Raw genomic sequence first — 66,436 nt, forward strand, 5'->3', positions numbered from 1 at the left:
GATTAGCTGTAAAACGGGGAATAAAAGTTTCCTTTAATCCTCTTGGTGGGATTAGCGGCACCGCCAAGCCCCTGCACCGCGGTTCAGCACCCCATGGGCACCAGCCAGGGTGACAGCACCCATCCTGGGGTGTCCGGCGAGCTGGGGGGGCAGTTTGGGGTCCCCAGGGCCGGAACAGTGCCCAGCACGACACAGAAGGGATTGGTCCCCAGGATCATCCCCCTCCGCGACGCAGTGCAGTGATGGGGCTGGACGCTGGGGTCCTGGGGGCTTTACCCGTGGCATTTTGGGGTGCCCTGACCTCCCCTCGTGCCCCCCCCCCAGCCCCGCAGCAGCTCCGCTGGTGCCTGTTGCCTTTTAATGCGTCCGGACAAGAAGCCGGGAGGGGGAGGCCCCCCAGGGCCGCCGCACACAGTCGGCTCAGCGCGGATCAGCGCCGGAGAGGGGACGCTCCTCGCAACAGCGTTCCTCTCCTTCCATCTGACTCCGTCTCCCCTCCGGCCTCCCCGGCGCTAGGTGCCCTCGGCCGCCACCTCGGCGTCGCGGGAGGCCCGCCGCTCCCACGCCAGCTGGGCCACCAGGCTCTCCAGCTTGACCAGCAGGTTGCAGCCGAGGAAGAAGATGCCGAAGGCGACGGTGAGGCAGAGGACGGCGATCCGGAACGCCTCGGCAAGGGGCTGGCTGCCCGCAGCCGCCCCATCAGCCGTCTGCAGGGAGGGGGCCGCCAAGGTGCTGTTCATCCCCCTCCTCCTCCTCCTCCTCCTCCTCCTCGGGGGCTGCCTGGAGCGAAGTGGCGGCGCGCAGGGTGGCGGCTGCGGGTCAGCGACAGACGGGGAGGGTTTAAGTGATGTCAGGAACCGTCGTCGCGCAGCCCCGCCAGCCTCAGCCGCCCGCGGCGCCCCCCTCGCCGCAGGGAGCGGCCTCCCCGGGGGCTGGCAGCGCCTCCGCCAGGAGAGGAGCCGAAGCCCAGCGCGGCGTCGCCCGCAACGGGCAGCCGGGGCTTTTTCTGCATGAAAGCAGCCAGCGGGTGCTGCCCAGTATCCGACACCGCTCCCCCCTCCCTTGCATGCTGGCAGCTCCGCTCCGGCAGCGGGATACGGCCAAGCCCAGCCCCTCAACGGCCCCACGGACACGCAGCCAGGCTCCTCCAAGCTCAGTCTTGTCGCCCACCTCCTCCCCATCCCACGGACGCCTGTCCCGGCCCCCAGCGACAGCCAGGACATGATGCGACTCCAGCAGAAAAGGGACAAGGCTCCCGCCTGGAAATAACTTTATTACTGTCCCAGAGGAAGCCCCCAGACTCTTCTCCAGGCCCCCAAGGGAAGCGCCTCAGCCCCAGGGACGGGGCAGTGCCACCAGGTATGACTTGGGCGCTTCACCCGCCCACGATGGGCGCAAGGACGCGCCCCAACGAGGGTCCTGGCTTGTGCTGCCCGTGCCGAGCGGAGCTGGAGGGAACACCCAGGTCGGTTTAGCACAGCGTCTTCGAAACACCCAGCTCCAGCTCCCAAAGCCCTAGTCCAAACTGAAGGGGAAGAGCTGGGAGGGGACAAGGCGCGGACACCTCCTCTCCCCTCCAACCGCTGCTTTCTCGGGCGCAGGATCCTCCCTGCGGCACACGCCTGGGCCACGGTGGGGAGGCTGTAACGCCGGCTGGCCCAGCCGGGACAGAGGAAAGGCGCGGGAGGCGTTTCGCCCCGGCTGGCAGCAGGCACAGAAAGGGGGTATTTAATCCCGCGGTTCCCAGCGAGGCCGTCGCCGCTCTCCGGGCACGAGGCCCAGCTCAGGTCACAGCGCCGAGCCGCTGCCGGGTGCCGCAGACGTGCAGAGCTGCTCGCGCCGAGTGGCAGGTCCTGCCCCGGGGAGCTCGCGGCGACTCATCCAACGCAGGATGCAGACCTCGGAGCCGGAGAGCCAGTTCCATGGGACGAGGCGAGGGAAGGCCGCCTCGGCCAATGCAGTGGGGCACCTGCCCCAAACCAGCAGCAACCCACAGTCAAGGAATGGGCCAAGTTCAGCTCCTTGCAGAGGCTTTTTAGAGAGGGAAGAAGGATCTAAGCAGAGACGCTGGCCCAAAGAGCCACGGGGGTGACGCAGAGGTGCTCCCCCCTGCCATGCAGGAGGAAAGCTGCCTCAGCAGTACCTGTCCCAGCACCCCACTCTACAGAGCCAGCGTGTCCTTGATGAGCCGCCGCATGGTGGTGGTGACCGAGGTGCCCAGGGAGTCCGTGATCTGGTAGGAGATCTTGTACAGGTAAGGCTGCACGTCCTTCAGGCTGGTGTCGAAGACGTTGTCCACCTCCGACTGGGTGGGCATCTTGGGCAGGTACTCGTGGCGGTTCATCACCTCGACGATGTTGATGATCTTCTCGCACAGCTTCTCACCCACCTTCTCCCGGCAGATCTGCCTCTCCTGCTCGTTGGCCAGGTTCACCACGTTCACCTTGATGGTCCACAGCTCCCAGGGGATGCACTCGTCCGAGAAGGGCCAGCGCGACTTCTTCTTCTGGTAGAACTCCAGGGAGATCTGCCCCATGCCGTCGCTGCCCGAGTTGCGCAGCGCGTCCTGCCGAGAGAGCGGAGAGCCGTGCTCAGGGGGGCTGCAGCCTTGCGGAGGGAGCTGTGAGGCTCTGGGTATTCATTCCGGCAGCACGCAGCTCCAGGCCAACGTGCAGCTGGGGCACCACAAAGCCAGCAGAGATGGTCAGGGGGACTATCTGATGGCAAAGACAGGGCACAGCCCATGTGGAGCTGGCTCAGCAGACCCTGCCCGCTTGCAGGCCACCCGGCTCCCTTCCCCACTGCTCAGCCGTGCCCCAGGACATCCCCGGAGAGCTCTGGGCACGTGCCCGAGCGCGCGTTACCTTGAACTCCCCGACGGCCTTGCGCAGGGCCCGGTCCAGCTCCTCGGAGGAGACCCGCACGTAGGCGAAGTCGATGAAGTCGCAGTCCACGTCCTGGGTGCCCACGGTGCCGATGGAGTAGGTGCCCTCCTTCTTGTAGTGGAACTTGCCGGTGCTGCGGTGGAGCAGGACGGTGTGGAGCACGGCCAGCATGGCCTCCTCCACCTGTCGGCCCTCCACCGACACCTCCAGCACCTCCGCGCGGCAGTTCATGGCGGCGACGGCTCCGACCGCGGGTCCTGTGGGGCAGCAAGGGCAGCGCTGGGGGGTGGCTCTGCCCCTGCCCGGGCCACGGTGGGCGACGGCCCTCTACCCCCCCCCCACCTTGGGGGACCCAGGCGTCCGGGCCCGGCCCATCCCATCCCCCTACTCCTCTCCCATCAGGGACCCAGGTGTCCCGACCCCCCCCCCCACAGTCCCCTCCGAGGGGCCCAGGCGTCCCGGCCCATCACCCCCCTCCAGGGACCCAGGCGTCCTGCCCCCCCCCAGTCCCCTCCCGAAGGCCCCAGGCGTCCCGTTCCCCCTCCCATCCCCCCCCCAGGGGACCCAGGCGTCCTGCCCCCCCCCAAAACCCCCTCCGATGGCCCCAGGCGTCCCGGCCCCCCTCCCCCGAGGGACCCAGGCGTCCCGGTCCCCCCCCAGACCCCCCCGAGGGACCCAGGCGTCCCGGTCCCTCACCTGCCGCCGGCGCCGCCCGCACTCACCGCCCGGAACCGACCGTCCGACTGGAGCCCGGGGGGGAGTGGGACAGCTCATCTGGGTAGGGGGGTCGGGATACACCATGTACCGAAAGGGGGACTCGTCTCCTCCTCCGATCGCGTTGCCGCCCCCCGACGCTTCTCTCCATGATTATTCTGCCCAGTTGATGCCTGTCCAGGCCTCGGCGTGGCCTCGGCGGTAGAAACCCGCCCCGGCCCCGGGAGCGTCCCCCCCCCGCCGGCGGCCTCCACTTGGTTCGTTCCGGCAAGGAGCAGCCACAGAGCTGAGCCGCCCGCGGCGCAGAGCGCCCCACTTCCGGGGAGGAGAGCGCTCGGGAGCACACTGCCCCCTGGGCTGAAGGCCCCGCGGCGGTACTGCACCGCGGCGGGCGGCGGGGCGCCGGTGACCGCTAGTGACCCCCCGCGGCGACCCCGGTGACCTCGGTGACCCGACCGCGGTGACCCCGGTGACCCCGGTGACCCCCGGAGTCCCGTGTCCCGGGACATGGGGGACATGGCAACAGGGGGCAAGGGACATTGGGATCAGGGACATGGAGCCTGGGGATGCGGGACAGGGAACAGGACAGGGGACATTGGGACATAGGGACACGGGGAAAGGGGGACATGGGCATACAGGACAGGGGGACACTGGTCCAGGGGTCCTGGGGGACAGAGGGACATGGGGAACATGGGGCCACGAGGGCCAGGAGCATGGGAACAGAGGGACACAAGGGACATGGGGACAGAGGGACATGGGGACACGGGGATGTGAGGGCCGTGGGGACATGGGGACATGGGGACACAGGGACGGGGGGGCCCAGCCCGGCCGTGGCATCGTGCCCCGCGGCCCTGGCAGAGCCCCGTGGCTCCAGCCCTGCTCCGAGCGCTGCCGCCTGCCCCGCGGCTATTTTTACCAGCCGGGCTGGCATGATCGGCTCCTCGCCCCCAGGTCCCCACCGAGGGACAGGACGGGGACAGGGACGGGGACGGCGGGGGCGGAGGTTGTCCCATTGATGCTGTCCCCAGCCCCACACAGCCCAGGCGTCCCTGTGCTTTGGGGAGGGGGGAGCAAGTGCCAGCCCCCTGCTGCCCAGGACGTGTCCCTGTGCAGGACGCTGCCCTGTCCCTGTGCAATGTCCCCATGCAATGTCCCCAGGTGGCCCCCTGCCAGCCCCCTGCAATGTCCCCATGCAATGTCCCTGTCCCCATGAAATGTCCCCATGCAGCCCCCACCCTGTGTCCACCCCATGCAATATCCCGTCCCCGTGCAATGTTCCCGTGCAATGTCCCTATGCAATGTCCCCATGTGGCCCCCTGCCAGCCCCCTGCAATGTCCCCATGCAATGTCCCTGTCCCCGTGCAATGTCCCCGTGCAATGTCCCTATGCAATGTCCCCATGCGGCCCCCTCCCTTTGCCTACTGCATGCAGCATCCCGGTGCAATGTCCCCATGCAATGTCCCTATGCAATGTCCCCATGCGGCCCCCTCCCTGTGTCCATCCTGTGCAATATCCCCATGCAATGTCCCTGTCCCCATGCAATGTCCCCATGCACTGTCCCCATGCGGCCCCCTCCCTGTGTCCATCCTGTGCAATGTCCCCATGCAATGTCCCTACGCAACCCCCACCCCATGTCCACCCATGCAGTGGCCCTGTCCCCGTGCAATGTCCCCGCGGCAGTGCCCCGTGAACGAGGACCTCCGGAGCCCCCGCAGGGAAGCGCGTGCGGCACGCGGGAGCCGCCCGGCTGCGTCAGACCCCTTTGACTATTGTGCGGGGCCGGGCGCGCCGGGCCGGCGGGGACAGAGGCGCCTTGTTGTGCCCGTCCCCGCCGGCCTCAATGCGCCCCTTGTTCCGCACCGGCCTTCGGTGGCTCCGGCAACGTTTGTGCTGCGGCCAGGCCGGCCCTGGCAGCGCGGCGGGAGGAAGGGGACAGCCCTGGGGCACGGGGACCGGGCCGTCCCCCCCCGCGGTGTCCCCGGCTCTGGTCCTTCTCCTCTTCCACAGCGTTGCAAGACGGTTGCAAGGTGCCGTGGCCTTGCCCCGCGGTGCACGGGGAGCCGGGGGCTTTGCAAAGCGCTGGGGCCTCGGCGCACGCTGCACGGGGAGCCGGAGGTTTTGCAAAGCGCCGGGGCCTCGGCGCACGCTGCACGGGGAGCCGGGGGCTTTGCAAAGCGCCGGGGCCTTGGTGCACAGTGCATGGGGAGCCGGGGGTTTTGCAAAGCTCCGGGGCCTTGGTGCACGCTGCACGGGGAGCCGGGGGCTTTGCAAAGCGCCGGGGCCTTGGTGCACGAGGGGGGAGCGGCGGCCACTTCCCAGGTTATTTTGGGGAGGATAAATCAGGCGGGCGACAGGTGCGGGGCCGCGGGGTGAGCGCGGGTTCAAGGGCAGCGGGGCCGCGGCGTGGGCGACGTGTGGCTCCGCGCTGTTCCCGGCCGCTGCAACCGGAGCCGCGCGGCGGCCAGCACCGGGCCCGGGGCACCCGCAGGTGCCGCCCCCCCCCGCGGCGCAGAGTCAGGGCCAGCCACCAGCTTTCTTCCAAATTTCAATATATTAAATATAGAATATATTAATCGGGGGAAGAGGGCGGAGGGGAGGGAGTCCCGTAGGGTAAACCCAAAGTGTGGGGGGGAATACACAAATATAAATGTCGATTTTTTTGGTTGCTGTCAGTTTTTACGTACAAGTTTATATACAGAAAAAGGCCAAAAAACAAAAAAAAAACAAAAAAAAGGAGAGGGAGGCAGCTGGGGGGGGCGGCCAGGCTCATCGCGCCCTCGCCCGGCCTCTCCCGCGCTCTATGTACAGGGCCGAGCTCCCGGTATTTACAACGCTGGTATTTTTACAGTTTAAAAAAAAATATAGGAAAGAAAGAGGGAGAGCGGTGCCGGCGCTGCCCCGGCGGGGGATCGGCCGCGGGAGGACGGTGCCGGCACCGGGGCCGTTGTGCGTCTGCGCCGGGCACCCGCAAGGCACGTGGAAAGGGGGGGGGGGTGTGCGGGGGGGCCCGGGCGATGCCGGGGCGGATGCGGCTGCGGATGCGGCTGCGGCTGCGGCTCAGAAGGGCAGCGTGTCCATGAAGATCTTGTCGACGATGGGGGGCGGCGGCACCAGGTCCTCCAGCTTCAGGTAGAAGATGCGCTGGAGGCCCTGGGTGCAGAGGGTGCGCAGCTCGGGCAGCTTGCCCAGCAGCTTGGAGAGGCCGCCGGGGCGGCCGGGCTCAGCCCCCGCCGCTGCCGCCGCCGCGTGGTCCTTGAGGCAGCTCACGATGCGGTTCTGCAGCTCCTCCACCCGCTTCGGCTCCTTCAGCCCGTGGCGGTCTGCGCGGGGAGCCGGAGCCGTGAGCCGCCGCGGGCACGGGCACCGATGCAACGGCGCAGACGGGGACGGGTGCAACGGCAGGGGTGGAGACGGGGACTGATGCAATGGCAGTGACGGGGACCGATGCAACAGGGACAGGTGCAATGGCATGATGGGGACAGGGACCGGTGCAACAGGGACAGGGACCGATGCAATGGCACAGCAGGGAATGATGCAACAGCAGGATGGGGACCGATGCAACAGCAGGATGGGGACAAGGACTGGTGCAGCAGCGTGGTGGGGACCAGGACCAATGCAACGGCGAGATGGGGACCAATGCGATGGTGTGGTGGGGACAGGGACCAGGACCGATGCAATGTCACGGTGGGGACCGGGACCAATGCAACAGCAGGGACGGGGACCAGGACTGGTGCAATGGCAGGGACAGGGATGGGGACCGATGCAGCGGTGGGGATGGGACTGGGACCAATGCAGCAGCGCAGAACCCCCCTGCCCTGCTCACCCGTGATGATGACGAGGGCGGCGAGGCAGGAAAAGGAGGGCACGTCGACGTTGAGGCGGTGCAGGCTCTGCGAGAACTCGAGGATGGCGTCGATCCAGTCGCCGAAGCCCCGCACGCACTGCAGGCGGTGCAGCACCACGCCGTTGCAGAAGATGAGCTTGCCTTCCTCGGGCTTGGAGCTGCGGGGCGGCGCGGCGTCAGCGCCGGGGCCGCCGCGGGGCCTCCCCGCCTGCCGCCCGCCACCCGCCCCGTCTCACCGGTACGCCAGGCGCAGGATGAAGAGCTCCAGGAAGGCGGACTCCAGCAGCAGGTCCTGGTCCTCGCGGGGCAGCTCGGCGAAGCCCTGGATCTTCTCGGCCCACTTGCGGATGACGTCCATGGAGCCGGTGAGCAGGTCGTAGAACTGCTGCACGTCCACCGAGTCCTCCTTCTCGAACTGGCACGGCACCGACTCCTGGAACTGCCGCCGCGGGGACGGGCACGGGGTCAGGGGCCCGCCGGTCCCCCCCCCTGCCATGGGGCAGCCCGCGGTGGCCGGGGACACCCGTCCTACCTTGGAGTAGTCGAGCTTGGTGGCGCTGGGGACGGAGTCGATGTGCGCCCGCACCAGCGAGGTGATGAGGCTGACGGGCGACGCGTCCTGCGGCTGCTTCGGCTTCGAGGGCAGCCGGCCTCGGCGGCCCTTCAGGCTGTCAGTCCGGACCACTGCGGGCAGGAGGCGGCGTGAGGATGGGGCACATCGTGGCCACAGGGACCCCCCCCCCCCCCCGCCCCCGACACGGCTGTGCAACGAGTTTGGCCGTGCAATGAGTTCAGCTTTGCAACGAGTTGGGCCATGTAATGACTTTGGCTTTGCAACGAGTTTGGCTTTGCAACGAGTTCGGCCATGCAATGAATCCGGCTTTGCAAAGAGTCTGGCCATGCGATGACTCTACGTTTGCAAAGAGTTTGGGCATGCAACGAGTTTGGCCGTTCTCAGCACCGCTCCCTGGGACAGGCGTGACACTGGGCACGGGGCAGAGCTTGCCGAAGGGCAGGGTGGCTGCAAACCCCAGCGCGCGGACGTCCCATCTCCCCCCCCCCCCCAAACCCCGCGCGAGGAGGGGGCCCCCGGCCGGCGGGGCGCCGCCGTACCTTCTTTGACCATGCCCACGGCCAGGCACTTCTGGAAGCGGCAGAACTGGCAGCGGTTCCTGCGCCGCTTGTCCACAGGGCAGTCTTTGTTGGCCAGGCAGATGTACTTGGCGTTCTTCTGCACCGTGCGCTGCGAGCGGGGAAGCGAGCCTCAGCCCGGGGCGCCGCGCCGGGGCGGCCGCCGACAAAAGCCCTTCTGTGTCCCCCGCTGCCGCCGCTTTCGTCACGGCATCCGGCGCCGCGCCACGCCGGGCTCCCTCCCCGCCGAGCCGGGGCGCCGCGGCATCCCCGCGCACGGCACGCCGCGAGCATCCCGGCGCCCTCACCTTGAAGAAGCCCTTGCAGCCCTCGCAGGTGCGCACGCCGTAGTGCTGGCAGGAGGCGTTGTCGCCGCACACGGCGCAGCGGCCCTCGCCGGCCCCGGCGCTCCGCGTCTTGCCGGGCGCCGGCGGCTCCAGCAGCGGCGAGGCCGGCGCCAGCGGCAGCCCGCCAAAGCCCCCCGGCGAGCCCTGCGCCAGCGCCAAGGCGTCCGGCGGCGCCGGCGGCGGCTGCACCTTCGGCGGGCCGGGGGCAGCGCCGGGGCCGGGCGCCGCCGTCCCGAAGGCGAAGAAGGAGGGTTGGCACCCGCCGCCCTTGGCGCCCGCCTCGGCCCAGCACCGCCCGGCCTCGTAGCTCTGCGGCGGCGAGTAGGCGCCGAAGGAGCTTTCCCACGCCGGCGCCGGGGCCGGCGGGAAGCCCGGGGTGGAGGGCGAGGGCACGGAGCAGGGGCTGCCGTAATAGTCCGAGCCGCTGGACGACAGGGTCTCGTCCAGCTGGGAGCCGAAGGCGCCGGGGTAGCAGCCGTACACCTGGAAGTCCTCCAGCTTGAAGGCGGCGGGCTGGGCGCCGGCCGGCAGCTGGTAGAGGAAGGCGTCGAACTCGCCGGCGTAGCTCTCCATGAAGGTGCTGAAGCTGGGCAGAGCCGGGGCGGCCGCCAGGTCGGCGCCGGCCGAATCCGCCGGGAACTTGCCGCTGCCGCCGCCGCCGGCGTCGGGGCTCAGCAGGTCGGCGGGGTAGCGCTCGCCGGGGCCGGCGCCGGACGACGCGGTGCCATACTGCGCCTGGATGCAGGGCATCGCTGCGGGGGGGAGCGGGGCGTCACGGCGGGCCGCGGCCGAGCCGCTCGCCACCCCCCCCCACTGCCGCCGCCGCGCGCCACGGGACACCCGGGTGCTGCGTGCACGGAGCGAGTTGGGGAGGTCTCTGCACCACTGCCGCGGGAACCTCCGTGCACCGTGGTGCTGCAAGCACACAGCGAGTTGGGGAGGTCTTTGCACCGCTGCCACCGGCCGCGGGAACCTCTGTGCTGCATGGGACGCCTGGGTGCTGCGTGCATGGAATGAGTTGGGGCGGTCTCTGCACCGCCGTGGGAATCACCCCCTCGTGCAAGAGGCCGAAGGGATGCGACGCTCCCGCCGGCGGGCAGGGAATGGGCAAAACCCACCGGCTGAGCCAGGAAAAGGGGTTTCCCCCGGGCAGGGGGGACGGCGGGATGCAGCGGAGGCGGCCGGTGAGCCACGGAGCCGCTGCCGCCGCCGTTGCCGTCCCCGGGAAAGGTCACGGCGCAGCCAATGGGCGGAAAGGACATTGCCCAAAACGCTGGGTTAGCAAAGCGGCGAAAGGCAAGGAGGCAGGAATGTGCCCGGCGGATTCCCGAGCCCTGGCCCCGGCCCCGGCCGGGGAAGCCGGGCTGCGAAGCCGCGGCACGCGGCCCCTCGGGGCTCAGCCCTGGGATTTTGGGGGCTCGGTGGGAAAGCGCCCGCAGCCGGGGTGGGGGGGGGGAGAGGAGCCCCGCGGCCCCCTGCCCGCCCCGGGGGGGTGCAGGTCTCCCCCGTAACAGGAGTCCCAGCTGAAAGCCAAGCCCCCGTGACAAGACGATAGTGTAATTCATATCGCGGACCTTTAAAGGTCACGTCGCGCCCGGCCCCCAGCGCCAGCGCCAGCACCGCCGGGCGCCCGTGCCAGGCCGGCCCCCGCGCCAAGTCCCGGGAGCTGCGCCGCTGCCTCCGGAAAGCTGACACCCGCCCCGCCGCCGGCATTGAAAAATACCCACGTGCGCAGCCCCGGCGGCAGGGCTGCCCCGGCCGGGCGTCCCCGCCGCCCCCCTCGCCGCAGCGGAGGCTTCGCCCGGCCGGGGCCAAACCGCGCCGGCGGGGTTTGCAACGCCGGCGCGTGCAAAGGGCTCGGGGTGTGTGTGTGCGGGGAGAGGCGTGAATTTCTGCAAGGGAAGGCGCGAGCTCGGGACGTGCCCAGCGACAGGCCTGGCCCCGAGTCCCCCGGGCAAGGGCCCAACCACCTGCGCCTGCCGGGCCGGGCCGGGCCAGGCTGCGGGCGCCCGTGGCACGCTCGGCCTCACCGGCAGCTCCGCAAATGCTCCGGCTGTAAATCAGCGCCGCCGCGGCGCAGCGCATGCCAAGCACCCGGGCACCGTTCCTCGCTCTTTGCTTACTCAAATGCTTTTGCCCTTCCCGGCTTGACCCTGGGGCTGTGGCACCTTGTGGCATCGCCCCCCCCCCCCCACTATAAAATCCCACCCGGTGCAACCATGGGGACGCACCAGGGTGCCCGTGGACGGGTGCATTTGCTGCAGGTGCCACGCGACGGGCTGCGTGCGGGCGCAGGAGCAGGGTGCAGGCGCGGGAGCAGGGTGCCCGCGCGGGCGGGCTGGCGGCCACCCCTGGCACCGGGCCCGGCCCGAGGGCGGTGGTGGCGGCAGCGCGAGCGTCCGGCAGTGCAGGGGAACGCTGCCGGCGCCCGGCCGCCGCTGCACCTGCTGCGTGGCAGGGCCAAAAACGCCTGCCGGGGGGCCTGCCCGCGCGGCAGTGCCTGCAGCGATGGGTGCGCAGCGACAGCCCCGCGGCAATGCCCGTGGCGCTCCTCGCACGACAACACTCCTGCGGCAATGCCCGCGGTGCCACGTGCGTGGCAATGTCCACGTTGCAATGCCTGTGGTGCCCCTGGCAAGGTGATACCCCCACAGCAATGCCCGCGTTGCAACACCCGCGGTGCCCCTGGCGTGGCAATACCCCCGCAGCAATGCCCGCGGTGCAATGCCCATGGTGCCACGTACGTGGCAATGCCCGCGGCGCCCCTTGCATGGCAATACCCCCGCAGCAATGCCCGCATTGCAATGCCCACGGTGCCCCTGGCGTGGCGATACCCCCATTGCTACTGCCGCAGTGCCCCTTGCACGGCGATGCCCCCTCGGCGATGCCCCTTGCACGATGGTGCCCACTCGGCACCCACTGGCCTCGCAGCCTGCTCCGAGCCCGGGCACGTCGGCTGCCGGCAGCCGCTCCGGGGCCACGGTGCGGCTCTGCCAGGGCGGGGGGGCAGCACCCCGTTTCGGGACGGCTTCACCCCCTCATGCGCCCCGGCTCTGCCGCCCGCCCCAGGCCGCAGCTGGGGCCCCCCGGAGCCGCCGGCGTCTCCCCGGGGCCCGGCCCGCTGCCGATCCGGACGCTGCAAGTGGCTCCCGTGCCCCACGGACGCCCCCAGCCCCGGGGGCACCGGGGCCCCGTCCCGAGAGGCGCCCGCGCCGGTGCCTCCCCCCGCCGCTGCACGCGGCCCCGGCTGCCCCCGGGACAGCGCGCTCCGTGCACCTTGCACGGCACCTTGCACGGCGCCCGCTCCCCGCGGTGCTTCGCACCGTCCCTCCCCGGGGCTACCGGGACATCCCACCCCCGGCCGCACCGGGACACCTTGCACGGCGCCCGCTCCCCCCCGGTGCCTTGCACCCCCCCGCGATGCCACCGAGCCACTCCGTCCCGGTGCCACCGGGACCCCCCCATGCACCTTGCACGGCGCCCGCTCCCCCCGGTGCCTTGCACCGCCCCCGGTGTCACCGGGACACCCCCCCCCCCATGGACCTTACACAGCGCCCGCTCCCCCCGGTGCCTTGCACCGCCCCCGGTGTCACCGGGACACCACCCCCCCATGCACCTTGCACGGCACCCGCTCCCCCCGGTGCCTTGCACCCCCCCGCGATGCCACCGAGCCACTCCGTCCCGGTGCCACCGGGACCCCCCCATGCACCTTGCACGGCACCCGCTCCCCCCGGTGCCTTGCACCCCCCCGCGATGCCACCGAGCCACTCCGTCCCGGTGCCACCGGGACCCCCCCATGCACCTTGCACGGCGCCCGCTCCCCCCGGTGCCTTGCACCGCCCCCGGTGTCACCGGGACACCCCCCCCCCCCATGGACCTTACACAGCGCCCGCTCCCCCCGGTGCCTTGCACCGCCCCCGGTGTCACCGGGACACCACCCCCCCATGCACCTTGCACGGCACCCGCTCCCCCCGGTGCCTTGCACCCCCCCGCGATGCCACCGAGCCACTCCGTCCCGCTGCCACCAGGACACACTCCCCCCCCATGGACCTTACACGGCGCCCGCTCCCCCCGGTGCCTTGCACCGCTCCCGGTGTCACCGGGACATCCACCTCCCATGCACCTTGCACAGCGCCCGCTCCCCCCGGTGCCTTGCACCCCCCCGCGGTGCCACCGAGCCCCCCCCCCCATGCACCTTGCACGGCGCCCGCTCCCCCCGGGACGCGCCGCTCCGTACCCGGTGCCGCTGCCGCGCTCGCCGCCGCCGCCGCGCACCGAGCGCCCGCCGGGGCTCGCCGGCCCCCGCCACTACTTTCTCTTAAGGGCTCGGTGACGCAGGCGGCGGGGGCGGGGCGGCGCGCGGGGGCCCCGTGACGCACGCGCGCGCCCCATAGAAGGCGCGGGGGGGCGGGCGGTTCCGGCGGCGGCGGGGGGGCGGCGGCGCGCGGGGGGCCGCGGCCGGTGACGCACGCGGGGTTCCATTGACGCAGGCCCCGCGGCGGCGGCGCCTATAAATAGCCCCGCGGCCCCCGGCTAAAAATAGCCCGGGCGCCCCCTCCCCCCCTTCCCCCCCCCCCCTCCCGGGCCTGGGGCCTCCCGGGGGAACCGGCACCGGCGGCCGCGCTCCTGCTCCTGCTCCTGCTCCTGCTCCTGCTCCTGCTCCTGCTCCTGCTCCTGCTCCTGCTCCTGCTCCTGCTCCTGCTCCTGCTCCGTCCGGCTTCCCCGCTTGCCTCCCGGGGCCGTACGCCCCGTGTCCCCCCGGTGTTCTCCCGGTTCCGGTATTCCCGCTTCCTCCCAGTGCTTCCCCCGGTGTCCTCCCAGTTCCAGTGTGCCCGGTGCCCCCCCGGTCCCGGTATGCCCGGTTCCCCCCAGTGCTCTGCTGGTGCTGGTACGCCCGGTTCCCTGCAGCACCGGTGTCCCCAGTCCCTCCCGGTGCCAGTATCCCCAGTGCCGGTACCCCGCTGCCCTCCCATTCCCGGTATCCCCATTCCCCCCAGTGCCAGTACCCCCAGTTTCCCCCAGTGCCGGTACCCCAGTTCCCACATGCTGGTTCCCGCGGTGTCCTCCCAGTGCCGATACCCCAGTGCCCTCCCGTTGCTGGTATCCCAGTTCCCCCCACTTCCAGTACCCCCAGTTTCCCCCAGTGCCGGTACCCCAGTTCCCACAGTGCCAGTTCCTGTGGTGCTCTCCCACTGCTGGTATCCCCATTCCCCCCAGTGCCAGTACCCCCAGTTCCCCCCAGTACTGGTACCCCAGTGCCAGTACCCCAATTCCCACGGTGCTGGTTCCCACAGTGCCGGCACCCCAGTGCCCTCCCAGTGCCGGTACCCCGGTTCCCGCAGTGCCAGTTCCCGTGGTGCCGGCACCCCAGTGCCCTCCCAGTGCCGGTACCCCGGTTCCCGCAGTGCCGGTTCCCGTGGTGCCGGCAGCCCGGTGCCCTCCCAGAGCTGGTACCCCGGTTCCCACGGTGCCAGTTCCCGTGGTGCCGGTACCCCGGTGCCCGCGGTGCCGGTTCCCGTGGTGCCGGCAGCCCGGTGCCCTGCCAGGCTCCCCCCGGGGCTCCCCGCGGTGCCACCCCGCGCCCAGCACGTCCCCCCGGGGCCGCGGCGTCCTCCCCGCCCCGGTCGCCTCCCCCCGCCCGGCCCGGCCTGGCCCGGCCCGGCGAGTCCGGCAGACAGAACTGGGGATTTCAGGGCCAGAAATAAACGTCGCTGATAAGTCAGCGGCTGGAAAGATTTATGCATTTTCCTATTGTTAAAATATTTTTAGCCCGGGCCCTGGAGTTGTTTAAGCGCTCACGTTTATAAAAGCAACTGCGTAACGAGCTGCGTTTTTATTACATGTTTGTGCCGAGTTCCTGGCAGCTCTCCCGGGACGCGGGGCCGGGAAGGCAACCGCGGGCGGGAGCCGCGCTCGCGCCGGCCTGCACCCAGGGAAGCCCAGCCCGGCCTCGGGAAAGAAGGAAAAGACCCCGGGAAAGCTGGGCCGGAGGTGAGGGGCGAGCGCAGAGGCCTGGAATAGGCAGCGGCTAAATATATCGCCGGGCTCGGAGCCCGCTGGGAGCGGCCCAGGGAGGAGCCAAGCCCCCGGAGAGCGCGGCCGGGAATGTAGGTCACCGGATCCGCTGGGATGCATCCCGCGAGGGCTGAGGGCCCGCGGTGCAGCGGGCGCCCCGAAACGGGCGATCCCGGCCCCGGAGAGCCCAGGGGCATCGGTGGGCGGTGGGCGGCTGGGGAAGGCGGCGGCGGGGCCGGAGCGAGCGCCTGGCCGAGCAGCCTCCGAGCGGGAACGGTCCTGGCCAGGGCGATGGAAACATTCGTGTCTGCTGGCGGCCGCCCCGGTGCGCTGCCTCGGCCAGGAAAACAGCCGGCGGTTTGGAAAGATGAGCTCAGCCGTGGGTAAAGCCCGCGCCGCTGCCGGGCCAGGGAAGCAAGCCTGGAGCGAGCGGCCGTCCGGCTCCGAAACGCTGGCTGGGAGGATCCGGGCTCAGCGCCCCGCTGCCTGGCACGCAGTCGGCCAAGGGCACCCCGGGGCGCCGGGGGCTCCGTGGTGCCGCGCCGCGGAGGTTCGGGAGCCGGGTCCTGGGACAGCTTGGTTCGCCCCGCGCTGGCCTCGCCGGGGCCTCCCGCGGGCCCCCACGGCCCTGGGCTGCGCCAACTCTCTCCGGCAGCTTCGCTTGCCAAATCCCCGCGGGGCCGGCCGTGGCTCGGCCTCCCGGGGCACCGGGCCAGCTCGGCGCGCGGACCCGCAGGTGCTCGCCCCCGCGCAGCGCCGGCTCCCTGCAAGGCCACAGCCTGCAAGGCCAGCCAAAATGCGGGACCCTCTGCAACGCCAGACCCCGGCAATGCCAGACCCCGTGATGCCGGCCAAAACGTGGGACCCTCTGCAACGCCAGACCCCGGCAATGCCAGACCCCGTGATGCCGGCCAAAATGCGGGACCCTCTGCAACGCCAGACCCCGGCAATGCCAGGGAGCAGGAGCGGCCGCCTGGCCTGCTGCCACGCTGGGGACAGAGCAGCGACGGGCTCAAGCCGCAGGGCCGGGCACGTGGTGGCATGGGACAGGCCGGGGCAGCGAGCACGTTAGCCGCTAGGTGCCGGGGGCCTCCACAGCCCCCGGAGCATCACGGTGAGCCAGGACTCCTCCGAGTCCCCCCCCCTCCCCGGGGCAGGCTGCCGGCCCCGGTGCCCGGCAGGAGCTGCAGCCCCCAGGGGCGCGCGGCGAGCGGGGCTGGCGCGGGGGCAGGAGGGGCAGCACCGCGCTGCGCAGCCCCCCACACCCGGCGCCCAGGGCGAGGGGCCAGGCCGGGGCTGGCAACGCCGGGGGGGCCCGGGGGAGCCACGGTCCCTCTGCAAGGGGACACCCCAACCTGCAAGGAGGGGAACCGGCGCCCACGGCCACCGGGAAGGTGCACGGTCACTGGGAGGGTGCTCAGCTGCCCGGGGGGGTGCAGGATCACCGAGGGGGTGCACAGCCACCGGGAGCCCACAGTCACCGGGAGGGCACACGGCCACTGAGAGCCCGTGGCCACTGGGGGGTGCACTGCCACCGGGAGGATGCACGGTTGCCGGGAGGGTGCACGGTCACCGCGGGCTGCAGAGCCACCGGGGGTGAACGGTCACCGGGGATGCACGGCCACCAGGAGCCCACGGTCACCGGGTGTGCACGCCCACCGGGGCCGGGCAGCGCCACCGCCCCCTCCCCGCCGCCCGTTACCTCGCTGCCGCCGGCTCCCGGCTCCTCTGCCGCCGCCGCCGCCGCCGCCGTCTCCCCGCTCCCCGCGCCCGGCCCGGGCCGCCGCCGCCGCCGCCGCCGCCGCCGCCGCCGCCGCCGCCGCCGCCGCCGCCGCCGCGCTGCCCCATCCGCGCGCCGCCGCCGCCGCCCGCCCGAGCGGGGGCCCCGTGACGTCACGCCGGGCCGCTGACGTCCCCGGAATCCCGGCGGCATCACCGGGACCCGCGCGCGGGGCCGCCCCGGGGGATCCCCCGGCTGCGCGGGCGCCGGGGCCGCGGCGGGATGGGGGGGGGGCGCCGGCACCTGCCGGGGGCTGCGGCCGGTGCCGAACGGGGCTGCGGCCGGTGCGGGAGCGGGGGCCCAGCCGGTGCCTCGCCGGTGCCGGGCCCGGGAACAGCAGGTGCCCGACTGGGAGCAAACCGGGTGCCGGAGCCAGGGCACAGCTGGGGCCGGACGGGCGCTCAGCCGGGGCCGGACGGGGGCTCAGCCCTCGCACCCACCACCCTGCCGCGGCGCCCCGCTGACGCCGCCTCTCCGGCACCCACCGCTTGCATGTGTCACCGCTGGCACGGCCGGTTCCCGCAGGGTTAACGGTGCCGTTGCCTCCAGCAAAGCGCCGGATTAACTGTGTCTGGAGCTGGTGGCTCTGGGCAACTGGTCGCCTTGGAGAGGCCGCGGGGCCGGATCTGGACGAGGAGGAAACACGAGCCGTGGCGGATCCGTCTGACGCGCAGGGGATGGCGGGTGCCGAGGGCGCGCGGGGACCCCGACCGCCTGCAGCACCCCCGGGCCGAGCCCGCCGCCCTGCGTGGGTGTCGGGCGGCCACGGGGCCCCAATTACCTGCGGTGTAATTAAAGGCAGCCGGGGGGGGTGATTACAGGCCGCCCGCGCCGGACCTGGCCTATATTTGTCGGTAATGACAGGCTGGCGCGGCCGGGGCGTTGCACCGAGCACCCGGCCCCGTCTGGGCGCGCGGTGCCTGGCCGCCCCGGGGCCTGCGCCCGCCGCTTGCCACGTCCCCCCGGCGGCGCGGGGCACCCGGCAGGCTCGGGTTGGGGCTAAAAATAGCCCGGCGGCGGGTGGCACCTGCTGCAGGGAGGTCCCATGACAGGGCCGCGGGGACGGGGTGCCCCGGCGCTGGCAACGGGCGCTGGCGAGCCCGGCTCTGCGCGCGCCTGGCTGCAGCCCATACCATAAATGTCCAAGCGCAGAGTCACGCTGGAACGGGGACAAGGCATGAGCGCGGCGCGGCGCGGAGCTGGCCTGGCCCTGCGCACACCCCCCGGCGGCACGCACGCAGCATGCACGCACGCTATCCTGCGGCACATGCATGCACACGCAGCCCTGCAGCACGTACATGCACCCACAGCCCTGCGGCGCACACACGCACACAACCGCTGCTCTATGAACATGCACCCCCACGCATGCAGCCCTGCAGCGTGCACACGCACACGCACGTGCATGCATACAAACCCACCGAGCACATGCACGCAGCCCTGCAGCGCACCCCTCGCTCCCCCCAGCTCTCGTGCCTCGTCCCCCTGGCCGGGCTCCCCGTGGCACAGGGCTCTCCCAGCTGGGACAGCCCCCGCCGGGACCCTGCTGGGCAGCGGCGCCGCTGCCAGGTCCCCAGGCATGGAGCCACATGCGGCATCGCCGCCGGGACGCAGGCAGGACGCCTGGGTCCCCGGGGCCGGTTCGGCTGCAGCTCACAGGGCTCCCTGCAAGGACTTTGCAAATGCAGCAACAGCCTGGCCTGGCACAAGCTGGAGGGGAAACTGAGGCCCGGGGGGTGCTAGCCCTGTCCCCGTCCCCCTGGCCCCAGCGCCTTACCCAGCCCCTGCACTGGCCGGGGACCCCCAGCTGCACCCGGAGCTGGCACGGAGCCCTCGTGCAAGGAACGGCGGCCGCAGTGCAAGGCTAATGCCGGCACCCGTGGGAGCTCGCTGCAAGGTCAGCGGGGCCTGGCTCAGCCCGGAGAGGCTCTGCAGACCCCACCGGCTTTTGGGTGCTGCTTCCTCAGCATTTGGGGACAAGGCGGCACGGCCGGAGCAGGGTGCGGGTACCCGGGAGCATGTCCTGCTCCGTCGTGGCCCCCACGCAGCCGCGGGCCCCAGCGCGGCAGGAAGGCCTCGGGGTGGGAACCGCTTTCCGAGCTGCTTGCAGGCTCCCGGAGGAAGTGAGGCAGGAAGCGGGGCTGGCCGCAGCCCAGCAACGCCGGAGCCTCCGGTCGTGGGTGGGACGCCGAGGCCGGGGACGTGGCACCCGCGGACGGAGGCGTCACCGAGAACCAGCGCCGGTTCCCCCTCGCGGGGCCAGCAGGGCGGCAGGACACTGCCCCGAGCGGGCAAACAGCAGAGCGGGGACCGTGCAGCCTGGCACCGGCAGCCTCCTCCCTGCTCCCGTGTTTGCATTAGGGAGCCGGCGCACTGCGGGGCTGCACGTGTGCATGCTGCGGGGCTGCACGTGCATGCATGTGCATGCTGCGGGGTCACACATGCATCTGTGTTTGCACGAGTGAGCTGGCACCGCAGTGCAGCCCTGCTCCCCCCTGCTCTCCTGCCTACCTTGGGGTGCGATTCGGCAGGAGCCAGGGCAGGTGAACCCCGTGCACCACCACGGCCCCGGCCGGGCTCGGGGGTAACAGCTGCTTTTTCTGCCTTTGGAGGGCAAAACATCCCCAAATGCAAGAGGCCAAGGAGGGGGGAGGGCAGCCCCACGTCCCTTCCCCGCCGCCCCGCACGAGTCGCAGCCACACACAAGTGCAAAAAGTCTCTGTATTGGGGCGACGTGGAGGGCGCCGGCGCGGTACAACCCCCCCCCCCCCGGGGTGCCAGGCCCCCCGTGGCTGTGCGACGCCGCACGCACGGGGGGAAGGCGAGGTTTCCTGAGATAAAGCAGTGGCTTTTCCGGGGAAAATCCCCGGGCGGGTCCACAGCCCGGCTCAGCCGCGTTCCTCTTTCTCGTCCCGGGGCGATCGCCTCCGTGCGGGGCTGAGCCGGGAGCCGTCCCCAGCAGGGGGGACGAGGATGCACCCCGACCCCTGCCCCGTGGGTCTTGGTGCAACGTTCACCCCGCAACCGCGGGGCTCAGCCCTTGCAATAAATAAATAAATAGTGTCCGGGGCCGGGCGCCCTAGAGCTGGCTCTCCTCCTCCTCCAGCGAGCGGTTCAGTCCCGGGATGAACTTGAGCAGGCGCCGGCGGAAGCTGCTGTGTTTGCCCTTGCGGGGGGCGGCAGCGGTGGCGGCGCAGTCCCTGGGGGTCCAGGGCAGCCCCCCGGCGCCCCGCAGGCTGGCGCTGCGGCTCAGGCCCGGCCGGGCCGGCAAAGCCCCGGCGCCGTCGCCCTCCAGCGATTCGGCCGAGTCGAAGACGCAGGTCTGGTAGAGCGAGTCGTCGCTGCCGGCGCTGAGCCGGGGCGAGCTGCCACCGCCGCCGCCGGGCAGCCCGGCGCCCCGCAGGCACCAGCGCAGCGACTCCAGCGTGGCGTAGATGCTGGGGTCCTTGGCCACCACGCCTGGCGGGGACGGGCGACAGGGGACGGGACACATCAGGGGGCTGCCGGCGGCCCCGGGAACCCCCCCCCGCCCCGGCGCCCCCCACTCACCGCGCACCAGCCGCTGCTCCTGCACCATCAGCGAGCGGTACTCGCCCCACTTCTCGTAGAGGGTTTGCTGCAGGGGGGGATGGACGGAGGGGGTGAGGATGCTGCGGAGGGGACGGGGACCCCGCGGAGGGGGATGGGGACCCCCCCCCTTCCCACCTCACCTTGAGGTACTGCAGCCGGGCCTCCAGCTCGGCCCTCCGCACCGAGGTCCCGTAGAGCGTGTCGAGCCTGCGGGACAGAGCCCGTGAGCAGGGGACGGGGATGGGGATGGGGACAGGGATGGGGATGGGGACGGAGACGGGTCCCCCCCGGCCCGGCCGTCTCACCTGAGCACGTCACCGGAGCTCTTGATGATCTCCACAATCTCCCGGTGCCGGACACCTTCCACGTTCAGCCCGTTCACCCCCGTGATCGTGTCACCTGCAAGAGCGTCGGGGACAAGGCTCAGCCGAGGGCGGCTCCCGGGGATGCCCCGGACGCCTGGGTCCCTCTGTCCCGGGGGGGGGGGGGGGGGGGGATGCGCTCACCGGCTTTGAGGCCGGCGGCGGCGGCCGGGCTGCCGTCGTGCACCCGGCACACGAAGGTGAACATCTCCACGCTGTTCTTCTCCTGGTGGTGCAGCCCGTAGGTCTGAAAGGAGCCGCGGGGTGAGGGGTGCCAGGGACCCCCCCCCGCATTTTGGGCGTTTGAGCGGCGTTTGCACGCCGCCGGGCCGTGCGGGGCGGCCCCCCAGCCCCGTGGGGCGGCTGCACCCCCCCGGCCGGGGCGCGTGGCTGCCCTCGGTGCCGCGATGGCCGGGGGAGGCTGCGGTAACCAGGCAGCTTCGTCACCGCTAAAAATAAACCCCGGCTCGGAGACGGTTTAAAAATACCCCGGAGGCAAAGCGAGGTGTCGGGCAGGGCGGCCCCGGGCGCTCACCTGGATCTCGAAGCCGAACGCCTCCTCCGCCGCCTTCTCCAGCGTCAGCACCCTCCTGCGGGAGGCCAGGGTGAGGGGCACGGCGGAGCCCCCCGCGCCCGCGCCGCGGCCCCCCAGCGCTTCCCGCGCGCCACGCACTGACTCATCCGCCCCTCCGAGGCTCTTGGCACTTTGCTAATTAAACCCTGCTTTGAGGTTCGGGGGATTTTTCTTTTTTTCTTTTTTTTTTGCCACGGACGCAGATGAAAGCGCCGCTGCTGGCCCCGAGCCCGGCGCCGGGGGGGGGGGGGGGTCGTCCCTGCAACCTGCCCCGGCGCACGCGCGCGAGGGTCCCCGCGGGGCCCCGGGCCGCTTCGGCACGACACCCGCGCCCTCCGCCACAGCGAACCACCCGCTTTCCCCCGCTTTGGGTTAAAGCGCAAAATAAGCTTGATTTATAGACTTCGCTCCGCTGCCGTCCCGGCCCTTCGGAGCCGGAGACGGGAAGTGCCGGGCTCCAAGAGCCGCGGCCTCGAGGCTTCCTGGTTGCCGGCTGGCCGCGGCCGAGGGGCAGCGCCTCGGCTGTTCGCACGGCCCCGCTCCGCGGGAACGCGGCGTCGCCGGAAGCCAGGGCCGGGCCTGGGGCAGCCGCCAGCGGAGCGCGGATCCGGCCGCAGGCAGCACGACGTCGGATCGCTGCCCGGCTGCCCCTACCTGTGCTCCTCCGGGGACTCCCTCGGCGACTGCCACCGGCTCCCGGCGCCCTGCGGCGGAGAAGAGCCGTTAGCGGGATGCTCCATCCCGGAGCGCGGCCCCCCCCCCCCCCTTCCCCTCCATCCCCGGGAATGGCCGGGACGGGGCGTCCCGCGGCCCCCGTCCAACCCTGGCACCCGGCACCCAGCCGGCACCGATCCAGCGGCCCCCCGGGGCATAAGGAGGCTTTTATCCACAGCGAGAGCGGCCCTCGCGTCTGCCCCGCGCTCTGTCGTCAGGCCGCGCCGGGCCCCGCGTGCAGCTCCGTGGGGACCCCGGGACAGAGGCGCCCTGTTCGCGCCACAAAGTCTTTCTTCTTCTTTTCTTTTTTTTTTTTTTTTTTTTTTTTTTTTAAATGCAGAATCGCCCTCTCGGCCTGAACAATCCCCCTTATTGTGGCGGAGGCCGGGGCAGGCGGTGGCGGCACCGCAGGGCAGGACGGCAGCGGCGGCGCCTCGTCCCCGGACGCCCCTTCGAGGCCGGATGGGGAAGGCGGCCCGGCGGCGCGGGGGTGCGGCCGAGAACGGCCGCTCTCATCGCACTGATGAGGAAGTTTCCTTGCCCCCTTCCCCCTCCCTCTGCGCACGGGCCCCGTCGGGGGCCGCGGTGCCGGAGCGGCTCCCGCTTCCCCCGAGGGCGCCGGTGCGGGACGTGCCCGGTGCCCGGTGCGGGCTCTGCCGGGCGCCCCGACGGGACCCCCCTCCCCGCCGCCGCCGCCCCCCGCGGCAGGCACCGCCCTACCTTGCGCACGCGGGGCAGGGTGCCGCCGGCGGCCGCCAGCGCCCGGTAAACGTCGGCGGGGCCGGGGCGCGCCAGGCCCGGGGCCGCCGCTGCCGCTGCCTCCTCCCCGGGCGGGAGCTGCCGCCTCCGCCGCAGGGTCATGGCCGGGCCGGGGGGGCGCCGCCGCCAGCCGCTATAAGGGCCCGCGGGGAGGGGGGCGGAGCCAGCGCCCGGAACGCCCCTTCCCGGCGGCAGCCACGCCCCCGCAGCCACCAAACCACGCCCCTCCCGGGACAGCCACGCCTCCTTTGATCCCCAAACCACGCCCCTCCCGGCAGCAGTCACACCCCCGCAGCCACCAAACCACGCCCCTGCCGGCGACAGCCACGCCTCATTTGAGTCCCAAACCACGCCCCTCCCGGCAGCAGTCACACCCCCGCAGCCACCAAACCACGCCCCTGCCGGCGACAGCCACGCCTCATTTGAGTCCCAAACCACGCCCCTCCCGGCAGCAGTCACACCCCCGCAGCCACCAAACCACGCCCCTGCCGGCGACAGCCACGCCTCATTTGAGTCCCAAACCACGCCCCTCCCGGCAGCAGTCACACCCCTTTGCCAGCAAGCCACGCCCCCTTCCCTGATAAACACCGCCCATTTCGGCGGCTCGGCCCCGCCTCTCGCGCTGGCCCCGCCCCAGCCGGGGGGACCAGGTCCGTCCCACGGCTCCAGCAGGGCTCGGGGGCTGCCGGGGGGGGGGTCGCGCCGTGGGGTGCTGGGGGGAGCAGGGGGCTGCGGGGGCACCCGGGGCATGGTGCCGTGGGGCAGGGGGGAGCACGGGGGCTTGTGGGGAGCAGGGGGTGTCAGGGCATCAGGGGTGTGGGGGGACTATTGGGCAATGGGGGGTGTGGGGGCACCCAGGGCATCGTGCCGTGGGGCAGCAGGGCACTGGGGGGGGGCACAGGGGGGAGCAGAGGCAGCCAGGACCCAGGGCATGGGGGTGCACCAGGTGTCGGGGAGCTCGAGGCATCGGGGTGCTCAGGCACTGCCCCAGCCCAAAACTGGCCCCCTTTCCCCCCCCCCAGAGCCGTCGTGGAAGCTTTTTTCCCCCGTGTGCAGTTTGGGCCGGGGCAGCTGGTTTTAATTCTCCGCAAGGAAGGAGCTGGGGTGCTGTTACCCCCCGCACACGCACCCCTCGGCCACGGGGCAGCCGCTTGGAGGAGGAAAGCGAAGCTGCAGGGGCGAAGCCGCCCCGCCGGACCCCGAAGCATCGCTGGCGCGAGCGACGACAAGCTCGGTCCCGGGAGCAGGCGGCGAGCTGCAAAAAAGACACCAGCCTCGAGCCCGCGTTGTCGTAGCGGGGCTGCAGCAGCTCCCCGGGGAAGAGGCCGCTTTCCCGCAGGGCTCCGGCGAAGCGGCCGAGCCTTGGCCCCGCTTTGCATAAAGGCAAAATAAGCCCAAGCTAGGGGTCGGGGCGCCGCGGCGCGTTTGCTGCGTGACTTCAGCCGAGGCATCCGCAGCTGCTTCGCCCCGGCCGGCCGCAGCCGCGCCAGGACATTACCCTGCCCCGGAGGCATTTAGGACTTGATTCAAGGCAGAGCTCCAGGCAGGGGGCGGCAGGAGCCCTTGGCCCCGGCTCCCGCGTGGGCGGACGGGGCAGGGAAGGGATTTTAACCGTTACTGCCAAAGCCCGACCCACGTTGGGGACGGAGGTGCGCAGGGAAGGACAGGTTGGAGAAGGCGATGGGGCCGCTAGAGCTGGGGGTCTGCTTGCATTGGGCACAGCGTGGACGCAGCCCCTTTCTGCAAAGCCCGCAGCGGACAAAGCCTCACTCCAGGGCGCAGCGGGAACTTTCCAGCTGGAATTCAGGAGTTTGCCCAGATGTTTATTTAAAATTTGCCAAAAAAAATTAGCTTGAAACAATCCTGATCGCGTTACACCCAAACCACCCGCCCACAGACTGTCTACGGGTTACCAGGAGACAAGTTTGCTCCCAAAGCTGAACTCGTCTGGTTTGAAAGCGCTTCGGGATAGGCGGGATTGCACCCACTACACGTTCTGGGACTCAGGGCATCGACCCGCAATCCTTTATCAAGGAAGAAAAAAAAAAAAAGCAGGAAGGGCCCCATCTTGGTCCAGAAATCTGGCACCCCAGACTTTACCCCCATCCCAACATATCCCAGACCCTCAGACTACCCCTTTTCCAGGTCGCCACATGGAAGAGGAGGCAAATTTTGCTTTAAAAACCACAAACCACCTCCCCCCCCCACACACTCACCCGTTGCCTCGTTTTAGGGGATGGGGTTACAGTTTTGCCCTAGCAGCGTGCTGAGCACCCAGGACCACGGCGGCGAAGTGCAAAGAAAGCTTAAAACATAGGGAAGGCAAGGAAAGACGGCAGCTCCCCCCACCCAGCAGCAGGCTAATTCCATCAGTGCGAGCCCCGGGGAAGCCCAGGCACCAGAATGTGCACAGCGGATTTTCCCCTTTATCCCTCCACAACATGCTCATTCACAGGAGGCTTTAATTAAAGAGAATTAGTCCAGGCCGCTGGAGCAGCACTGGTTCCCCTCCGAGCAAATAGGATTTCACAGGGATGCTAAGCAGTTTAGACTAAAATTTATCCTTCTTTGAAGCTGCTGGTTTGCGCAGACCCGACAGCCCGAGGGGGGTGTTTTTGAGACCCTCCTCTAGGGCTCCCTCCTGCTTCAAATTGCCGTCCCCGGAGAGGGAGTGCTTTTGCTTGGAGCTTTCTATCCCTGGGCACCGAGTTTTGAACCCCGCTCTGCCGCATCGTGGTCTCGTGCGTGCTACAGCAACGGTGTCTCTTGAGCTCCCCAAACGCTTCGCTAGGGTTTGCAAGACTATAATCTCTACCGGAGACCGAAGTCCAAGCTTTACCTCGGCATCACTGGTTAAGACAGAGGGATGGAGATGACCCGAAAAGGCTCCAGTCCCTTCTGGAGATGAACAACAGATGCTCGAGATGCTGCTGGCTTACAACAGGCAGTGCTGGGGGTTGTGCTTTAATAGAAAGATCCAGGATTCGGTCACCCCCAGCAACAGCTTACCTGGGCACAGGGTGCTGCGCTCCCGCAGGGAGAGACCTCCACCAAACCCGCTCCGAAAAAGCGGAGCGTCGCTCAGGTCTCGCCCCGCGATGCCTGGTTTTGCTCCCGGTGCCAGCCCGGTCCTCATGGCTCGGGCACCACCCCTGCACGGCATGGCTCACCCCCTGCAGCCAACAGCGAAAGACTGACGCCTCGCGTGAATAAAACAAACTTTTAATAATGTACAGCAGAAATTGACAGCCTTGTTTTATATTAAACAAAAGATTTCCTATATTACATTGTATTTACATTTGCATACTGAAGAGGTAAAGTGTCTAAGTGGCTATTTTACAGTCCATTTCTAATAAAATGTACAAAACCAAACAAATAAAAGGGGCAGATAAGTACCAAGAGATCTGTTCTGAAGCCAGCGTACCGCTGATGAACCCTGTGCCACAGCCGAGAAGCACGAGGTCTGTATCTCTGCCTCTCCCCAGCAATTTGCTCCCAAATAGCTGAAGTGTCCCGCTCCCCGTTTTGAACTGATGCGGCATCGGTCTCGTCCTGAACTGTCTGTAGTGTTGCATCCTGTAAGAGCGGCTGCGGCCACCTCCGAGCCAGGATACATTTCAGAGCTGGGCAGCGATTCCTATGCTTGCTACCAGTCAGCTAAGTAACAACTGCACCTCACTGGCACGTGTTTGCATGAAAAGTGCTGTATAAATGCTACATAGTTAGCGTTTCCATCTCAGATCCTACTCTGTTTTGACCATCCCGCGATGGCATCTGTCTCTACAAACAAGGCTTCTTCTACGGTCCTCCTTGGAGGGGACACTGCCATCCTGCCCTCGCCCTATCCAGTCCGATACAGCTCTGCTGTTTGGTATAGCATTGAGGCAGGTGCATGTGTGGCTACAGTAGGAGGAGCGGGTGAGTGAATCAGTGCAAGTCACGGAGCTGATTTTAGTGTCCTCAAGAAGCAGCCTGCACAGTTAACAGGAACAGGAGACTCGTGCTCGGAAACGGGAATCCGTGATGCTCACGGAGGAGCACGCGGCAGACGTACCTACCGGCGTGATGGGCTTTCCTACGGCAGTTTAGTTCACAGTCGCTAGGACTTGCTCCCCAACCTGTTGGGAAGGGCCATCGCAAGGGTCCTGTTACAGCAGCTGAAGAGTCTTTTGGGTATCTTAAGGGCCCACCACCCAAGGTTCCTAAATGCAGAAGGGTTTGGTAAAGGGATACACGGTACTGGAGACGCACGGTAACCTCTGGCTGAGAAACGAGTCAGAACAAATCAGAAAGGGAAGGGAAACTGTACATTCACAAAGCGTATACTCCACACGGCTCCATGAATCAGTCTGAAGTCTGTAGACCCTCCCAAGACAGCTTTGCACTGCCTGACAGTTAAAATCCACGGGAGAATGCAAAAATGGCTCCAAACATGATGCAAAAAACACTTCGCACTTATCGACACAGATAAAAATCACAGACAAGATAGGGGGTCTGGGAGAAGACAGACACACAGATACACAGACAGCAAGAACAGAGTGTTTAAAAAGAGGAAAATAAAGAAAAAAAAATTAACCCCGGTGGCCGGAGCAGAGATGAAACCTCACCTTACAGAGCAGGCTCAAGGTTTGAGTAGAAACAGTTCCAGTGTAAATCGAGCTGTGTGCATTTGGTTTTTTTTCCTTTTTTGCAGTGATTTCTTTACAAACAAACAGGTTGAGAGGTAATAATTATAGTTTGTTTTTCTTCTCTTATAAAGAATTAACAATATTAAAAAAAGTTAAAATCCAGACCCTCCCATAAAATAAAAAAATAATCAAAACCACTCCAGTTAAAAGTTATGGCTTCAGAGTTATATACCATAGATACTGACCTAACCAACAAACAACTGATACTTTCAAGATTGCCTTCAGTGTTGCAATCAGCGCTACAGATTCAGTCCTCAGCTACTTCCATTTTTGCTAAGCCCAGCTGTAGACAACAGTCAAACCAACTCTACTTCACCCTGATTGGTTATTTAATTAAAATAAAATTCATGCAGTTTCCCCCCACCCCACAAGTTATACACAGCCACTTCCAGATTATGAGATATTTATATATGTATATTAAAAAGATGGACGTTTATTTCCAAGCCCACACCCCACCGCCAGAGCCTGTGAAGTGCCGAGTGCCCCCAGCAGGTACAGAGCACAACCAGCTCGCAGGCACCCAGCTCCTTGCAGCTCAGACCCTACGCAGTCTGCCTCAAGTTGTGGCTCGCTCCCGCTAGGATGCCTTGACAGTGGACTCAGGAATCGGATTCCTGCAGGAATGATACCCTGCGTTTCCCCGGGGCCTGGTCTCCTTCCAGCCAGGCGCAGTGCCTGCTCTCGCTGACGTGCATCTCGGCTCCGTGGCATCCCCCCCCCACCCCACCCCAGGTCTCTTTTCACGCTACCAAGAATTATAAACCCCAGGGGCTCAAGACGAAAGCCTGGATTCCAGGAGTGAAGTCAGTTCCTCATTTGTTTTGTTTTGTTTTGTTTTTTAAAAAAGGGAGGGGGTGGCAGTGAGGCAACCTGACGGGACGTTCCTGCAGCCGGCGCACGGACAGCAAGGCACCCGCAGGAGAGCTAAGGATCTGGTTTTAAGCAGCCTGTCCAAGCTAGACAACGCTCACTACTGAACAAGGAGAGCACCAGCACGCACAGCTCAAAAAAAGGACACTCTAGATTTGCACATGCACAGAAAGCACAAACGGAGATGAGCGACCCTACAGGCAGACACCGCACGTCTACGGAAGGAGATGAACAGGCACAGGGGACACGCGCATCTTGCGCATGCATACATCATTGCGCACACTGACAGCCAGTCAGATTTTTTCGTCTTAGGATTTTTCAAGCTTAAGAAAAAGGAGGGAAATGGTTTCATGAAGCTGATAAACTGTCCAGGCTCAGCCTCTCAGAAGGGAGCACCATTTGTTTTTCAATGCTTTTTCTGCATTAATGTGCCAGTCCCTGGAAAATCCTCAGAGTACGGCAAGAAAACCTTCCCTTTCCCTTCCCACTCCCAGCACCGAGCACCCAGGCCGCAAACACCTGCCAACGGGTGCACCATACACACTGAACTTTACAGGGATTTCCACTAAAGAAACAAAAGTTACGATCATGGCTGAGATCCCTCAAGGCAAGTCCCTCTCAAGTCTTCGTGCTGTCAGGAGGTGATCACAAAAGGTTTCTGATTGTTTCATACCCAAGAAGGGAAGAGAGCAATTCAATAGGCTTCCTCATCCCACCTAGCAGCCTGTAGGTCACGCTGTCTGGTTGGTAGCAGTAGATTGGGTAGAAACACGAGGTAGGCCTCCATCACACGTCTACTCTAGCATGGCAGCTTTTGTGCAGTTTCCTCATGCTGGGGCTCAGGGGCTAGATTTTCACATCTTCCTGGACACTGAGCTGTGAGAGGGTTTTCTTAATGCGGAGGGCTGTGAGTCGAGCCGCTCCGTTGGCGTACCAGCACTCTCGCATCATCTTACCCATCACCCGCAGCGCCTAGGCAAGAAACACAGCGACAGATGTCAGTCCTCTCCTCTCAGAGCTGAGCTAGCGCTTACAGAGCTGATCCAGGGATCAAAGGTGAACACAGGATCTGGGATAACACTGGCAGGCTTGTGCTATAATTTGCATCTTCAGCTTTTTTTAAGCAAACGGGAACCAGCCCTGCCTGCATAATTTGTATAAGCTTCCAGGTACCTTGACAGAAGGCCGCTGCAGTTTAGAAGGACGTCCTTTTAAGGGACACATGGCAGTTATACGGGAGCGAATATTTTTTTCCTCCACAGTGCAGGGGGAATAGGGCAACGAACTTCCTGCAGTTCTCTCCCCCAAATCCAAGCCTGCCTGCTAAGCTGCCACCTGGCTGAAGTGGATGCTGCTATAGCCCTGCACACTTCCTAAAACTGGAAGTCAGCTCACAGGGCTTGCTCTTTACCTGCTGTATTGGGTAGGGGATGTGAAGATGAAGCAGATCTTACCTCGTAGCTTTGCCACCAGTTTGGGATGTTAGGCCGTAATTTCTGATCACATACAACTTTCCGCATCTCCTCAATAGAAGGATCAGAGGGTACAAGGTCATAGTATGGAAGCTGATATTCCTCATGGATACCTAAGAGAAAGAAAAGGGAAATGCAATTCCTGGAGAATGGATCACCACCAGAACACTCACTGAAGGCAGACTGATACTGGTTCGGACTGCATGACTCACTGCTGAGATGCGTCAACACTTTGCAGTTGTTTAGACAAGAAGTGAAGCATCAGGGATTTGAGTTTGTAAGAAAAAAAAAAATTTCAGGGAAATAAAAAGCAGCTGCCCAAACTGGAGTGAAGTCAGTGTGCTGCAATCAACACCTCCTGTCACAGAGGAAGGGTCATGACCGAACAGAAGACGGCAGGGCTGTCACACCTACAGTGGCCCTGTGTGCTTGCCTGCCTGCAGCTGGATGTGCCAGGACACTGATCCAACACCAAATCAGGGGAAGAAAGTTACTTGCCAAAACAGCACTTCCGTAAGATCTCTCCAAAGGAGCATTAGCTACCAATCGGAGCATTTACCCCCACTTTCCCACATGGGCCAGGCTTAACAACAGTCTGGAGCCACTTCTCTGTTAACTCTCTGTTCCAGAGTCCCCTCAAACCTTATGAATGACACAAGCCACCAAGGCTGGGAAACCCAGACACCATTAGCACAGGCACATGATGGGATATTACCTCCTGCATTGCACCTTCGAGCGATCTCCCAGTAGACCAAGCCCAAGGCATAAATATCCGCACATTTAAATGAGTCAAAATGCTTCATGTTAATGGTCTCATCCAAGACTTCAGGGGCCATATATCTAAAGAACAAAAAAGGAACATCATGTTATTTTTGAGAGGGGATTCTCTGGAAAATAATAAATGATAAGTTTTCCCACACAGCTCTTCTTGGCAGACAAAACTTGGTACTGTACAGCCTTAATCAGAACAGAATTGGGCCCAATGGTCTAATAAAATGAACAAAATAACTCAAAAACATAATAAGATAGGAAAAAAGGCAAAAACGTCCAAAAGTACATCAAACTCCAGACAGTAAGCACCCAAAGGCTTTGAGAACGCCAAGCTTGTTGTGAAATACCATGGCACAGAGTCTACGTAGCTGGCCTGTACCCCTCAGTCTGATGGGACCCAGAGATGATGGTACTTGTGTCCCTTCAACACCAATTCAAGGCACGATTCTGACATTCTGCATGACACTGGAAATGCTCAAGACAGAAAATTTCACCAGTGCTCCACCAGGAGCTCAGGCATTTGCTAGTCACACTCCGATGCCTTCAAACCCTGACCAAGAACACAGTTCTCCCTACCGTTTAGTTCCAACCCTTTGATTTGGTGCAATATCAATTGTATCGGTAACAGAATCGTGCCGGACAGCCAGACCAAGGTCAGCGATGGCACACGTGCCATTCTTCTTCACCAAAATGTTCTTGGATTTCAAGTCTCTATGAGCAATCCCAGGCTTTCCTAATAGAGCAAAATAAAAAGCAGCAGGGGTCAAGGTATGGTGAAACCTGTTAGTCTCATTAGTGCAGAAGCAGTCACAGATTTCATGGTGTTAGTGAAACCCTCAGTCTTGCAACATATTTGCTTTTTTGGATACACTTCAGCACTGAAGAAAAGAGCAAGTGCTGCCAGCCTGTGGTATGCAAAGTCTCCATCTATGCTTTCAAGGTACTGCTGATGCAGTAGCATCCAGAGGCCTCAAGAGGGACATAGACTCCATCATGCCAGGCATCAAGCATGTTGATGTGGACGTAAGGAGTTTATAATGCTGGCACTGCCTGCACCAACATCCCATCCAAGCAGCACCAGTTTTGGGACATGGATGAGAAACACTGATGTAACTCCCAGGAGCTAGACTGAGATTAACCCACTTCACAGGCAGCCAACAAAGCAGTCGGTCAATTTTTCATCAATACTGACCCAGCCCAGATGAATCTGGGCTGACACGGCCAATGTTTTCTGTGCAACACATCAGTTCTCCTCACCAATTCTGCTTTATTCTCCCTTAAAGAATTCACAGCATGTTTTCAAAAACTTTGCTCTTACCCTGAGTACCCACAATCTCCATGTGTAGATGGGCCAATCCACTAGCGGCAGAGAGGGCAAGTTTAATCATCCCCTCAATAGTCACCGTGTACCGATTAAGGTAGTCGAAGAGAGATCCGTGCTCGTGGTAATCAGAGACAAGCCACAGCTGGGTCCACGTTCCATTATCTGCAGCAAGAAAGGGACTGTGTTCAGACAGGTACAGCACAGATAGGGGCAGCACAATAAACCGTCGGGTATTTTGTATCCTTTTTTTTGGCAAAAACAGAGAAAAGCTGCTGGGTAAGACTGCAGGTCAACAGCCACCCTGAGGCAAATAAGGAAAAGAACTTTAACACAAAACATGACTTAGTAAGGTATGGCTAAGGTACTATTGCACTTTTCAGTAACAGTACTAGTTTTACCAGTTCTCAACAAGCAACATTCAAATATGTAACTAATATTTGACAAGCATTTTCCTAAACCATTTCACTGTAAATCCAAATAAAGAAATTCAACTCCCAACTCCCTTCACACATTAGGGAAGAATCTCTGCCCTCATGACTGAGACGCATTTTACCTTTGTTATCTGCAGCAATAAATCCCAGGATGTTCTCGTGTCGCAGCATAACAGTTTGATATATTTCTGCTTCCCTAAACCAGGAGCGCTCCTCACGCGAAGAGAAGATTTTTACAGCTACATCACCTCCACGCCACCTGCCGCGCCACACTTCCCCAAAGCGGCCTTTACCAATGATCTCCTGGAGGACGATAGTTCGAGCTACAGTCCGTTGGACAAAGAGCGGCAAACCTACGAACAAGAAATTGAAGAACTGAATGCCCATCACAGCAAAGGAAACTACTGAAAAATCCAGAGTTTGAAGCAGAGCATTATCAAACCTAGAATGTTCTACATTTGGTAACATTCAGCAGCCTAAATGAGACCCAAAATAGCAAATGGCTGTAGCTCCTGCTTCTGTGTAGGAAGTGCCATTTGGCTGTTTGGGCAGCATCTGCATATCACTTTGAAGTAGCTTGCAAACCACTAGCGATTAGGTATACAACAGTTGGGGAACTTCTGCTCTGTGGAAGATCAAAGAAACTTTAACCTGAATATGCAAGGAGTGGAATTTGCTGAAGACAGACTGTGCTAAAAGACAGTAAAACCCCAGAAATTTTCTCAAGAGGAAAGGAGTCCTAACATAGCTGCCACCTCTTATGCAACTTGGAGCTTGCATGCTGATAGTCTGTGCAGAAGAGATCCCATAAGGCTTTCTATAGGAGATGCAGCACTGAAGGCTTATTCCCTGGCTGAACATCAGGTTGTTATATTGTCTGCCTCAGCAGATTACCCCACAATTTTCATCTACTACAGAGTTTGTTTTTTAACTAGCTGCTTTTATAGTTCAAAGCCATGGATAAAACAACAAATTCCACATCCATCCCAGGGGTGACTTCTTTTAAGTGCTGCGGAAGTGAATGCTGCGCATCGTTCATTTATGAACTGAAGACCCAAGGATTTGATGGGATGAAATAGGTTGTGCAAATGCAACATTTGCACACCGTGAAATTTTTACCCGCTGACGACCTCTCCCGTTTTCCTGCCAGCTTTGATGCAGGTGACATCCTTTGAAAGCCAACAACCCACAGGTTAACAGTTAAAGTTTGTTTCTAACCCAAATAGAGTTCTGGGACCAAACTTGAAATAGATGCAGTTTTGTGAGCTAATCTCTTGCACACAAGTAGGATAGCTACACAAAGCTGTATTTACATATCAGCAATTAGGGATGATTCAAACCATTGCTCTTTTGTGGTCTAAGCACTAGAAATACCTAAACACCGACTTTGAGCCATGGCTACAGGGTCTACTGCATGACTGAATTTAAAATACACCCTCCATACTACCCATGACAAGGCAGACTGAACAGGCCGACTAGGCAACAGCCTCACATCAGTGCCTAGAAGCTGCGATAGGGAGGAGCCCAGAACAGACCACTCCATCACAGTTACAGCTCATCATTTGTTATTTCCCGTCATATCTTCATACCTGAGCCAGAGCCAGAGGTGGAGAGATCATAGACTAGATCTTGCAAGGTCTTATCCTTCGACAGGCACATTTCGCAAGAGGGATCTTCCATGTCCAACCGCTGCCGATTGTGATAGACTCGTTGATGGTGATGAAAAACAAAGACTACTATGATCATGACAACAAACACAAGGAAGACAGGCCCAGCAATCACCGCCACTAGCTCCACAGGACCCCAGCTCGACTGGGGTTCATTATCTTTCAGGTGTCCTTGGGAGGGGGAAGGAGAAAAAAAAGACACTTTTAGAAAAGCATGACTCCTTCACCAGTGTTCTTTAAGGACCTTCTTGTGTTTCAATTATCCTCTCAGAGCCAGATTATTTTAGCTTGCTGTTCTAGGATGGCAGAGGGCACGTCAAATAGTAGTGTTAATATGGGATTGATGAACTAATCATGCAGGCAAACTACAGTTAAAAATCCCAAAAGGAGACGGTGCTTCAGCTGTCAGAGTAGGGATTACAGCACCAGCTATTTAAACCAGGATGGGAGCCTGTTCTGGGCTGACTTTGCTAGAACAGCCTGTATTTTACTTTCCACTGAACTCCAAGTGGAAGAACAAGCCAGCAGTCAGCCAGCTTTAGGGAATCATTTCTCCCTCTTTCCCTTTTGCCCTGTAACAAGCAGTGAAGAACAGTAACTGAAGACAATTATTTGTCCTTGTGAGAACAAGTAAGATCCCCTACAGCCCCCAAGGAAAATGGGTCTAAGACCCACTAAGTAGCAGCCTACAAATGGAGAGGGAAGGGGAATGAGGAAGTACTAGATGCCTTCTCCGTCCCAAGAATTAGGAAGAAGCAGAGTTTTCCCACACCCTCACTCAAAGGCAGGGCTGCTTCCTCTTCATGCATTTAGAATTCAGGCACCCCTCCACCCCCCACACACTTTATTCGGGAGAGGCTGCTGCAATGTTCCCGTACTCATGGCTCATCACTGAAAAGATTTTTTTTTTCAGTCCTAAAAGGAGGAAAGCAATTCTACCAGATAAAAGGCAGGCTGCAGCACAACTCAGCACCACAAAAGGGATCCGAGCTGTGCCTAGAGAACACACGCTGTCCTCCAGCACCGCGGGCACACAGCATCGTGCTGCAGAAGCTTGTATTAACTGCAGATGAACATATCTGCTGCTGCTTTCAGGAGTCTGCGAGGATATCAGCAGCAGGGCCGATAAGGTGAAAGGAGACTCTCTAATATGGAGCTACTGAGGGGCAGGTGAAAAACCAAAAAGAACCAAAGTAAAACCCCAAACTTGGAAGCTTCTACCCTGAAGTATAACCACACCATTTGGAGACATTTTGTCTAACACAGGGGAGTTCTAGCAGCTTCATGTTTTGATCTGGAGTGTTTAGTTATTATTTCCACTTTACAAAACAAGGAAATAAACAGAGGGCTCGAGTTCACACAGCAACCTAAGAAAAGAAGTGAAAACAGCACGAAGAAGTCCTCGCTCCCAATCCCAAACAGACAACTTCTTCCCACTTCAAACAGATGAAAGATTTATTTAGCTCTTTACTCACCACTGGGAACCATTAAATCAATTTTGTTGCAAAAATCAGAGTAGCAGCAGTGAGTATTACGTAGGTCTTCTGAACTCAGACAATAGAAGGGTTTCCCAGCAGGAACCAACTTCGCTTCAGGAATGCAGGTCCGAACATGATGTTCGACACCATCCAGGTTAAAGACAGAGACCATGCACGCACCATCCGTTTCACACGTGGAGTTTGCTTGGTTGCAGTTGGAGCACAAACACGTCAAAGCTGCAGAAATCAAAACAAGACGACCTCCTTAAAACCTACCGGAGACCAAATGCACAAACAAGAAAAATTTGTTCTTTGAAATTCTTGCTTCAGTTGGGACAGGTCACTTTCAGTCAAGAAGAACCGGCTTTCATAGCAGGACAAGTAATATTCAGTACTTCAGACAAGCGAGAATCTAAGCACAACATACAACCCAGAAGCCAAAGAGCCTTTCTAGAAGGTGATTATCCAGACAATCCTTTTTCCCATCCTTGTCACAGCTACCAACTGAGATGACCAGAGTCATCTCTGCAATTTAAGCTAATCTCACCAAGATCTATTCCCGATTCAGTCCAGGGTCAGAATTCAAGTCAGTTTGGGGGGGGCGGGGGAGAAAAAAAATTTTTTTTTTTACAGCAACTGACATACTTAATTTCACCTGAACTCCCCCATCCAGAATTTTTCAACTATGCCAAAGACAGCCACCCACCACGCATTAGTTGGGGTCCACCACCTCAACTCGCATGAGACAACAAACAGCTGGCAGATGCCAAAACAAAACCAGTCCAAACCAACTAAGCAAGCCAAGCGCGCTACACCCAACTAGATCAGCCACTTCTTTAGCAACTGCTTTCCTGATCCAAGACACTACCTTGGGTCAAATACATTCCTGGCTTTTTGCCTGCTCTCTGTAAACTATTTGGGTAAAGAGGCGAAGGCAAAACTCCAAGACAGATTCCCACATTTTTCAGCCTTCCAGCTGTCATTGTGCTTTTCTCAAGCTGCCTGGAAAAAAAAAAGCTGCAAGCAAATCCCCAGGCATCGCCATCCTTGGGAACAAAGAGCCAGGCAACAAAGTCAAGAAGAAGGGTGGGGCTTGTTTAGCAGCATGCAGTATTTTCTTCAGCTTTCATCAGATCTTTCAGTCTCCCCGGAGGGATTCGGAAACATGTACTCACCCGCTGCAGAAATTGTCTTTCAGGCAGAAAGTTTGAAGAAGTGTTTTTAAGAGATACAAACACCACTTAACTCTTCCCCCATCCAATAGCTAAATCCTCCAAGTCTGCTTATGCTCATCAGTCTAGAGACACCCAGGAGGGAAGTCAGAGCCGCTGTCAAGACGCACGTGTTGGTCACCTTCCCGTGGGGCAAGGGAAAGGCAGAGCCTTCGGTCACGCCATCTCTGGCAACCGGCAGATTTAACACGCATCAGCGTTCAGGAATATTCAAGGCACCGAAAGAACCTCTTTCTCCCCCGGTCGGCACGTGGTCCAAAACGCAGAGGAGAGCTGGACAGCCGGGGGGCACGTTACCGCCAACGTAATGGAAAACAAGCAGGTCGTGATGAACCCCAGGGTACGCCTGAGAGGAAGACACCCATTATCCCTTATCTCCAGTGCCCTAGGTAAATCAGTTAGGTTAATTACATTACCACTCACTTAACTCTCTCTGGACACTGTGTTCTTCGTTTCCTAACCGTTGTGAGCTGCTTAACAGCTCCAAGGTGGGCTACAGTATTTCAGACAGGCTGAACACAGATGCAGGTGGGTTTTGAACCAACACATTTAGAACTGTACCGGCAGCGAAAAGCCCATAAAAGACAGAAGAGCTGTTAAATGAGACTTCTTCAAAAAGCATCATGAGCAAACATAGCTTATTACGATGTGCTTGACAGAGGCTGAAATCCACAGACTATTTCTAGGATAAATCCACTCTTTCTATCCTTGGGCTAGGGAAAAGGACAGGGAAGACCCCAAGGCCGAACTCTGTTGAGAAGGGTTGAGAGCATCATACCTTTAGATCACACGGCTTTTAGAGGGAGGCTTTAAGGTGAAAGAAAGAGTCGCTAACATTCAACTTAAACAGATCTGAATGTACCGCGTATTTTCCAACGGTCGGTAGAGCACAGAAAGGACAATTCTTCTGAAAAATATGCACACTTGGGGGAGCAAAGGTTTGTTATAACGGAGCTGTTATGAAAACAGCAGAAAGGAAGGAGCAGCCAGGACACATTCCAACCTTCAAGTATAGTTAAAAGGAAATATTATTTTGAAGCATCTCCTTTATTAAAACTTTATCAAAAACCTCAAAGTATGAATTAAACACATTTAAATCACACACCTTTCACCACACATGCTCTTTTAAGCTTGCTTTAGACACAGTAAAACTGAACTCTGTTCCTGTTAGTTTCATTTCTAAGTTCTCAAGTTCAAATATTAGGCTGCGGTACTCAGGCTTGCAGAAGCTCAGAAGTAAACAAAACACTTCAATGCTCTAATAAATGTGGTTTTGTAAACTTCTCACTTTCATATCTAGGCCGAAAGTAGGCATCCTTTCAAGCATGAAAGCAGAGGCATTGGTTGTATCCACTTAGCTTCATTCACAGTGTGAAAAATGAGTTTAGCTGCAAGGTATGCTACCCAAATTCCAGTGCAAGGAACATACGGTAAAGAGATCCTTATCTACCCTGGGCAGAAAGCAATCGTTTCCCTCTAAGGAGGGCTACGCCCCATCGCGCGGCCTCATCTCACCTCGTGCTATTAGTGGCTGTTTGACTCCGCTGATATGTTCTTCCTTTGAGACAAATGCACTTAAAAAAAATAAAATAAACGGTGATTCTTAGCTTTGCACCTCTCCTTACCCCTACGGTAAGGGCAGCAGTGTAAACAAAGAAAACTAAGACTTCCGAGCAGCACATGCATTTCTCTGCTGCAGCTTTCATGAGACCCTCAAGAGCCCTTCCAGAGACTCCAGTTCTTCATCTCTGGGCTGCAGGTATGCAGTCCCAATTTTGGGGCGATTACTGTCAGATCTCTGGATGGACCCTGAAGTCCAACGTCCCTCACCTAGCCAGGAGACTACTCCTCTTCATCTTAATTATGAAAGAGTCCAGCACACACGTTACTAGAGGTGAGAAACACCCAACGCAAATCAGCGAGCTTGCCAGGGCAAGAACCGTATTCCTCTGCAAGCGTCGCCTACTGACAGCTGCTAGAAGTGCAGCGAGAAGGGCCCCGCGCGTGCAGGCGCCTGCCGCGGCGGCGGAGGAAAGGCCAGTCTGCACCAGGGCTCGCAGGGAACCAGGAACTGAAGAGCTTCCGGCAAAGAGCAGAACTTCAAGGCAGCTCGTGTAGATCCAGCATTTCGAGTTTGATCAACCAGAAGGGAAAATTCATCTCCCATCAGTAACATTAGAAGCCAAGAAAAAGAGGCCGTTCCTCCACCGTGGATGGCGTTCGGAAAACCCACCAGGTACACCGAACCCCACAGCAGGGCATCACTCAGAGAGTGCTTCTGAGATCCGCTGGGAATGCTTGGGCAAATCAAAAGGAGACAGGACTGAATAAAAGAATTTTCCAAACCAACGGCATTCTTTTTAATTTGGGAAGAAAATTTGAGTGAAATATATAATCTACTTAATAAAAGAAACTGACTCGGCTGAAGAAAACACACTGGACAAAGGAAAACAAAAGAGCCGTTCACACAATTGGGGTGGTTAGTTCCACTCTTGTAAAAACGCCTGGGGACGAGCTTGCATGAAAGGTGCCGTGGAAGTTGGCAGTGGAGTCTGCTCCATCCGCTCCGCACGCTCTTTTCGACGTTCTGCTCGGAGACAAACCCAACCCTTTAAGAAAGCTGTTTAAACAAGTCTAACATTAAGCTGCAGCTCCTCAGAACGAAGGCCTTGTTCTTACTCAAGAGATAGCTCAGGTCTGTATTTATACTGAAGCGAACCATCACTGCGATTTAATCCAAGACAGAAGGCAGGCAGTCATGACATTGATTGCAGGAGCGAGCGAGCAAGTGCAGCAACCGGAGCGGTCGATCGGCACTGCCGTATGAAGACAGACTCTTCCTTGATTAAACCAATCCAAGGCTTGGGCAGTGGGGCTGGTACTCGGAGCCTGCGGAGATGCTACTGCTCACCATGAGATCCAGAGCAGCAATCAGACCCCCTGCCTTATGTATTCCTGAAGTCCATTTGGACTCAACAGGAACTCAGGCATCTGGAGGTAATAATATTCTTTTTGTATTAATTACAGCAGAGGAGAAAATAAGATAAGGCCCTCTATTAAGAAAGTCCCACATTAAAGGTAACATACTTGCTAACTGAATCCACAGAAACAGGTGGGGTTCTTGGATCAGAGCTCTTAGTCTCCAGTGACACTGAAATATTAAGCTTTGACACTCAAAGAACAGGTTTTTTGCAGCAAATATTTGAGCTCATTTTGCATATATTTATTCTTGCACATGAATGCATGTGTCAAGATGTCTATGCAGCTAGGCAGGAGAAAGTTTCACATCAAAATTTTATGTATCGGTGTTAATCACCTTCTGGAATGTATTTTCCAGAAACTCCTGAAGCTCCGCTAGGCAAAATAACAATTTTTTTCCAGGGTAAAATGCTACCTGATCGGGATATTTTAAGATAATTAACCTGAAGACTATCATTGGTAAAATTGCCAATAATCACCCACATATTTACCAGATAAACAGATTCTTGCATAGATTGTAAACTGCTGTTCTTTTTTTAACAGTTTGAATCAAGCCTGGAAGAATGATTCCCCTGACTTTAGAGCCTTTATAAGGCTCTGGAACAGGAGCTGCAATTTATTATGTCTCTGTACAGCACCTAACTTAATGAGAGCCAATCTGGTAGCAATGTTTTAATGCTGCTGCAACATAAAGTTAACAAGAGAAATGGAAAACAATTGGGTTTGTACCTCTGCTGTTTCTTTAGATGCTATAATGAGGAAGGACATGTGTAAACATGCTTGGAAGAAACAAATACCTTTCAGTGTTTCACCATACGCTGTGCTGAAATAAGAATAACCATTATCACTAAGTGTTTTGCCCTAGATTAGGCTAGGAAAAAAAAATCCATTCTCCTGTGGCAAGGGAGCAGAGGACTATTCCAAGAATCCCTTCATGCTACTCATTCAACCGCATGACCAGACCCCAAGAAGAGCACTTCAAGAAAACAAGCAGGGGTTCACTTTTAAAAGGCAGGGCTACAGACACTCAAAGCTATCTTTGAATATAATGGAAAGTAAATCTTTGTCTTCGTCCTGATTTTTCTGCTGCCTGGAGTCAATGCTGCATCCCAGAACTACTGGGATTCCCATATCCATCCACCAGGATACGCTTCAGTCCAAAAACGCCTGTCTTGCGCAGCAGCGCTCCAAGCCTCAGAGTCATCTCGCCCACGCGCGCAGCTTCCAGGACCAAGTACTAGGCCATGTCTGGACGCTCGGGCTGCCCCTGCGCCATTAGAAAGGCGGCCGAAGGAACAAGCACGAATTTGCTCTTCTGCAGGTACAGGGCCACCATCTCGAATACCTTTCCTACATCTCGCTGCCTCTGCAAATTCTCCATCTACTTTCAGATCACAGCTACCAACACCTCTTGTCCCTTGCAGCGCTTCTGAAAGTCTACTGACCCACTACTGCTAAATAAAACATAAGTTAAAATTAACTGCAAAACGCTATAAAAAGCGCTTCTGCACAAGCCGCCCAGAAACTGAAAGTTATACTAGGATATTTAAAGTTAGAAACAAGAGGGTCCCAATCCTTTCCAGCCAGCTGCAGTCCCCCGGGCACAGGGTGGGCCTGACATCAACACACCACAACCAACGAGAAAACACACACCGAATGGAGGGGGCAGGGGGAAGGCAGCAAGGGTGTGATCTCCCCTTTAAAGCAAAGAGTTTTCCCCGCATCTACCGAAGCGGCACAAAAGGAGAGCTTCTAAATGAATTTTAAATAAGTGAATTGACAGGAGTCTCATCCTTAACAGGTTAATTAAAAGAAGGCTTGACATTTCTGCTATTGTTGCTCTTCAACTCAGAAAATAGGCACGCGGCTCTGAACTCCCTCTCCAGGCTCTAGCCTGACACCCATTTTATGTCTTAACTTGTTAGGAAACCAGTTGAGGAGATACCCGTACCACAGCAGCACCTTGGAGGAAAGTCCTACAAACCAACGGCATAGCAAGGCAGATGTATGGATCAGTTATGGGTGGTTTTCAAGGCTTAAAACTGATGCTCAACCGTTCTCAGACAATTGGCACATGTCTTCTAGGAGCCTAATAGAAGTTGTTTAGATCAGTGGTTTAATGTGCAGTACCTAGAAGTCCACAGGTTACTTCTAAGAGGCCCACAAAAAGCAGCAACTGTTAGAAAAGCGAGCCTTTACCAAGGGGCTTTAATTTGCAGTGAAGCTTGCTCTTCCACTGGGAAAAAAAAGCACATGGGTGCACAACCAGAGAAAATGGGGGCTGGAAAACCAGTGGTTTAAATAATGAAGACAGAAGAACGCTGCTGCTCCTGGACAGCTGCTCAAACACGATGATCTGCCTTCAGAAGTTCAGTACTAGCGAACGTTTCATCCTTGCAATGCCATCACAGCTTCCTCCCTCGAGATGAGCAAACAGAGCAGCTCTGTCTCGCTCTAGTCACATCACCACTCGCTGGATATGCGGCAGAGAACATATTTCCATTGGTCGACACCCAGTGAACTTTGTTTGCTGTTAAGAGAATTGACGTTTTACTTTACTCCTTTCGCAACAGTGATTTCCGGTGCATCTACTACTGGCAACAGACCACGTACCCAGGGGAAAAAAAAAATAAATAAAAAAAAGTCCGAGTTGTCTGGCCAAGGAGTTGAAAGAGTTCAAGAATTCTTGTTGGACAGTGTTTTTAATTTCCAGTTAGAAAAGTCTTTCTTGGAAAGTTATAAAATATGAATTATAGACCATTCAGTGTGCGTCTGATTTAACTGAGCAAATACATATTTTAAGCAGTGTTAATAATAAGATTTGCTGGCCCAAGATTGCTCCCTACAACATCCTCCTGCATTATTTCAAGCAAGTGAACAAAACCTACCTACAACCACACCGTAAAGATCATCGCAGAGACATTAGTTTATTATTATTATTATTTTTAGGAAGGAATTGCGTGTGTGCACGGGGGTTGTTTTCTACTTTTTATTTACCGATGCACGCAGAGGTTTACAGCTCCAAAGCACTGCAGGAATTAGGATGTCTTTACAACCTACCCTGAAATAGGAAGCTGCTAAGATCTCTCGTAGAAAACAGGCAGGGCACAACGGCAAGCTTCTGAAGGGCAGCCCGTGCTGGTTAACACGGCACACACGGAGTTCACATCATGGCTGCTTAGGCAGCAGGCAATTCACAGGGTTAGCTCCTACATACCCCGCTCTTTACTCCCTCCTGCACACGTTCTTTCTGGGGAGCACCAGAGGGAAGATCTCCTCCAACGCCCGGACCTACGACAACTTCCTCAGCGTCCTTGAAACCCGGCGAAGCCGACACCTTTTGCCGGACACCGCGAACAACGCACACTTAACGGAAACAATAGCCAGCTCTACAAAGCACAGTATCAAAGGCACGGACAGTCCGCTGAGTTTCCAGGCCATACGTGCAGTCAACTGTCCCTTTCCTGTGGTTTTTTTTTTTTAATTATTGTTTATAAACATCAGCTTTATATATATAAAGCACAAAGTGAAAGTCCAAGACTAGACCCGCGACGAGTCTCATTTGGTCCCGCTTCGCAATTTATCAGAGAAAAGCTGAAGCGCGTACCTGGGGCGAGCACAGCCACGCTCCCATGGAGCGCCTTCGTATTAACAGCGGATGCAACAGAGCTCCCCAGTACACCCTAGTCCACCACCCTAGTGGGTTTTAAAGCCATTTTACATAGCTAACAAGTCCAGATCTGCACACGCAAAGTTATTACGTTCTGACAGTCAGTCGGTAACACACAACGTGAGCGGCGAGAGGATCGGGGAGGAGAAAAACGCTCCTGCTCAGCTCCTGTTGGAACAGGTACCCACATTACACAAGCGGCTATCGCTACCGATAGCCACAGAGATATCAATTCTGCAGCGCAGCCCCGGACTCTGCACAGGCCGCTGCGATCAATCCCCCCTCTGCCCCTGCCCACAGGTGGTCAGGGACGCACGGGAGACCGGGGGGGTCCCTGCTCCTACTCCAGCTCTGCATAAGAGGGCCAATATCTTCCAAACGGAGAAAGCGATACCTTTCCCTCAGCAAATACTTCACTCTTCCCCCACCCCTAAGAAGCAGCAGCAGCAGTTGCACCCCCAGGTGAAATAAAAACGATCGCTAATAATGTCACAGAACAAACAGCCGAAAGGGAGCTTTCCCTCACCTCCCTCCAAACAAATATTTACAGTTGCTCCAATACAGAGGCACAGGGTTTTAGAAAGGGGAAGGGAAAAAAAAGCAAAAAAAGCCCAAACCCCACCACCACCACACATGCAGATTGCAGGAGGCTGCTCGTGTTGCAGCCTCTAGCATGAAGGGGGGGGGGGTCCCAGAGATTAAAGCGCCCCCCCCCCACACCGGGTCAAGAACGGGGCCCTAGACGCCAAGGCAGGGAGGCCGCAGGAATTGCAGCGATCTGCCCCAAACGCAGTCGCAACATGGTGGAACTCGCCGCCTCCAGGGACCCCCCCCCCGCCCCCCCGAAACCGCTGCTTTCCCAGGGAACACGAGGCATCTGCCCCCAAAACCGCCCGGGTCTCGGCTGAGCGCGGCTGCTCTGCTCCTTCTCCGCGCTGGGGGGCAAAAAAAAAAAACCCCCCAAATTTTAGCTTCCTTTGTACCTCCCGAAAAGAGGCCAAGAGGCTCCCGACCCCCCCGTGGCGAGCGCTCTTATGAAATACCCTGCCAGGCTGCACGGGGCAGCACTCCCCTGCCATGTCGGGGTGTGGGGGGGGGACACCCCCAAATCTCCTGCCTCCCTCCTGCCCACGTGGCCTTCGCGGGACCCCCCCCCCCATAGCAGCCCCCCAAAAGCGGGGGGGGTCTCCTCCAAACCGACCCCCCCCCGCAGCGATGCCTGGCTCGGCCCAGGCTCCCCCCCACGCGGGGGGGGGGGGGGCGGGGCACCTCGGCCCAGGGCGCCGCACCCCGTGGGGCTCAACCTCCCACCCCACACACACATTTGGGGGGGCCTCTTCCCCACCTGACACTCAAAGCAGACCCCCCCCCGAGCTCCCCCTTTTTGCCTCCCACCCCTCAGCCCCCCCATTTCCCCCAGCTCCTGCCCACTCCCCCCCCAAACCCCCTACCCACACCCCCCCAGAGCCCCCTAACACAACCCCAAGGACCCCCCCCAGCCTGACCCACACCCCCAAACCTCCTTTCCTCACCCCCGAGAGCCTGCCCAGGCCCCCCCCCCGCGGCCTCGGGGGGGGGGACCCGCCGAGCCCCAAACCCCCTTCCCCAGAGCCCCCCCAGAACCCCCCCCGTTTCCCTCATCGATTCCCCAGTTCCCCCCCCAATTCTCCTCACCGACCCGCTCCAAGCCCCCCCCGGATTCCCCCTGCTTCCCCCCCCCCGGTTCTCCCCTCCCACCCCCGATCCCCTCACGGCCCCCTCGATACCCTCCCCCTCCCCCCCCCCCGCGCCCCCTTCCCCCCCCCCCTCCCGGCCGGGGCGCGGGCGGGGGCGGGGCGGCGCGCCGCCATGTTGCGCCCGGCGCGGGTCGGGCCGAGCCGGGCCGGGCCGGGCCGGGCCGGGCGGCCGCACTCACCGCGGGCCCCGCGGGGCGGCCCGGCCAGCAGCAGGGCGAGGAAGAAGAGGAGGAGGAGAAGCGGCGGCGGCGCGGCGGCGGCGGGCAGCGGCAGGGCCGGGGGGCGGCGGGCGCGGGGCGGCTCCGGGGCGGCCATGGCGAGCGCCGCGGCCTCGCTGCCGAGCGGCCGCCGCGAGCAGCGGGGACGCCAGCGCCAGCCGCCGCGCCTTAAAGGGGAGGCGCCGCGCGCCTTAAAGGGCAGGGCCGCGCCGCGCGTGTTGGCCGACACGGAGCCGCCGGCCGGCGGGGGGGCGGGGGAGCGAGAGCGCACGCGTGTGTGTGCATGGGGCTGTGTGTGTGTGTGCACGTGTGTGTGTGTGCATGTGTGCGCGCATGTTTGCGTATATGTGCATGTGTGCGCACGTTTGGGTGTCTGTGCATGTGTGTGCACACATATGCATGTATATATGTGTGCATGCATGTGTGTGCACATGTGTGTGTGCGCATGTGCGTGCGCATGTTTGCGTATATGTGCATGTGTGTGCATGTTTGGGTGTCTGTGCATGTGTGTGCACACATATGCATGTATATATGTGTGCGTGCATGTCTGTGCACATGTGTGTGTGCGCATGTGCGCGCGCATGTTTGCGTATATGTGCATGTGTGCGCACGTTTGGGTGTCTGTGTATGTGTGTGCACACATATGCATGTATATGTGTGCATGCATGTGTGTGCACATGTGTGTGTGCGCATGTGCGCGCGCATGTTTGCGTATATGTGCATGTGTGTGCATGTTTGGGTGTCTGTGCATGTGTGTGCACACATATGCATGTATATATGTGTGCGTGCATGTGTGTGCACATGTGTGTGTGCGCATGTGCGTGCGCATGTTTGCGTGCATGTGCATGTTTGCGTGCGTGTGCATGTGCATGTTTGCGTGTGTGCATGCTGGCCTGTGTGTGTGCATGTGCGTGCATGTTTGGGTGTCTGTGCATGTGTGTGCACACATATGCATGCATATATGTGTGCATGCATGCAGGGTCTACGTGTGTGCGTGAGCATGTGTGCACAGGCATGCAGGGTGAGCGAGAGCGTGTGTGTGTGTGTCTGCAGGGTGCGCATATGTGTGCGCACGCATGCATGTGTGTGTGCGCATGCAGGGTGTTTGTGCGTGTGTGTGCATGTGTGTTTGTACAGGGTGTGCATGCGTGTGTGTGCATGCATGCCTCCATGGTGTGAGTGTGGGTATTTATGTCTGTGTGCTTGCAGGGGGGTGCATGCATGTGTGTGCCTATGTGTGCATGTAGGGGGTGTGTGCACAGTGCAAGTGTGTCTGCATGCATGTGCCTGCATGTGCATGCAGGGTGTGAGTGTGTGTGTGTGTGTGTGTGCACGCTCATGCAAGGTGCAGGTGCGTGTATGCATGCATGCAGGGTGTGACTGTGCATGCACACAGCATGTGAGTGTGCGTGCGTTGTGTCTGCATGCATGCAGTGCACATGTATGCTTGCAGTGCATGTGGATGTGTGCGCTGCATGGGTGGGTGTGGGCCTGCATGCCTCCACTGCACGTGCATGTGTGCATGCAGGATGCATCCGTGTAGGAGAACATGTGCATGCAGGGGTGCATGCAGGTGCAGTGCGTGCATATGCATGCAAGGGCTGGTGTGTGCAGGAGTGTGCGTGCAGGGACATGTGTGTCCATGCAGGACGTGCACACGTGTGCATGCGATGCATCCACACATGCGCACACCTGCATGCAGGGAGAAGCGGTTTGCAGCGTGCGCGTGCCGGCGGCGTGCTGTGCACGCACGGCCCGTGCGGCGTCGCGGTGCCCCTGCTCGTCCCCCCGCCGTGGGCTCCCTCGCGCCGCCCGCCCGCCTCTTACCCTTTCGCAACGTTACGGGAACACGTGCAAAACACAAAGAAATTCCAGGAAAGGTCAACATTGTGCGTGAGTTTATCTGAGAGCAGGGAAAAAAAAAAAAAAACACCCAACCTAACTTATTTCGACGAAATCTTCTGAGCAAGTTCCTCTTTCATCTTTCTGGGGGCGTTTTCGGCTCGCTCGCGGCCGCTATCGCCAGGAAACTGCTGCGGGCTCGGCGGAGCGGGCGGCCGATAAGGCGCAGCAGCCCGGGGTATCCTGTTGGAACAACGTCCGCGCCGTCATTCCCCGCGCTCGCAAACAAGCCCTGCCCTGGGGCATCCGCGCTTTGCTCGCGGCCTCGGGGCCGTTCCCAGGCTCCAATCCTAGAAATCCAGAGTTCAGCGGCTCCCCCGCTCGCTGGCACTTTTTTGCCCTGGAAAAAGCCCCGGAGAGCCGGGATCAGCCCCAAAATCCAGGTGCGACCCACCGGCGCACCTCGGTTGCGCTGTCTCCGACACCACGCCGCCGCTGCCACCTTGGGCATGTCACTGCGCCCCGCTCCGGCCGTGCCGCCGTCCGGCCCCGGAGCCCCGCGCCGGCAAGGAGAGGGTCAGAAACAGGCTGGAGCAAGGTTTATTGGAGGAGCCGGACGCCCGCAGGGGATACGCTGCGGGTACACGCGTGTTGAAGCAATAAATACAGGTGCACGAGCTGGGCGCTGGGTCTCCTCCTGCCGCTGCGCTCGGCACCCGCGGGCGAGGCTTGGCGGCCGTTAGGAGATAAAATAAGCTTTAGGCTTTATTAAATATATTAAATCTTGATAATTAAATAATTACGGAGCAGGGCTCCAAGCTGGGCTGGCCGAACCCCCTCGCCCAGCCTACGAAGGTCGGGACAGCGACGGAGAGTGGGACCCGTGGGCGCCACGGCGGCCGTTCCCAGCCGGGATGCCGTTTCCAGCCGGGATACTTGACGGGACGTTGCAGGACGGATGGGAGCAGGAGGGATTCCTGGCTCTTTGGACTGTGCCAAAATGCCTTGGGAAGCACCGGATGGCCTCAGAAAACAACAAAATGGCTGGGAAAAAAGCAAAACACCTTGGAAAAAAACAACATGGCTTGGAAAAAAAACAAAACCCATTGGAAAACACCAAGATAGCTTGGGAAACATCAAAATGGCTTGGAAAACACCAAAAGGGCTCGGGAAGCAGAGCGCAGGTGGGCAGCATCCCGCGGGAGCTGCCGGGGGGGGCCGGAGGGGGCTCGCAGCTGGGGCCGGCTCTGCACTGCAGTGATGGCTCCTGCAGGCGAAGGTGGGGACGGACAGACGGACAGATGTTCCCGAGCGAGCTCCACCAGGGAATTCCTGCTGCCGCGTGCCGGGAGTCAGGCCCGGGCAGAGCCCCGGCTCCGCTGCCCCCAGCGCTGCCCGCGGCCCCGGCGCCGTCTGCCAGGCGAGACGGGCCGGCGTCGGGTTACGGATCCGGGGGGTATTTTTATAAAGGGGCTGGAAGAGCTGGTGCTTTTCCTTTTTTTTTTTTTTTTTTTTTTCTTCCTTTTTTCTTTCGCGAGTTAAAAGGCCGGAGCGGCCGCGGAGAGGCCGAGGCGCGGGAAGGGGCGCCGGCGGCTTCGCAGCTCCGGCGCGGCGCTCAGCAGTCCTGCTTGGGCTTCTCCAGGGAACGGCTGAGCTTCCTGAGGGTCTTCTTGATGCGCAGGGCGGTGAGGCGGGCGGAGGGGCTCTGGTACCAGCACTCCTTCATGACCCTCGCCAGGGCGGACAGCACCTGCCGGGGGGGGAGAAGCGGTTTTGATGGGAGACGAGGGGAACGCGGGGCCGGGACATGTCCTCGCTCCGGCGGGACGTACCGAGTCGGAGTAGAGGCGGTTGGGCACCGCGGGGGTCTGCTGGTCGACGCACACCACCTTCTTCATGTCCTCGAAGCTGGGGTCGCTGGGCACCACGTCGAAGAAGGGCGGCCGGTACTCCTCCACGATGCCTGCGGCGAGGAGGAGGAGGAGGAGGAGGAGGAAGGGGGCCCTGAGCGCCGCCCCGGCTCGTCACCCGCCTCGCCTGGAGCCCAGCAGCTGGGGCCACCCCGAGCCGGCAGCCGCTGCTCCGGGGACAAATCCCCGGCTCCGGCGCTGCATCGCGTGGCTGCGCGGGGTCCGCTCTGCCGGGCCAGGACCGGCTCTAGCACCGGCACCAGCCTTAGCGCTGGCACTGGCTCTAGCACCGGCTCTAGCATTGATACTGGCTCTAGCACTGGCTCTAGCATCAGCACCAGCTCTAAACTGGCATCAGCTCTAGCATCAGCACTGGGTCTAGCAGTGACGCTGGCTCTAGCATCAGCACCGGCTCTAGCACCGGCTCTAGCACCGGCTCTAGCATCAGCACCGGCTCTAGCACCGGCATCGGCTCTGGCTCTAGCACCATATCTAGCACTGGCACCGGCTCTAGCCCTGGCTCTAGAACTGACACCGGCTCTAGCACCAGCTCCAGCACCGCCTTCCTGTCCTGGCGCCCCCTCGCAGCCCAGCACCTCTGCCCGCACCTCCAACAGCCCTGGCTGGACCCCGGCTAATCCTGGCTCAGCGCATCCATGCGTCTGCGGGGTCTCGCCCCTGGAGCCGCCCCACGCGCCCCAGGCCCCCCCGTGCCCTGCGCCGCCGCTGCGGCTCCCCGAGCCCTGGCACCCGCTGGCCCCGCAGGGGTTAAATCCTGCCGGCTCGAGGTCCCAGCCCACACGCGGCTGCGCTAATTTGGAGTAAACGCTCAATCCGAAGGAGCCCCGGAGCAGCAAACGAGATTATCCCGGGCCAGACGGCACCTCGGGCACCTCCCGCTCCTCCCCGATTCAATTAGCGTCATTAATGGACTGCGCTGGGGGGGGACAGCGGTGGCACCGGCCACGGACCCGCACGGGAGCCGAAGGTCCCGGCTGTGGCCGGCTTCCAGGCAGCGCTTGCCGCCGCTCGTTTTCTAATCAGCGCCAAACAAACGCGGCGCTGATTGAGCCTAATGGGCCCTTTAATCAGGGAGCCGGGCGCTGACACGCGATTACAGTGTTTATAATTTACAGCTAATCTGCCGGGCGCGGGGAGGAGCGAGTGAGCAGATGCAGAGCCGGCGCCGCCGCGCTCCGCTCCCGCGCTCACCGTTGACGGCCGTGCGCCGGGCGATCTCCCAGAGCACCAGCCCGAACGCCCAGATGTCCGTCTTCTTGTAGGACTCGAAGCAGTCGGTGCGGATCTGCTCGCTCAGCACCTCGGGGGCCATGTAGCGCTTGGTGCCCACCCGCGGGTTGTTGCCGATGTCCAGGTAGTCGCTGCCCTGCGAGTGCATGACGGCCAGCCCTGCGGCGAGGCGCCGGGTCAGCGTCCCGCGCGCGCGTCCCCCCCCCCGTCCCCCCCCGCCGTCCCCGTCTCACCCAGGTCGGCAATGCAGCACTGCCGGTTGCTCTTCACCAGGATGTTCCTGCTCTTGAGGTCGCGGTGGGCGATGGCCGGCTTGCCCTGGGTGCCGAAGATCTCCACGTGCAGGTGCACGAGGCCGCAGATGATGGAGGAGGCCAGCGCCAGGCAGCTCTCGCTGTCCAGGGCCGTGCGCTGCAGGTAGTCGTAGAGGGAGCCGTTCTCGTGGTAGTGGGTGATGAGCCACAGCTGGGTGCTGGAGTTCCTCGACGTCATGTCGGAGGCGATGAAGCCTGGCGGGGAGGAGAGCGGCGAGGCGTGGAGCGGCCGGGCGGTGGCCGGTCCCCGTCCCCATCCCGGCACTCACCCAGGATGTTGTCGTGCCGCAGCAGCACCGTGTTGTAGATCTCCGTCTCGCGGAACCACGACTGCTCGTCCCGCGAGGAGAAGATCTTCACGGCCACGCTCTCGCCGTGCCACACGCCGCGCCACACCTCGCCGTAGCGCCCTTTGCCTGGGTGGTGGGACACCCGTGGCACCCCCGTCACCCATCCCTGCCGGCCCCGGTTCCCGCGGGAATTGCAACGGGATGGCAGGGTCGACGCTCCCGGCACGCTCTGGCACGCGGTGCCTCCGTTGGCGTCAGCCAACGGCGCCGGGTCCCAGCCGCCCTCTGCGGTCAGACTTTGCAGTCGTGACCACTGCAGCGACGGGAGCCTGGCGCGTGCGCGGGCAACCGGCCGGGGGTTTGGGGTAGCCGAGGGGGGCGAAAGCCACCGCCGCCGTCGCCGCTTACCCACGCACTCGACCAGCGTGATCTGCCGGGCCACCGTGCGCTGCACGAGGAAGGGCAGCCCCGAGCCGCTGCCCGTGGTGCAGTCGTCGTTGAGCAGGTCCTGCAAGAGGGGGCCGGCGGCGAGGTGAGCGGGGGCCTCCCCGCGCCGTGGGGTGCCGGCCGCCCCCCCGGGGGCTCGCCCACCTCCAGAGTGCTGTCTCCCAGCACGGACGCCTTCAGCACGAGGTCGGTGTCGCCGGCGCGGCTGCGGGCCGCCGTGCGGCGGTGCTGGGCCAGCTTCCAGCCGACGAGCGCCGTGAGCGCCGCGAGGACGAGGAGCGCCAGCAGCGGCACGAAGATCAGCAGGAGCAGGCTGGGCAGGGGGGGCGACTTCCCCAGCTCCTCTTCGCCTGGCGGGGGGAGACGCCGGGTGGGACCCGAGGCCGCAGAGCCGCCAGCGCGGCACCGCGGCCCCGTCCTACCTTGCAGGTAGATCTCCAGTTCGGCGTTGCACATGGTGACGTTGCAGCACCTCATGCCGAAGTGCTCCATGATGGGGCCGCGGCAGTGCTCCAGGAGGTGCTGCGAGAAGCAGCCCCTGTTCTGGGTGATTTTCCCGTCCTCCTTCCTCTTGCTGACGAAGCACAGCTTCCCCGAGCAGCTGGAGGAGTTGCAGCGCGGCACGTCGCAGGCGCACATCAGCTCGTCTGCGGGGCGCGAGCACAGGGCGCGCTTGCTGCGGGGCTGCAGCGGTGCCTCCCTCCGCAGCGGCCCAGCGCGGGCAGCCGCCGGCGGTTTTGGGGTAAACCGTGTTTTTCCAAGGACCCTGAAGCAGCTTTGCAGAGCAGGAGCCCCGGACTGCGGAGGTCCGGCTCATCCGGAGCATCCCTGCTCCCCAGAGGCATGCAGGGCCGGAGGCGAGCGGGGAAAACGAGCCCAGCAATAAGCAACAGGGCTGCCAGCGCCGGGGTCACATCCTGCCCGCAGAGGCCTCCTGGCTGCCTTCGGAGACCCTCACTCCAGAGGGGCTGTTTCCCAGGAGCCAAAGCAGCTCTGGAGCACCCGGCTCCGTGTGGGGTCCCAGAGGTGCCCGGCTGCAGCCGCAAGCCCTGGGAGCCTCTCACCCTCCGGCTCCGGGTGCTGTGCGGCTGCCCAGCAGGATGCATTTCGGGATGCGCTTCGGGAGCCAGGCTCCGAAGCCAGGATCGCCGCCCCAGTGCTTCCCCTGGCGGCGAGGCGGCGATGGCCGGGCGATACCCGCGCCGGCCAGCCCGACTGCATTCCTGCCGCCCAATATAGCCTTGCCCTTTTGCGCGAAAATATCCCTCCTGGAATCAGCAAGTTCAGGGCGAGGGCAGCCAGACGGGGACTGGCCGGAGCCCGCGGCAAACCCGGAAAGCATCGGACCCTGCACAGGGCCCCTGCCCCGGGGTCATTTTTTTGCACGGTTTTGCTACTCACCGGCGGCGAAGCTCAGCGAAACGCTCAGCATTGCCAGCAGCGCCGTCCCGGCGGCTCCTCGGGGCATTTTTCTGCAGAAAACAGACATGGGGAAGGGCTCAGCCTCACTGCCCGGCACGGGCACCCTGCTCCCGGGAACGCCGCGGGCGCCTTGCAGGGGACCCATCGCCAGGTGCCCCCCGCCGCCCCGGGGCCGCGACGGGCCAGGGAAGGAAGCGGGAGCCTTCGCGTCCGACGGCGATGGGCCGGGAGGGAAGCAGCACTAGGTAGGATGTGCTTGCTCCGAGTGGAATTTGGCTCCGGACGTCCAGGTTACCACCCCTTCCTGAAAACAATTCCCTGGGATCGCCGGACACGTGTGCACGGAGGAATTTGCGAGCCCGCTTCCCCGGCGCAGGGGGACATCGCGCTCCGGCAGCGCCCCGAAGCCGGGAGAGCAGCCGTGGGAATCCCAGGGAGCGGGGCGCCGGCTGCGCCTGCACGGCTCCAGCGACCTTCCTTTATTTGAACGATTTATATCTCGGCGTCTTCCAACTGCACTGCAAAAACGCAACCCCTGCGCAGCCCCTGCGAGCTGCGGTTTGGGAACGGCCGCGAGCCCCAAGCCCCCGGCCCGGCTCGCCTGCCCTGGACGCCGGCTGCACCGTCGCGCTGGCCCCAGCTCCTGGCAGCTGGCCAGAGATTTGGGATTTTTGCACCGAGCTTATCAATGACCCAAGTGGAGCCAGTGCAGGCAGCCAAAAATGTTCCAGCTGCTCCTTTGGGGAAGGTTTGGTTGGTTTTGTTTTTTTGTTTTTAAATGCTCATAACAGAAACTTCTGCCAAGCCAAACACGACAGAGGCTGGATCTCACCCCGGCCCCTCGCCTCCCCTCGGTATCCCTCTGCTTTCGGCTCCCCATCGCTCCGTGGCCGAGACCTCGGCCCTCCGCGTCCAGCCCCACCTCGCGTCGCGCTCCGCCGCCCGGGGTTTCTCGCATAAACAAGGCAAAGGCTCCGTTTCCTGCAATTCAAGGAGCCCTGCCCATCGCAGCCGGGACAGGAATCAAGATTGTTTAGATTCTGGCCTCGATGGGGAAACGCAGTCACGCAAGCACCGACCTCGTAAATATACACGCACATATCTGTCCCGGACAGGCCTCCAGCCGCAGCACTGCACAAAATGCATCTTTCCTCCCGAAAATAGCTCGCTTTGTTGCTGCTCGCAGAGAGGAAGCCCCCGAGGGGCTGGAGGGCGGGTGCCAGAGCCAGAGCTGCTCCGGGGCACCCGGCGGCTCCGGGGCTGGAGCGCTGCCCTGCCAGCCGGGAAACCACTGCTGCGATGCTCAGTGCATTTGCTGGGCTGCAAGCTGGACAGACGGACAGGCGGCTCCAGGGAAATCCGGACACCGGATAGTGCCCAAAGCAGCCGGCTGTGCCCAGCAGTCTGGGCTCCCCGCTGTGCTGAGCCCGGCGCCCATCCCTGCTTCCTTCCAAAGGGAGCTTTGCTCCAAAAGCTGAGGATTTGGTTTCCCGCGCCCTCCACGCTGCCGAGCCTCTTCCCACATGTCTTGCCAGTTCCGCAGCCTCCAGTCTCCCTGCCAACACCCCGGCGTTAGCTGGAAAAGTGTCACTTTACCAGCCTCCAGGATGCTCTCCGGCACGTGTCCTCCGCCTTGCTTTGCTCTGCAATTAGGACAGCCATGAAATGCATCTTTTTGACAAAACCACAAGGTTTGTCAGTGCTAAACAAAATCAAATCTTAATCCAGGCTCACAGGTCAAGGCAGCAACCCGAATCCAAGCAGCTCAGCTGAGAGCCTTCCTCCCTTCCTCCTTCTTCATTCCAACACGCACATCCAAGCTGCAGCTTACAGACACCCCCCCCCAGCCCAGGGCAACTTTTCCAGCCCAAGTCACAAGATCCAAAAGGATCAATGGCGTGAAGTCGCTGCAGTTTTGCATCCTTTCATCCTTAAGGATCTGCAGAAACGTCTTGAGCAAGAGCTCCCCTGGGTCTGAATGGAGACGCAGAAGTGAAGGGACAGGCTGGGAAGCTGCGGGAGAGAGATCGCACAGGAGGCAGTAGGAGACATGGCACTGGGCGATGCCGGTGCTCCTTGGAGCACGGGACTGGCTGGAAACAGGGCGTCCCAGGAAGGCGAAGGCTGCGGCTCGCTCCCTCCATGCCCTGGGAAATGGGATATGGTGCACATTCCTTGCAAACAGCACCACAAGGTAGATGTTTTTTGCTCTTCTCAGCAGTTATTTCCATGGGCTCCGAAGGTTTCCAGAGCAGTCTTAATGCACACTGGGCACGGAGAGATTACTGCCGCACACCCTGCCTGGTCATACCGCCATGCAGGGCTCTGCAAAGCCCCTGGGGAATACGCTTTTAGTTTAAAAAAAAAAAAAAAAGTCAGGAGGCGCCAGGCACATGCCCCAGGGCGAGGGGAGAAACGGGGCAGCCGGCGGGTATAGCGGCTGATCAAGCCTTATCCGTCCTGTCTTATCTCAGAGGAACTTTTTCCTGCTGCGGTGACAAATACCCTGGTAATGTCACTCCTTTCGCTTAGCCGCCTACCCCTGCCCTTTAGCCGCGCGGCTCTGCAGAGCCGCCCTGCACGCTGCTTTCTGCTTTACAATCCCAGCGCTTCCTCTCCCCTCCGCGGTTACTGCTGTTCCTGCGAGTTTTCTTAGTAGCAGGATGCAGCTCCTGACTCAGTTCCCCATTCGTTGCTCTCTTGCAGGGAACCGGCCGCCGCAGGGACCCTCCCGCCGGCCCACGCCACGGCGGGCAGCAGCGCGACAGCGCAAGCGCCGCTGCGGCACGCGGAGACGGAGGGGAGGAGGGAGCCGGGCGCGCGCAGGCTTTCGGCAAAGCAGGCTGCGGGCGCGAAGGGCTGGATCTAGCGCAGCTCCCACCTGCCCATCGGCAGAGACATTCTCATCCTCCGAAGCACGCGGGTGCGCTAGGCACGCGAGGAAAGGTGGCGTTTAGAGTGAAGGGAGGTGCGTTGAGTCAGGATCGGTCCAGATGCAGGGTCTGATCCAGAGCAGACGCAGCTTGCCAGGCGCCGTGCGGGTGTTGGCACCGGGCAGAACGGGGCTGGTTGCAGCAACGCGACGCTGCCCTGGCCCTGCCTGCACCTACGGCGATCGTTGCACCACAAACGAGACACCCAAAAATAACAACTCAGACAATTTGTTACAGAAACAGGAAACAATGCGGATATTCCATGTATCTATTCCATGTATCTATGTATCCAGAGAATGGTAAAGGAGAGGTTTTTTGGCTTGACCCTTTGCTACGAGCTTTAAAGAGGTCCCTGCAGCGCATCTCAGAGCCCCCCAGACTGCAAAAATCAGGTTTCTTTGCTCTGAAAACTGAGCCCTTCCTCCCAGCAGCAGCCGCTTCGCTGGTCTGACAACACCATATCGCAGAGCCGCCTTTGCATCTGCAAAATCTCATTAGCTTCGATAGCCAGTGCAACCCGAGGAGCCAGGGTCAAGCTCTCCTCCAGCCTGTCCTGCACCGATACAACTCGTCTTATACCTCAAAGGTGGCCGAGTTGCTCCAGTTTTCCTAACTGGCCATTTTGCTTTTCCAGTTTGGGCCTTTGAAAGCGCCTCGGGGGCTTGGCTCTGTTAAACAATTTAACATTTAGCACAGATTTTTCCTCTCTGCCTCCCCTTCCCGGCTGGGGTGTTAGTGACGGAACAGCCCTGGCCCCCTGCAGCGCAGCGCAGGGTCTCCACCGTTGGCTTTCCCTGATCGGGTGAAAACTGTCCCTTTTTCTCAGTCCTTGCTTTCTGTCTCTTCGCCACTGTCTGACTCACAATAGCTTTTTACCTCAAAACCTTTTGGAACAAACCTTGCAAAAGACCTTTCTGAAAGTCAAAATCAATCACGGCAGTTAGCTCTTCCGTACCCGCTCTTTTTTAGGAAGTATGTTAGTGAAATAAAGTTTTGCTTTGCAGAAACAGTGTTGTGTTGAAATATCGTCTTGTGTTGCTGCCTTCCAACTGCTTCATTTCTCTGTCATTTCGAGTCATTAACCAGGGTTTTGAACTTTCCCTCATTTTAGCTCAGGCCTTTTAAAAAATACACCCATGTTTACTGCTTTTCAGCTCTCTGCTACAGTCTTTCAGTTCCAGGTTCTTGTTAGAAGCCATCTATGATTTCAGCTCTTTAATGAGGATCTGGGGACAGATCCTGCTATTAGCTGTACTGGTGTAAATCCAGATTTATGCTAGTGGCTTTGCCAGAGTCCAGATTCCTCCATTACCCTGAAGTAAACCCGTGTCCTAACCACTGCGATGGAAATAGGGCCAAATTCTGATCTCAGTTACACTAGTGTAAAATCAAGAGGAAAAGCCGATTTTGATGCTGTTACTCCAGGTCTGGATTCATTTATCCGAGGCCAGACTCTGTCCCATACGCAGCAGCAAATAACCCATGCGGATGGCAGCGGATCTGAGTCTTAAAAGGTGATGAAAATTTTGTGGGAATGAAAGGAAGACCCTGAGGAACAGCCCATTTCAGCAAGTAACGGAGAGCCAGGACCAAGCCAGAGGCTGGAAGGAGTTACAAATGCAGACTGGATCCTCGACTGGTTTGAGCTAGCGATGTTCCGATTTCCCTCCCATGCGGATCTACACCGGCTCCGAACTCCTCGCTACTCCTTTTTCTGCCCTGGACAGCAGCCTCCCAACCATCCCGAACCCCCAGAGCACGCAACGTTTTCCAACTCACCTACAGCTCTGCCCCTTCGCCGGGCAGCATCGGCCCCGGCCGGCCGGTCCCGCGGGCGCACGGAGCGGTGCCCGAGCCCAGCTCCCTCCTCTCCCACCTCTCCTCCTCTTCGTCCCCAGCAGGGCTCGGGCGATGCTTTCCCAGACGCGATCCCTTCGTCCCCGGGAACCTCCCCGCGTCCCTTCCGAGCCTGGGTCCGACACTCGGAGGAGACGCGCTCGGCTCAGCCTGGGCAGCTCTCCTCCGTGCCGCGCGCTCCGGCCTGGAGGAGCTTCATGGGTCGGCTGCCCTCCCGTGCGCGCCGTGCGCCGACCTCCCCAGCGCTGCCGACGGGGCAGAGCGCAGGCTCCCGCGCAAACCCCGGCCGCGGCGGCACCCGTCCCGCCTGGGCACGGGGCGGCGAGTCTCAGTTCCCGTCCCGACCCCGGGGGCTCCGCTCCGCGTCCCTGTTGTCCGAATGCAGCGGTTTGGCAAGCGCTCTGTGATCTGGATGTGGGAGAAGTAAAAAAAAATAAAAAAATGTTTCTTATTACTGCCTCTTCCTGCCTGGCTTTTCTCCACCACTCCCAGCTAATAAAGCATTTCCTATTGCTGAGCACACATCCACATCCAGCCTCCCTTCCTCCTGCACACACCGGGCCCCAGCTCCATCCTGGTTGCTCTCCCTCGTCCCATTCCTCCCACCCTGTCCTTCACCAGGAGCTTTCCCTTACTTTCCCCACTTTCAAATAAAAACCCACCGCTTGAGCTGCGTGCGGCCAAGGGAGCATCCATCACATCCCCTCCATGAGCGTCTAAAGGCCTTTGCGTCTGGCAGAAATGCAGCTGGTTGGTTCGGTTGTACCTGGGTTAGGAACGGTCCAAAGAGATGCAAGGGCTGGCGCGGGTACGGCATCAGGCAGCACCGCCAGCGCAAGCCAGACATGGCCAGAGTGTCCCGGCAGGACTTTGGGGCAGCTACGTCAGGACAGGGGCTCCTGGGCCTAATGCAACACTGGGGGGTGCTGTCAAAGGTTGGCCTTGTAAGGGATGCTCTGTGCTGTCCATGAGTGGCGACCTAAAGGAGCAGAGCTGGGCTGGCGTGGATCAACGGGGTCCGACAGGCGTCCACTGCGGGGCACAGGTAGCTCCCATCCAGGGTGAGAGATGCTACCGCTGCGAGATACGCCGTCCCCCACTACAGACACTGCAACGTGGTCCTTGAGACCACACAGCCATATTAGCAAGCGTTGGGACATCAGCCCTGGTGATGTTCCCACAGCAGGAGGATGGGGTCCTTCCTGCCGCCCCAGCTGGCCCCGCAGCTCCTCGCCGAGACACCACGTGCAGGTCAGCGGAAGCGACGCTTCCCCTTTTGCCATTTTAGACTCATTCTTTTGGCCATTCCAGGTTCAGCTGCTTCACGCTGCTTCCATCCCCCCTCTTCTTCCTCTGACATGTTCCCAGAGCCTTCATCCTGGCTTCTGGCTCTCTCCCAGCTGCTTCTTCCTGACACCTTGACCAGCTTATTTGGGTAGGTAGGAGAAGGGAGCCAGCAACATTGGGCTGGCGTTACATCCTCTTTTGCAATGAAGTTATGATTTCTCTCTCCTCTCTTTCGCAATGATTTCTTTCTCCTTTCCTCATTTCATCATGAGCCCAAACTACGCTCCTTGACCCTCCCTAGGCTGGGACAGGTTGGCCGGCTCTTAGACTAGGAAAGCATAAGCAGAGTTGTGCATCGATACACACGGTTTTGAGGTCTTGCTTTTTACCATTCCTCTGATATCTTATGAATTGCCTGGGGTCTAAGAAGTTAAACAAACAGCAGCACAAAACCAGAACAGAACAGGAACGACCTTCATTTGTGGCCTTGTCCATGAAAGACTCCTATTTATTGCGAGATTCCTGTCCCATTGCAAGTTTGGGGCTGGGGCGGGGGCGGAAGGAATTTTGCGGAGCTGGCGTCCACGCATGGGAAACGGGCAGTTTCCATCAGATAGGAGAGGGCTGTCTGCTGTGCCGACTGGAGAGGAAGTCTGTGCCTGCAGACGCCTTATCGCATTAACCATCTTTACTCCCGTGCACAGATCTCGGCCATCTGACTCCCAGGCAGCCCCTCCCAGAGTTATTCCTGGATGGCTCTTGTGTCATCGGCACGGTTCACGGTTGCAAGCAAATCTCTAAAGCTCATACAAAGCGCAAGGGCTTGTACCTGCACACGCTCATCCGTGTCTGGCTGGAGGTGCTTTTATTGTGGTCATCCGGAGTGCCAGAGAAGCTGAAGCATCGGTACGGGGATGATCAAGGTTCGCGCTCTTTGCGGGATCCAGCCGGAAGGCCCAAAGGGAGAGAAGCAGGAAGGTCAGGACAGCTACAAAAGCTCGGCCCAAGATGAAAGCCTTCATAACTGTAGTCAAGAATTTCAGCAGCCAAACGCTGCAGCGACCTTCCTCCCACGTGCAGGCTCTCGACTGAGGGCTGAAGCTGGCTGTTTTATTTGCTGTTATCTTCTAAAGAAAGGCCAAAACAGAGAAACTCAAATTTTCCAACGTGATCTTCATTGGGGGGAATAAATATACATATATATTTTTATAAAACCTTCTAAAAGTCACAGGGCCTAAATTCCAGCGGTACAGCAAGCAAGTGAGCCATGAAGGGGGAAGGAGGGAGAGCCCAGAGGAGCCCCAGCTACTGCAGACCTCACCTGGGACTGCCAGCAAGGGCCGTGACAGCAGCAGGGCTCGGAGACATCCGCGGTGGAAAAGCACCGGCTTCTCACCCTTGAGCTAAGGGAAAAATGAGTAAATGATCACCTAAAGTCACGGGCTCCCCCCGTGTCCGGCTGGCAGCCGTGCTGCTCCTTCCCGTCGCCCCCAGGACCTCTCCAGTGAAGGTGCTCCTTGTCTACTCAGTGGCGAGGGCTGTGCCCAGCCCCGGTCCTCCACGCTGGAGAGGAGCCGGGGTGGCCAGAGATGAAGCCTGCAAGAGCTCCTGGGCTCTATTTTCAGTCTGTGCCTTAAAAAAAAGGCAAGTGCAGGTTGGCACTCAGGGCTGGTATCTGTTCTCCTGCATTATATGTGGTGGGACGCGAGATGCTTCCCCTCTCTGTGCCTCTGTTGGTGCATCTGCGAACTGGGAATGGGCAGGAGGGGGGAAGTTAATGTTTTGCTTCCCCAGACAAAACGGTAGCAGAAAGGGTGAAGTGTTACTGCCAGCATGACAAGCAACCTGAAGGTTTATTCATTAAATCAATGCTGTTAACATGGCAACCACTTCCATTTTAGTTTACACAGTCACGTTCCATCACAGTCTGCAAGATCAAGATCTCAATAAGATCAAAGAGGCAAAAAAAAAAGAAAAGGAAAGAAAAGAAAAGAAAAACAACCCTTGCTGTCACAGACCTGCTCTCTTCATTTGTCACCAGCCCAAGGCGGCGAAGCGAGCAAACAGCCTGCCCAAAGGGGCAGCCGGGCTGCTGCAGCGCCAGGGACGACCTGTGCCTGCAGCGTCACCGCAAGATGCCTCCCGCTCTGTCCCTGGGGAAGCGGGTTCAAAGATCAGCCTGGCTCTGCTGCAAACAATGATATAGGAGATCTGGAGACAACGAACCTGCTTGGCGTTGCCCTCCCCGATTCCTCCCTCCCAGGCCAGCATTCCCTATCGCTTGGCTGCAGCTCCTGTTCCCACGTGGATTTTCGACCACCGTTGCTCGTGCCCCAGGAGCTGCCTCCGCAGCGCGTTGTGCCTCGGGACCCAAACCCGAGGTGCACAGGCACTGATGGGCCTCGCCAGGCACCCGAGCGCACCACCTGCAAACCACCGAATGAAGCGAGCAGGTCCAAGGGGACTGTCTGGGACCTGACACTGCTTTGCCCTGGCACCTAAGCTCTCTGCTTAGGGCTTCTTCTTCCCTTTCTTCTTCTTCTTCCCACCCTCTGCTTCCTCAGCTGCTCTCTTCTCCTCCTTCAGCTCCTTGTATCGCCACTCAGGTGGTTCCAGCAGGTTCTTGTTCTTTGAGCGTTGCTTCTTCTCCTTGCAGGCAGGTGGGGAGGAAGCCTTGGTCAGTTTGATTTTAGGGATTTGGTCTCCAGGGAAGATGCTGTTCCTCCACAGCAGCCTCCAGGGCAGGAAGCTCCTGAGGCCAGCGACGGGTCGATATGGTGACAGCAGCCTGATCTCTGGCACAGCTTGGCCGTTGCAAGAGGATCCCCCAGCACCGGAGCATGAGCTGGCTTCTGACTCAGGGTCCTGCTCTGGCGTGTGCTCCTTGAGGATCTCCAGCACAGACAGCCTGCGCTTGCCTACTTCTGGGGGATTGTTGGGGCAAATGGTTCGGCAAGCAGTGGCTACAAAGGGACTGGCCAGGCAGGTGGTCATCCTGACCATGTGGTCCATCACACCATCCTCCTCGGGGTCGCGGGGGAAGTTGAAGGTGAATGCAGACCGGATCTTCTCCAACAGCCTCTCCCCTCTGGATTTTGGGCTCAGGGCCTGGGCCACCCACTCAGCCAAGGCTGGCCACTCTGGCAGGTACCGGTTGCTGAACTGTTCTGCCCGCGGGCGCTGCAGGAGGTTCCGGATCTGAACAGTCATCTCAAAGCGCCCAGCAAACCTTGCCCAGTCTCCGGCCGTCTTCCCCGTGATGTGATCCACCGCTTCCAGGTCAGCTCCTGAGAACACCAGGATGCAAAGAGGCATCAAAGCACATCAGAGAGCGTCCCAGACCAGAACGCAGCCACAAGCTCCCTCGCTGCAGCAGAGGGAAACAGCAACACAAAGCCAAAAAAAACACAGGAAAAAACTGCATTTCATCTAAAAAAAATTTGAAACAAAGTTCAAAGCCCAGCATTTGAGGGGAAATGACCAGCAGGTGTCAGCCGCGGCCCAAGCTGGCCCTGGACTCCCAGGCCTGGGTTCAGAGGAGCTGCTGGGAAAGACCGAGCAGCTCTGAGCCACCCATCGCCAGAGCTGCCTCTTCCCTGCAAAGTCAGGGAGACCAGGCTCGTTCTTAGCTATTCAAGACTAATGCCAGACCTAAGACCAGCTGCGCACAGTGAGTCACAAGGCAGGAATGAAGTCCTCACACTCACTTAAACCTTGCAGCAAGAAAGCACCAGTGCAAAACCCCTCGAATCTTGCAAGAATCCTCGTAAAGACAGCAAGACAGTTGCCCCATTTAACCAGAGAGGAGACAGCCATGCTGAGACGTCAAAATAACAACCAACTCCTTTCGTGAGGACGTTCACATCTGCAAAAAATATACATCTTACCCAGAAATTCCTTGCGTTGTCTGAGAAAGACACTCACCCGCCAAGAGCAGGGCTGTCACGCAGTGCTCCTGCCCCTGCACGGCAGCCTTCATCAGGGCCGTCAGACCCCGGCAGTCTCTCTTATCGACTTCTAGAGCTGGGTAGTAGTTGAGGAGATAGTTGACTATGGTGATATGTCCTTAATCAGAGAGAAGCTGCATTAGAGTTTTGACAGTTAACAAGTGATAACTATTTAATGCCTACTTATAGAAAGAACATTCAGCAACTGCATTTGATGAAGACAAAAATGCAGTAACTTGCAGGGAACCGGACCTAAAACATTCTGTTTTATTTTTTAAAAGCCTAGGTAATGAAACACAGAGAACATTGCTAGCTCACCAGCTGCTTTGAGCAGATAAAGGGGGAAAGAATCCAACAATGCAAAAATCACCCATTCCAACAACTACACAGAAAGGAGGAATAAATTGTGATCCCCATTTTAAGATCCTACTTCGTTTCCCTCTGGGGTTAATCAACAAGGACTTATGCCAAAGGGAGCAGCATTATACTGCTGTAAGGAGAAAAATACATAAAACTGACAGAAGATTCAGTCTCTAAATGTGCAATTTATCAGCTCAGACCTTTTGTTGATGTAAATCACTGTAGCTCATTTGGCTTTATTGGAGAGCTGTTGGATTAGCTGAGCTGAAGGTCTGGCTCAATCGCTATTTCTGTTGCTAGAAACAATTAATCAGGCAGGACAAATTGCATGGCCAAGAGAACATTACTGTAAGAACCTCCACTTTTGCATAAGCTATCAATTTTTAAAGCTGTGCTAACATAACAAACCATGAACTTGGCACAGGGTGAGTCATTTTTCTTAGGACCCTTGAACTCGCCGACTGATTGTTTTAGGGTCCTTGGAGGGGAAATCTAGGGGGTTACGTCACTTCTTGGGAGAAGTCTCAACGCGGGCTGTCGCGTACAAAGCGGCAGGGGTTCAGCGTGGCGCCTACCTGCTTGGGCTGCCATCATTAGCGCGGTGTTCCCCTCGTTATCCTGGTGATTGATATTTATATACGGGCATTTCCTCAGCAGAGGCACAACGTCCGCAAAGCCCTCGTAGCAGGCGACCATCAGCCCATTCTGGAGAGGAGGCAGCACCGAGGTCCAAGGCTGTTGTCACACCGCCCTCCCCACCATGACGTTCTCCACAGCCTTGCCCTTCTCCCAGCCCTGCACAGCTGCTCCCACAGCACCATTCCATGTCTTTTTCCCCCCACACACCCCAAACCAGGATGGGAAAACAGCTGATAACATGAGAAAAGTGAGGACATCCAGGTCTGCTCTGAGGACTGGTGCAAAACCAGGACACCCATGGATGGCTCAGCTCGCCGGTCCCTCAGGTCCGTGACTCTTGCTTCCCCAGCATTTCCAGCCAGGATCCTGCCTCCTGCGGTATCTGCTTCAGCAGCGGAAATTCTTCAGAATTTGCCTGTTCCTGAGAAATCCTCTTTCTCGTCACCACATCTCTGCCGAGGGCCCCCAGTGCCTGCACGCGCCTGGCACCCCGTCACTCACCCTCCCGTTGATGTCCAGCTCCGTGGCCTCCTGCCTGCTCACCCCACGCTCCAGTTTCCCTTGCACCAGCTTGGCATCGTTTCTGAGGCAGCACTGGTAGAGGCTGAGATCCTCAGCGCCGTCAGCCCTCACAGAGAGCTCGTAGCAAGGGCAGACAGAGTCGTCAGAGAAGATGCTGCTGGTATCTGAGGACTCGGACTCCTCACTTGACTCATCATCTTCCTCCTCCTCATAGTGCAACTCCAGCTCAGAGGCATCCGGGCTTGGAGCAGGGTCTGCAGCTTGTTCTCTTCCACTGCATTCATGTGTCATCCGGCCCATCCGGAGGGAGCGAGTCCAGCTTGGCACAGAGCCCTGCCTTGGGCCAGAAGCGTCTCCCCTGCTCGGAGAGGCCGTGGGCACTTCCGAACCTTTCGCTCCCTGCTGCACCAACACAAAGCGGCGCCCGGGAACCGTGCAGGGCCCAGGCTCCTCTCTCCCTGCGGCAAAATCTCAGCGAGCGCCAAAGGGCCAGTCGCTTCCCAGCCTCTGGGACAAAAACGCAACTAAAACTTCAGTCCTCTCCCCATTTCAAAGGCCTGCACCAAGAGCTTGGATGCTGCAGGACCTGTGCAGGGAGCTGCTCCTGACAGCGTTACCTACAGCGCAGAGCAGGGAAAACAAGGGGATATCGCAAGAGTTTGCAATTTGGATAAATTCATGACCAGAGCAGAGCCCTGGGTAGCAGCATCTAGCCAGGCATGTAGGGCTGAGATAATTTTCTAAACAGAAACCGACCATTAACTAGAGCCACAAGAGAGAAACCTTAGCAATTCCATTAAATTCTCCCACCCCTCTTAAAAACCCGGAGCCAGAAGCTGTCTGGGTGAGGGACACCCTCCTCTCACCTGGGGCCCTTCGGATCCTCCACGCAAGTCCCTCTTTGGCTGGGTGTCATCACTGCTCGGAGCAGGGAGAAGAGCTCTGTAAGACCCCACAGCCCATGGAAAGTTCACCCCCCTTTTAGCATGGAAAGAGGCTTCTGTTCCGGTCCTGCAATGACCTTTGAGCACTAAGCTGTGACGAGCTGCACGTTAATATGGGCTTAGCCAGCCAAGGCATCTTAGTTTAAGCTGCTGCTTAAAATGGCTCCATCCATCCTGAGCAGGATCAGGACTGCTTGGGCAGGCTTTGGTGCCTTTAGCTGAGGAGCTGCTGCCCTTCTGCTGCTGTATTTTTATACCTGTCTCATCTCAGGGAGATACTGCTGCCTAAGCAGCACACACCCCAGCCAAAAGCCCCCAAAAGGGGGGGGGGGGGGGAAGGCATTTCCAGCACCCTTTTTATGGAGGTGAATTTGCTGATCACATGGACCTGAGCAATTGCTGCTCTTGCAAATGGCCCAGGTCGCCACAACCGGGCAGGTGAATTAAATAAACTCTTGCACTCACACCTTGCGTGGTGCGTTTGAGGCCTGTCTCCACCACACCACCTTCACCTGGGGCTGCTTTGCTCTCATTGGTATCAGCTGAGGAGCTGCAAAAAGTGGTTTCCTGAATTTCACAGGAAACCTAAAGGCTTCCCTTGTCTTGTTCTTTAAAGGTGTTTTTTGGCTTGTTTGCTTTCTGCGTGTTTCCCCAGGACAGGGGACAGTCAGCCTGTGGGATCTGGGAATTGGCAGCTTTAGCCTCCGGATCAGCTACCCGTTTTCATGGCAAAATGGCCTGTGCATGGCACCAGTTTGGCAGGTCCCAGAGCGGATCACGGCAAGCTGCAGTATCCAGTTAAAGCAACCATTAAAGCAGAGTCCAAAAGGTGCCTTTGTGGGCATCCTTAAAAGAAAAAATAAGGAGCAGAGGAAGGGTCCTGGCTGCTTCCCTTGCACTGGGTGTGTTTTCCAGGGATGTGTGGGCCTCGATGGTGCAGGAACAGGGCTGTGCGCATGGCGTGTCCTCCCGAGCGCTTGCACCATCCCTGGCTCGTCGGTCCCCTTCCAGGGGCTTCCAGCATGGCTGGAGGCAAGGAGCCTTCCCGTCAGCCAGCCGCCACCTTATCTCCAGGGAGGACCTGGAGCAGATTTACGGCTCACCGAGTTATCTGGGGGAGCTCTGCACCGTAATCGCCTGCCCGCAGCCGGCTGGAGCCTCGGAGCCGGTTGCATAAGGAGCGAAGCCGGCGGCGGCGGAGCCAGGCTGCCGATGGGAGTGCAAAGCGCTTGCTCTCCGTCTC

General features: G+C 60.3%; 6 protein-coding genes across 7 annotated transcripts; all 6 read right to left on the minus strand.

Moving 5' to 3' along the window:
• Positions 1-1,240: 1,240 nt before the first annotated feature.
• Positions 1,241-3,638, minus strand: ATG101 (autophagy related 101). Its single transcript, XM_067314256.1, has 3 exons — positions 3,582-3,638; positions 2,865-3,142; positions 1,241-2,566 (listed from the first exon to the last, which is right to left on the minus strand). The coding sequence occupies exons 2-3, from the start codon at positions 3,114-3,116 to the stop codon at positions 2,162-2,164; spliced, it is 657 nt and encodes a 218-aa protein (XP_067170357.1). The 5' UTR covers positions 3,117-3,142; positions 3,582-3,638; the 3' UTR covers positions 1,241-2,161.
• Positions 3,639-6,311: 2,673 nt separating this feature from the next.
• Positions 6,312-13,212, minus strand: NR4A1 (nuclear receptor subfamily 4 group A member 1). Of its 2 annotated transcripts, XM_067314243.1 has the most exons (7): positions 13,159-13,212; positions 8,883-9,673; positions 8,557-8,686; positions 7,976-8,127; positions 7,680-7,882; positions 7,423-7,601; positions 6,312-6,919 (listed from the first exon to the last, which is right to left on the minus strand). In XM_067314243.1, the coding sequence occupies exons 2-7, from the start codon at positions 9,669-9,671 to the stop codon at positions 6,657-6,659; spliced, it is 1,716 nt and encodes a 571-aa protein (XP_067170344.1). In that variant the 5' UTR covers positions 9,672-9,673; positions 13,159-13,212; the 3' UTR covers positions 6,312-6,656. The 2 variants fall into 2 exon arrangements, with proteins under 2 accessions (XP_067170344.1, XP_067170343.1); XM_067314242.1 differs by lacking the exon at positions 13,159-13,212 and having other exon boundaries at positions 8,883-10,350.
• A 6,216-nt stretch (positions 13,213-19,428) lies between these two features.
• Positions 19,429-22,794, minus strand: TAMALIN (trafficking regulator and scaffold protein tamalin). The gene is made up of 8 exons (XM_067314252.1): positions 22,654-22,794; positions 21,874-21,923; positions 21,181-21,235; positions 20,790-20,892; positions 20,589-20,682; positions 20,424-20,490; positions 20,263-20,329; positions 19,429-20,172 (listed from the first exon to the last, which is right to left on the minus strand). The coding sequence occupies exons 1-8, from the start codon at positions 22,792-22,794 to the stop codon at positions 19,793-19,795; spliced, it is 957 nt and encodes a 318-aa protein (XP_067170353.1). The 3' UTR covers positions 19,429-19,792.
• Positions 22,795-25,898: 3,104 nt separating this feature from the next.
• On the minus strand, positions 25,899-45,263 carry ACVR1B (activin A receptor type 1B). The gene is made up of 9 exons (XM_067314251.1): positions 45,190-45,263; positions 35,391-35,630; positions 33,838-34,086; positions 32,371-32,601; positions 31,812-31,979; positions 31,070-31,226; positions 30,438-30,562; positions 29,705-29,835; positions 25,899-29,222 (listed from the first exon to the last, which is right to left on the minus strand). The coding sequence occupies exons 2-9, from the start codon at positions 35,563-35,565 to the stop codon at positions 29,097-29,099; spliced, it is 1,362 nt and encodes a 453-aa protein (XP_067170352.1). The 5' UTR covers positions 35,566-35,630; positions 45,190-45,263; the 3' UTR covers positions 25,899-29,096.
• A 2,389-nt stretch (positions 45,264-47,652) lies between these two features.
• On the minus strand, positions 47,653-57,922 carry ACVRL1 (activin A receptor like type 1). The gene is made up of 10 exons (XM_067314249.1): positions 57,417-57,922; positions 52,684-52,754; positions 51,705-51,929; positions 51,427-51,632; positions 51,244-51,343; positions 50,815-50,961; positions 50,465-50,740; positions 50,193-50,390; positions 48,903-49,033; positions 47,653-48,820 (listed from the first exon to the last, which is right to left on the minus strand). The coding sequence occupies exons 2-10, from the start codon at positions 52,748-52,750 to the stop codon at positions 48,686-48,688; spliced, it is 1,485 nt and encodes a 494-aa protein (XP_067170350.1). The 5' UTR covers positions 52,751-52,754; positions 57,417-57,922; the 3' UTR covers positions 47,653-48,685.
• Positions 57,923-61,292: 3,370 nt separating this feature from the next.
• Positions 61,293-64,540, minus strand: ANKRD33 (ankyrin repeat domain 33). The gene is made up of 4 exons (XM_013960897.2): positions 64,229-64,540; positions 63,664-63,793; positions 62,706-62,846; positions 61,293-62,068 (listed from the first exon to the last, which is right to left on the minus strand). The coding sequence occupies exons 1-4, from the start codon at positions 64,538-64,540 to the stop codon at positions 61,293-61,295; spliced, it is 1,359 nt and encodes a 452-aa protein (XP_013816351.2).
• Positions 64,541-66,436: the final 1,896 nt, after the last annotated feature.

Source organism: Apteryx mantelli, chromosome 33 (assembly GCF_036417845.1).
Source record: "Apteryx mantelli isolate bAptMan1 chromosome 33, bAptMan1.hap1, whole genome shotgun sequence".
Lineage (NCBI taxonomy): Eukaryota > Metazoa > Chordata > Aves > Apterygiformes > Apterygidae > Apteryx > Apteryx mantelli.

Excerpts from the sequence above, each read along its gene's own strand:
- TAMALIN (XM_067314252.1), bottom strand. The coding sequence starts at position 22,794 with ATGACCCTGCGGCGGAGGCGGCAGCTCCCGCCCGGGGAGGAGGCAGCG. Across the intron at positions 21,924-22,653 it reads CCCTGCCCCGCGTGCGCAAG|GGCGCCGGGAGCCGGTGGCA; the intron begins GTAGGGCGGTGC and ends TCTCCGCCGCAG. Across the intron at positions 20,683-20,789 it reads CGCCGCCGGCCTCAAAGCCG|GTGACACGATCACGGGGGTG; the intron begins GTGAGCGCATCC and ends ACGCTCTTGCAG.
- ACVR1B (XM_067314251.1), bottom strand. The coding sequence starts at position 35,565 with ATGGTCTCTGTCTTTAACCTGGATGGTGTCGAACATCATGTTCGGACC. Across the intron at positions 30,563-31,069 it reads CAAAGGGTTGGAACTAAACG|ATATATGGCCCCTGAAGTCT; the intron begins GTAGGGAGAACT and ends TTTGTTCTTTAG. Across the intron at positions 29,836-30,437 it reads TCGAAGGTGCAATGCAGGAG|GTATCCATGAGGAATATCAG; the intron begins GTAATATCCCAT and ends TCTTTCTCTTAG.
- NR4A1 (XM_067314243.1), bottom strand. The coding sequence starts at position 9,671 with ATGCCCTGCATCCAGGCGCAGTATGGCACCGCGTCGTCCGGCGCCGGC. Across the intron at positions 8,687-8,882 it reads GCTGCAAGGGCTTCTTCAAG|CGCACGGTGCAGAAGAACGC; the intron begins GTGAGGGCGCCG and ends CCCCGCTCGCAG. Across the intron at positions 7,602-7,679 it reads ATCCTGCGCCTGGCGTACCG|CTCCAAGCCCGAGGAAGGCA; the intron begins GTGAGACGGGGC and ends GCCGCCCCGCAG.
- ATG101 (XM_067314256.1), bottom strand. The coding sequence starts at position 3,116 with ATGAACTGCCGCGCGGAGGTGCTGGAGGTGTCGGTGGAGGGCCGACAG. Across the intron at positions 2,567-2,864 it reads AGGCCGTCGGGGAGTTCAAG|GACGCGCTGCGCAACTCGGG; the intron begins GTAACGCGCGCT and ends CTCTCTCGGCAG.
- ACVRL1 (XM_067314249.1), bottom strand. The coding sequence starts at position 52,750 with ATGCCCCGAGGAGCCGCCGGGACGGCGCTGCTGGCAATGCTGAGCGTT. Across the intron at positions 51,344-51,426 it reads TGGGAGACAGCACTCTGGAG|GACCTGCTCAACGACGACTG; the intron begins GTGGGCGAGCCC and ends CCCCTCTTGCAG. Across the intron at positions 50,741-50,814 it reads GCGGCACGACAACATCCTGG|GCTTCATCGCCTCCGACATG; the intron begins GTGAGTGCCGGG and ends CCTCCCCGCCAG.
- ANKRD33 (XM_013960897.2), bottom strand. The coding sequence starts at position 64,540 with ATGACACATGAATGCAGTGGAAGAGAACAAGCTGCAGACCCTGCTCCA. Across the intron at positions 63,794-64,228 it reads AGCTGGACATCAACGGGAGG|AATGGGCTGATGGTCGCCTG; the intron begins GTGAGTGACGGG and ends CCTCCTCTCCAG. Across the intron at positions 62,847-63,663 it reads AATGATGGCAGCCCAAGCAG|GACATATCACCATAGTCAAC; the intron begins GTAGGCGCCACG and ends TCTCTGATTAAG.